Source organism: Corythoichthys intestinalis, chromosome 8 (genome assembly GCF_030265065.1).
Source record: "Corythoichthys intestinalis isolate RoL2023-P3 chromosome 8, ASM3026506v1, whole genome shotgun sequence".
NCBI classification, from domain to species: Eukaryota; Metazoa; Chordata; class Actinopteri; order Syngnathiformes; family Syngnathidae; genus Corythoichthys; species Corythoichthys intestinalis.
Window position 1 is genome coordinate 8,395,278 of NC_080402.1, and position 72,089 is coordinate 8,467,366.

Below are 72,089 nucleotides of genomic sequence, written 5' to 3' on the forward strand. Positions count from 1 at the left end.
CAACATCTTTTCAACGTCGGTCTGCTATCTGGGTAGCTGCCATTGACAGCAATGGACTTCAAATCTATTTGAATTAACGCTACCAGGTCCTCTTGGTCTAAATGGAATTGACGTCTATCTCTGTCAATGGCAGCCAACGTTAGTTTATGAAATAACATTAAAGCCATTATAATAGTAGAAAGGTTCTTGATCTGTTCCCTTTGCAACAGTGGTAGTATGCTAATGTTACTGTGTAGTCAAACATCAGAGTTGACTTATTTTTTTTTTTGTGTTTATTAGGTTTAGCCTTTCACACATTTATAATTGTTTTTTGTGTTTGAAGGTTTAGCTTTTTACACAATTTATATTTTATCGTGTAAATGAATGGGAAAATGTAATACTTGTTCAAATGTTATAGCGGAAATACGGATGCGCATGCGCACAACAAGCCCCGCCTACTGGACTTCCACAGGTGTCTGTCTGCTTGTTACTTGGATCACTTCTGTGTTGACTTTCGGGGGAAGTAGACCACGCTTCCTTGGACACCGTCGAAACCGAGCTCCAGCGTGACCGTGAAAACGTCTGCTTCCGTCTTGAAAGTAGACAAGCTCCGCGGTGGTAGGCCGGGGAAGGAAACCGCCACCACCCCGGCGAGGGAGTCCGCAGAGGACCCAGCGAGCTCGGTGGGATGGCGGCGGTGAAGGCTCTCCAGCAGTGGTGCCGGGTCCAGTGTGACGGCTACCGGGATGTGGCCGTCACTAACATGACCACGTCGTTTCGGGATGGCTTGGCTTTCTGTGCTATCATTCATAAGCACAGACCGGACCTCATGTAAGTAGAACACTAAACACGAGACGTGTTTTGCCGACTTTTTTGGAACGTTAAAGGGAAGAAAGAAGCTCCATTTGTGCTGCCTTTTCATTGTTTTGATGTGAAAGAAGTACTCTTTGTACTTGAGTAGAAGTACTTTGCTTGGATGAAAGAGTTAATCAGAAGTGCTAAAGTACAAACTTTTACCTTTTATGATGATGTGGCACAATGACAAAACTAAAATGGTTGCACTATCTTATTAGTTCATATATTACTCTTATTGAGAAGAGCACAAAATGCATGTTCTTTTAACAAACTAACCAGTATACTCAGGCTTTTGTGCCACCAATAATTTGTGAATGTTTTGATCTAACATAAAAGTGACAACTTATTGGCTAGCATTGACATAAATATGAGTCCAATCTATTTGAGCTGGTAGGGTCTGGCATTGAATGATCACGTTTGTGTGCCATTGACAGTGGTGTCACAGATTACTGATTACACCTCAAAAAGTAATCCAGTTACTTTACTGATTTTTTTAAATCAAAGTAACTAAGTTACTTTAAAAGTAATTTATCCATTACTTGTTACCAGTTTTTTTTTCCCTTTTGCTGCCACAACATAAGAATGACAACAGAAAAATGTCATCATATGTAATTGACTTTCCGATAATAATTTATAGGGGAAGGTCAGAATGTTTCACATAAAGCTTAATCAGTGAGTTAGCTGGGGTTTAATTAGTTGATGGATTTGATTTGAACCAGCATTGACTCGCGCTAGCTTAGCCTCTCCGGAGTCCTGAAACTGATATATACAGTGGGGCAAATAAATATTTAGTCAACCACTAATTGTGCAAGTTCTCCCACTTGAAAATATTAGAGAAGCCTGTAATTGTCAACATGGGTAAACCTCAACCATGAGAGACAGAATGTGGGGGGAAAAAACCCAGAAAAACACATTGTTTGATTTTTAAATAATTTATTTGCAAATCATGGTGGAAAATAAGTATTTGGTCAATACCAAAAGTTCAGCTCAATACTGGAGAGTGGCTAGGCCACTCCAGGACCTTGAAATGCTTCTTACGAAGCCACTCCTTTGTTGCCCTGGCTATGTGTTTTGGATCATTGTCATGCTGAAAGACCCAGCCTCGTCTCATCTTCAATGCCTTTGCTGATGGAAGGAGATTTTCACTCAAAATCTCTCCATACATGGCCCCATTCATTCTTTCCTTTACACGGATCAGTCGTCTTGGTACCATTGCAGAAAAACAGCCCCAAAGCATGATGTTTCCACCCTCATGCTTCACAGTGGGTATGGTGTTCTTCGGATGCAATTCAGTATTCTTTCTCCTCCAAACACGAGAACCTGTGTTTCTACCAAAAAAGTTCTATTTTGGTTTCATCTGACCATAACACATTCTCCCAGTCGTCTTCTGGATCATCCAAATGCTCTCTAGCGAACTGCAAACGTGCCTGGACGTGTACTGGCTTCAACAGGGGGACACGTCTGGCAGTGCAGGATTTAAGTCCCTGGCGGCACATTGTGTTACTGATAGTAGCCTTTGTTACTGTAGTGCCAGCTCTCTGTAGGTCATTCACTAGGTCACCCCGTGTGGTTCTGGGATTTTTGCTCACCGTTGTTGTTATCATTTTGACGCCACTGGGTGAGATCTTGCAATGAGCCCCAGATCGAGGGAGATTATCAGTGGTCTTTTATGTCTTCCATTTTCTAATAATTGCTCCCACGGTTGATTTCTTCACACCAAGCGTTTTACCTATTGCAGATTCAGTCTTCCCAGCCTGGTGCAGGTCTACAATTTTGTCTCTGGTGTCCTTCGACAGCTCTTTGGTCTTGGCCATAGTGGAGTTTGGAGTGTGACTGCCGGAGGTTGTGGACAGGTGTCTTTTATACCGATAATGAGTTAAAACAGGTGCCATTAATACAGGTAACGTGTGGAGCCTTGTTAGAAGAAGTTAACCTCTTTGACAGCCAGAAATCTTGCTTGTTTGAAGGTGACCAAATACGTATTTTTCACTCTAATTTGGAAATAAATTCTTTAAAAATCAAACCATGTGATTTTCTGAGCGAAAAAAAATTCATTTTTATGATGTGTAAATACGATAGAAAAACGACAATAAGAGCCAGGAAGTAGGCAAAATAGCCGTTGTCAGTTATTAGTCGTTACCCACTGTAGTATGCACATCTATTGGAAAAACAAACTTTATTACAACCAGGAAGTGAAGTGGACTTGTATGAGTATAGGATGGAGAAAGCCAGAGACAGATTGAACAGGTACAAAAACTATGAAGCACTTGTACCTACCATAATTTTCGCACTATAAGGCGCACCTGACTATAAGCCGCCACCAACCAAATTTGGCACGAAAACGGCATTTTTTCATAGATAAGCCACACTGGACTATAAGCCGCAGCTGTCCTCAGTGTATTATGGGATATTTACACATAAAGATATTAACCAGTAACACTATTTGACAGCGGCATCATATGACTGTCGTAAGACCAAATGAACCACCATGAAGCTTTGAACCAAATTGGCTGCAATGCTTTATTGGTTGAAGACGCTTCATATGGCTATCACTGCTCCCTTGGGGTAGACAGTCAGTCTCTGCTGCCTAGTGTTGTATCGGTCGCGAACGATTCGGTCTTTTTGAACGAATTGTTTGGGTGAACGAGACCGAACTAATCACCATCTGCACTGATTCGTTCTATGAAGTTAGGGCTTGTTCGCTGCGTGGGAGGGCGTTGAGCAAGCGGCAGCGTCTTCTGACATCACACACGACCAATCAGACGCCAGCCTCATCGCGGGCAGGGGAGGGAGCGGAAACAGAATCAGGGCGTCTGTCACTCACTTCCACGTGTCGCCAATAAGCAGCCAGCGTGCACGCAAGGGGGCAAGACTGAGTTATGTCACTTCCCGTTCAGTGACTCGGTCCTCCGGTTCCTGACCTAGCTTGCTGCTAACTTGACTTTCCAGTAATGCGGTGAACGAGTCAAAAAATGGAAGGAAATGACTTTGTCACATATTTGTTAATGTGGAGCCTATCAAATGCTGCTCAAACAGACAAAACACCACACAAATCTAGCGAGCATGGTTTAGTGTACTACTTTTCTCAACAGACTCCGGACTACCTATGACTGACAACATACTATCAAATATACAGTAGTTAAAACACGGGTAGCTAAAAATAAATAAATAAAAAAAACACGGGTAGCTACGAGGCAAGCAAAAGTGAGCTGCGGTCGCGTGACGGCACTCACGGCAGTGAAGGGGGCAGAGAACTGTCACTATATGGAGGCTTCATGGCAGCGATATTTACCTCATATGCGCACAGAAAAAATATTTAGTATTATCACCATAATACTGATTTGCAATGAAACTGTATATACATGTCAATTTTTTCCGACTGTTTTATTTTTATTTTTTTCGTATCAGAGTGTGTCGGGTGTTGGTTGATTTGACAAATTATGTCCATCCGTCCATCATGTGCTACTCAAAAACAACGCACGCGGACACGGGAGATGTCGCAATATGTCTACATTTTTCTTAACAGACTAATGAGAATAGAAAGGCAACATCGTAAAGAGCAAACAATTATTTCTCGTCAGCATTTGACGATCTGAGATGAGGGGACGACAGGGGGGCTGACCGGATTATTTTATTTGTTAATACCAGTGCAAAAATTCAATACGATCATCTTAATACTGATTTGCAATTAAACTGTCGAATATCAAAATGTAGTATTGTTTTTATTTCAGAGCAGCACATTTGACAACTAGCTATTTACACTTCAGTTTTAACAATAGTGACCTAAATAATAGTGATGAGCATAAAAACAAAAATACAACAGAGCGAGAGGTAAATATGATGTGTTGGTCGTTCCATATTTAGAAATTAAACTTTCGATTTATTTTTATTTTCGTGACAGCAAGCATGCTGCGTTGGCTGGTAGCGGCAGCATTGTATATGTGATCAAGAACATGCTAAAGAAAGTCCGTGCGCCCCCGACCCCAAACCCCCACTACCCCCACAAAAGGAAAATGTTTAACCGTGTCCTAAATCGAAATGCAAGCACGAGCCATGACTTTGAGCCCATAGAACTAGGACAGACGACGCGGAAGTTCTCCCTCGCTTTTGCAGCAGCAGGAGGGAGACGAGGCTGTCTGTGAAAGCAGAATGATACCGCCTGTCACTCATTTCTGAAACTACGACGAGCGGTGCCTGTGTGCAAGAGAGGGAGGGACCAAGCAATGTCACTTCCCGTTCAGTTATACTGCGAAGCGGTCTTTGGTGATTCGTTCGGCAACGTCACTTCCCGTTCAGTAACCGAACGATTCGTTTGGGCGGGGAGGGAGATGAGGGGGGCAAACGATTCGTTGAACGATTTGTTTGAACGAATCTTTTTACTGAACGAACCGGAATGGATTCGTTTACTCAAGTGAACGACAGATCCCGTCACTACTGCTGCCATCTGCTGTCAACACTGTTGTTGTCCAACATGCCTTCTAGCATGTATTGCAGCGCTATAGATCTAAATAACAATCAAAATTCATGTTCTGTGGCAATTATTTTTTCAGTTACTGTTCCGCTTGTTTCATTAACTGCTAGTTATAGTATTTGGTAACACTTTATTTAACTGTAGTGCCATAAGACTGCCATTAGACAATCATAATTATGACATGAAACTGTCTTGAGCATTAATGAATGCTTATAACAGACGTCATTTAGTGTTATCAGGCAAATTATTTCGCATTTGAATACATGTAAAAGATCCAAGCTGGACATAAATGGGGTTAGTGACCTAATATGCTGGATGACACTTAATGACACAAGCATTCAGTAATACCCACGATAGTGTTATGTCATAATTATGACAGTCTTATGACGCTGCTGTCAAATGAAGTGTTACCTATTAACCCAAATAAATCAACAAATAAGCCGCACTGGACTATAAACCGCATGATTTAAAATGAAGGAAAAAAGTAGCGGTTTATAGTCCGAAAATTACGGTAGTTTCTTAGCTATTTTTAACCTGCTTGGAGTCATTTTAAAACATTCATTTTAGGGTCATTAATGACTGTTGGTGGTTCTAAATTTACATTAGCAATTTATGCTAAAGCTATAAAAGAAATCGATTCCTTTATGTTCACTTTTTGTTCACATTTGCGCTTAGTTGAGTCGTGCCGTCAATAACAATGGGCTAAGTACCGAACCATGAGGAATTCCACATCAACTGAAGCTTTTGTCTTAACTGTCTTGAATCAGAAACTACACAAATATTTTTATTTTAACGTTAGTCATGTTATGTAATAATGTATTTTGGGGGAATTTTATTAAAGGTAGTGCATGTGGAAAACAGGAAGATGTGTTAACAAGTTTTTTGCTATTTTTTAAGCTATCCCAAGAGCTTGTCTCAACATATCCCCAAAGCTGTAAGGTGAACAAACCACAAAACATTGCTTCGCTTCAGTCATCCTACTATAAATATTATCACAACCTGGAACTGTAATGGTTCAATGTGGGAATTTCGATGCTGTCATTGTCACAGGGTGCTTGTGCATGACTCAGTGAGATGTATTTTGCGATCAGAATTGACAAATGAGGAAGTTTATAAATGTTTTTTTCCCCTTCTTGCAGCGATTTTGACTCCTTAAAGAAAGAAAACATCTACGAGAACAACAACCTGGTGAGAGTACTTTGATTTAACTCAAGATCTAATGTAGAACATAATTGGGGGAGAGAAATGTAGAAGGTCGGGAGCACTTTTTTCACCAATAAAAGATTAATTGTTCAGACTTGTCTTGAGGAAACCATGTTGACGCTCTGGCTGCTTGTGTGCATTCTTTCTTTTTCTTCCCGGATCTCGATGGACTGTGGGATTGACTCATTTCTCTCCTGTTCTTTACACAAGGGTGCCAACTGTTGTGGCGAACCTATCAGTTTTTACAACTAGCTCTTAATGTTCTTCATTAATGATTCATGCAGGCGCAGCTGCTTGTTTACCTTATGGCTGCTTAACTTTCATCTTCACAAAAGCATTTTTTTTTTTATTTTGTGAAAAGAAGCCATGTGATTATGATACCAGATAGCCTTTTTATTCATAAAAGACAAGTGTGTGAATTGTTGTGATCAAGGAATCCACCGGTCTTTCCAGGCCTTCAAGGTAGCTGAGGAGCAGCTGGGAATTCCTGCGCTTTTGGATGCGGAAGACATGGTAGCGCTGAAAGTTCCGGACCGCCTCAGTATCCTCACATACGTCTCGCAGTACTACAACTACTTCCACGGACGCTCCCCGAGTAAGTTTCGCCATGTTTACATTTTTTTTATCTTCTTTAATGCTGTATTTTTTTCCAGTTGGTGGTGTAGCGGCAGTCAAACGTCCCGCCGACCCACCTGCCGGCGGGCCGTCCGGCAAGAAGAACGCGCCGGTGGTCTCCAAAGTGTTCAAGCCGGCTAAGGAGAACAATCCTCCCGTTACGCCGAATGTTACAACACCCGTCCCTAACCCGAGACAGCCCAGATCCACTACACAAGTACAACTACAAACAATGACTAATTCCATCTGTGTCGAAAAAGAAGCACGTATGAGTTCAAGTTCTCCTTTTTCAGGATGTTTCTGCTTTGAAAACTCATCAGACGGGAACGCTGAGTAACAAGTGTGCGTCCTGCAATAACCACGTCCATCTGGTGCAAAGATATTTAGTGGATGGGAAGCTCTATCATAGGAACTGCGCAAAGTAAGTCAAGCCCCTCTTCTTAAAGGAACACATGCTTAAATTAAGTCAACATCAAACAGAAAAAGAGTAATGCACTTTACGTACACTATTAATGGGCTGCCATTGACAGCGATAGCGGCTAATCCATTTGGACTGGGAGAGGCTGGTAGCAAATAATGGCTGCCAGCCCTCCCAGACCATGTGAATGGCATACCGCAAGCAGCACGTCACTTTTGCTCATTAATATTAATGACGTTAGCAATTGTGGCTTGGCGGTTTAACCTCCCGTTTGTCCCTTATAGTGGCTCACACGTAACTCCACAAACTGTAAGTCTTAGCTCTTCATTGCAAACAAGTGTGGATTTCTTACACATTCATATACAGTCAGTATTTGAAGCAACATGTAAGTACTCTAAATATATATTTTTTTACTTTCTGTGTACTTACTACAGTGTTGTTTTTGGGAGATCTTTAATTTTGGTCTTGGTCTTTTGGACAATAACTTATTGGCCTTAGTTATATTTTAGTCATCTCAAAATATGTTTGTCTTCGTCTAGTTTTAGTCGATTTTAGTAACTAAAAATGTTTCCCTCTGTCAAATAAAAAAATGTTCCTAAAAAAAATAAAGGTTTCCAACTATTTCAAATGTAAGAGGACGGTCGCCGTTAGCATTAGCCTAATGCTAACTCGAATGCTATGCTAAAGCTAAGAGTTACATTTAGTGTGTGACGATCACTCAGCACAGAGCTTAAAAGGCTCAAGCTACATTGCATATTCTCTATAGCCAAGAAAACTAATCTTACCGTGTGTGCATATGTGCAAGCCTTGGGAGTGGAGAGGGCACTGCACTGGTGAGTGGGGGTGGGGGTCAGCGCAGCACATCACGTGATTTACACAACCAGGCACTGCTATGATGCAGGCTAACAACACGTAAAATGTCACAAATTGTAACGTGACAGAAACTATTGCACATTTTTTTCCCGTTTTTGTCTCGTCAGACAAAAACTTGCATTGGGCTCGTTATATTTTAGTCTCCCGAAAACACGTTTTCAGCTCGTTATCGTCTCGTCATTATCATAAAAATCTTTGTTGATGAAATATTTTCGTCATCGTCATCATTGACAAAAACAACACTGACTATCTTCCATACACTTCCTAGGTTACTATCTCCTCCAAATGCAAGTTCACTCCTAAGAGACACTCCATCCAGGGTTCCTCCTTCAGTAGGCCTCACCAAAAGCGATACGGTGACACCCGTGGCGCCGTCAAGACTGGGCCCCTCATTGCCGGTCCAGAATCCGAGCCCGCCTTCCAGCACTTCGGGCAAATCTTTATCCCCACATCGACCCGCTTTAAACCTCACCACACCCGCTGCGGGGAATCCGACTGCTCCCGTTGCTAAACGACCGGTGTCTCATGACACTACCATCACTCCACCGGCCACTAAGCCCGTTGCTGCACCTCGGACATCCACCACTGCGGCCAAAACCGTCCAGTCCAAGCTGAAGTTCTTCCAGGCTGAAAGCGATGATACCAAACCTGCAACCAAGACTGCAGACCCCGTCTCAAAAGGTTTTAAGTCTGCTGAGGCTATCAAGCAAACCCAAGGAGATCACGAGAGGTCTAAAGTGCAGATTGGTGAAGACAAAGCAAGTCCAAAGAAACATGGAGATAGTCAAGGCAGTAACATTGGTAATGGAATTGTTAAAGTGCAGTTAAAGGAGAATTTTGACAAAAGCAAAGCAGATACAAAGAAGTACGGAGTCATTGAGGGTGGCAAGCAGAAAGCAATGGATACCCCCAAGAAACCCAATAAGGAGGGAAATGGAATTGTTAAGGTGGAGTTAAAGGAGAATTTCGACAAAAGCAAAGCAGATACAAAGAAGCTCGGCGTCATTGAGGGTGGCAAGCAGAAAGCAACGGATACCCCCAAGAAACCCAATAAGGAGGAAAGTAAAAACAGCATGCCAACACCCAAGTCAGACCCGTCCAAGAATAGTGATGCGTAAGGACCCGAACAACATTTGCATGCACATTGTTCTCGTTCACTAACACTCATTCATCTCCTCTAATTTAGTGCATCTTGGTTCCGAAGCTGGAGGAAGGAGCCTGAAAGCGGGAGGAAGGAGCCTGAAAGCGGGAGGAAGGAGCCTGAAAGCGGGAGGAAGGAGCCTGAAAGCGCGAGGAAGGAGACTGAAAGCGGGAGGAAGGAGACTGAAAGCGGAAGGGGAAGATTGAGGCTGAAAGTCAACCCTTCCATCTTCTCTGACTTGAAGCCTCCACGTTCTGACCCCAGCCCAATCAGAAGCAGAACTCCAGAAAGAGGCTTAAACCCTGTGCCACACAACACTTCAGGTAAAATCTTGACATTCATGTTAACACAAAAAGTGTGAATGTGCACATAGAACTGGAATGAAATACAACACTGTTGCATCACTTATGTGTTTGTTTGGGGTGTCAACAGAGACGGAGACCCCCGCAGATTGGAGGTCAATGCTCAAACCTGTTTCCAAAGATTCAAAGTAAGCCTCCCTTGTTAGTAACTTATTGAACATTGAACATTTTCCCCAATTTCACTAACTATTTGACAAAAACTTTCTGATAGGTCTGGGTGATAAATTTGTTTTATGAATATTTAGTTTTCATTTAATTAACATACAACATCATAGACGCATTGCATTTGCATGTGATTGTTTCATTTTTTATGGCAGCAGCTAGCAATTAAGCAGTAGACACAAGAACACGCAAGAGGAGCGTCAGGATCGAAGTCCTCTATCGTTTACCCACTATAGCCTTGGTACCCAACCGTTTTTCACCATGGCCCGGTATGATGTGGACCTTTTTTTTCGCGAGCAATACGGTAAATCTAAAATAACACAACGGTACTAAAAACGAACGTTAAGGAGTATGAAAACACCTGGGGAAATGCTAATATTCCATCATTTATTCATAAACGCATGCCTTTTGGATTCATATCATGCTACTTTGTGTAATTACACACATCGCAACACCAAGAAAATGATAGAAATTTGGATCGATTGTCAAGCTAAGACGACCGGTGCCCGAGATCCCGGAAATCTAGCATATTGTGTGCGTGACGTCACAACTAGAAAACACCCGGCTCAGTGCTTAGTACTGAATGGCGGCGATGGTGGCGGACAATTTTGTCTCTAGTACTCACTCTGGCCATTTCGAGCTTGGCTGCTCCCCTCCTTTGCTTAGTCTGGGGTGGTCTCATCAGTGCCAGTCATCGACCTCTTTCTTTATATCTAGGGACATTTAGGTGGCTGCGTGTGTATGGTGGGCACCTCATCTGCTTTCAGCAGCAATGGCGTACCGCACGCAGGCTATTTTTTAGACCGTGACGTCGCATCGTAAAGCGGAAGTAAAGCCGAAGTGGGACATTATAGACCCGCCCTCGCATAGACCCAACGTAATTAGTGCTACTTTTCTCCGGTAATCTTTCAAAAACGAACATGCCGATCACGCATTGCTTTTTTGGAACTTGTAGAAACGGCTCTAGACATTACGACACATGAAGGATGTTTTCTTCATACGTTTCCGGAAACCAAAAACTCGGGAGGAAAAAATGTGAAGACCGAATCAACTTGCGCGGACTTTAACACCAGCTCGGCGAATCCATTCACGTTTCATATGCAGTAAACATTATGTTGGGTTGGCATGGTCTTTCAGATGAACTCGCCTAAGTGTCCTTGAGCAAGATGCTGAACCCCACATTGCTCCTGGTGCTGCGTCACCAGTAGGTGAATGGCGAGATAGTGTAAAACGCTTTGAGCGCCTTGAAAGGTGGAAAAGCGCTATATAAGTATAACACCATTTACCATTCAGATGACAAAGAGGTAAGCCATTTTTATATTTTTAGCTTATTTTTTTAGCGTAACGTTGTGCCGTACTGCCTCTGTCTGACAATGAATGACCTGAAAAGAATTACAATGGTATCTGACTGCCACTGTTACTGTTTCTGTCATATATATATATATATATATATATAACAACTTTAGTAAGGGGGAAGTGTAAATAAATTATAGGATTAAGATGTGTTATCAATGGAAAAAATTAATAGTGTTCGTTGGCTGTCACTGAGTAGCATTTGCGATCGCTACACAAAGCTAACTAAATTACCCCCAAGTACGGTAAGAGACGTAGGACAACCAGAGGATATATAAGAAAGACAGGGCTGATGGTAAAGGATAGCTTGTTGAAACAGGAGAATGTCATTGTCAGTCGCGTCGATAAAAAAGCTAAAGCTATGCTTAGGTCGGCTCGTTTTTTTCGTCTTTTTCAGCCTTCGACACTAAAGCCATCTCTTTAACTGAACATTTTTATGTTCTTCCACATCTTTGCCAGTCAATTTGGCACCAGGCACATCATTTTCGGAGAGAATTGGTAGGTTTCGCTCTGTAAACATCTCCTTCATACACGATTTCCATTCATTTCCTATTAGGGACAAAAGGTGGCTTGTCCCTACATAGCAACAGTAGCTAATGTCATGACTATTAATGAGCGGAAGTGACGTGTTGCTTGCAGTACGCCATTTCTTAGCAAAATGTGATTTCATTTTTCGTTTGTCCATAGTTCGAATAGCTTTCAGGTGTAAAATGCGCACCACACAAAACCGTGCCGGAGGTTGGGTCTGCAAAATTAGCCCTCTTTGCAGTGACGAACTTTACTCATTGTCTGCGTAGTCCGGCTCTTTTTCTCGTGTTCGGGAACTCATGGGTACTACATTGCGACAAATAGAGCAGGGCGATAAACCGAAAATTTACCGTCACCGAAATTCTTAACGATGACCGACGTAATTTTGACCATGTCGGTAAATTCGGTAAATTAATAAAACAAGAAAATAGTCTTTTCATCCCGCTTTGATTCTGTGTTGTTCGTCTATGTTCATTCCCCTTTAAGAAAGCAGTGAATGTGCTTACGTAGGGAGTCACGTGATCATCAGGAAGCCAATCAAACAAAAGCCCGGTAAGCTAACGCTACAAGCAAAACGTGATGGAGTGTGGCTTAAGGGAGGTTCACCAAACTTTCAACCGACATTTAGTAGACTCTTGGTGGCATCCAGACGGGCTTTCACCCGCTGTCCTCCTTTGTTCTCACGATTTCCGGAGATGGTGCTTTCAGTGCTTTCTACTGGTAGCCAGGCTAACGCTAGCTAGCGGCTAACGCTACAAATGAACGTTATGGAGTCGGATAGAGGCTCTAACCTTGTCGAAACGGCTGAACTTAATGAGTGGTTTGGGCACGGACTGCATCTAGCAATTACTATGTGGCGTTATTTTGTATCTGTCTGTGTGTGTGATTCCTCTGATAGCTTTTGTGATGGTAAAGAATTCTGCATTAAGTACAATCCAACGGCGAAACTTATAATGACCGAGAAATGGCCCCAGCTATTTTTATTGTGCGTGCATTTATGAAAAAATGCACTGGGGGGGAAAAAAAACCCTTAAACCATAAAGTAAACACTTGTATTTAATAATTATATCACAGCAGCCATTAACAATAAGTTGTCTTTTTGAAGTGTACTGTTCAAGCTGCAAGTCATTTGTGTTACAATTACATGTTTGCACAGGCATATTGATTTTGACAATGTACATTGTTCAAGTCATACACGCTGTTATAAATGTTCATACTTGAATTCTTATTGCTTACAATACATTTTTATTAGGGCTGTCAAACGATTAAAATTTTTAATCGAGTTAATTACAGCTTAAAAATTAATTAATCGTAATTAATCGCAATTCAAACCATCTATATAATATGCCATATTTTTCTCTAAATTATTGTTGGAATGGAAAGATAAGACGCAAGATGGATATATATTTTCAACATGCGGTACATAAGGACTGTATTTGTTTATTTTAACAATAAATCAGTTCTAAATCAGTTATAGAAATTTTATATTAAAACCCCTCTTAATGTTTTCGTTTTAATAAAATTTGTTAAATTTTCAATCAAAAAATAAACTAGTAGCCCGCCATTGTTGATGGCAATAATTACTTACACTATAAAATCAGTCGCACCCAAACGCCAGCAGAGGGCAGCAAAACTCCACAAAACACAATTAACAGGTGGGCCTTTCACTCTAGTGACATTTAAATATGTCTGAGCTGGGCAAGTGCGTTAAATGCGTCAAATATTTTAACGTGATTAATTAAAAAAATTAGTTAACGCGATAATTTTGACAGCCCTAATTTTTATAAATTTAATGTTTAGACTGCATGTACAATTGTTAAATACAGTATATCAAATTGAATGCTGGTAAATAAATCAACAAGAAATAGTTAATCTGTATTTCATGCATTGATTCAGATTTTCAAATTATATAACAGTCCGCTTGGGCGAATTTATCGTCATTTATCGTTATCGAGATAAATCTGCTCAATTTATCGTGATACATGTTTAAGGCCATATCGCCCAGCCCTAGCGACAAATGCCTATTTGTACACCACATAGCATGACAGGTTTGAACCATTTTAGCGATTTTTTTTAGATAAAACACGAACGCGATTCTCTCGTCGATAAACAACGATGGCACCTGCCTCGACCTTTTGTTTCCTGGCTGTGACGTCAAAGCCCCATTCGGCTGTTTCCAGAATACTTTTGGAAATGTTCGTAATTTTCGATAATTGCTCATGAATTTGATTTATTTTTTTGTAAACTTTATTAATATTTGTTATCTTGCCACATAACGGTTCTATTGATATCTCGCAGCCCCTTAGTATTATCATTCTCTTTAAGTTCAGGGAAAATGTAACTCAACAGACGCTGAATCAACCTTTTGCGGTCTCTTCTGAAACTTGACAGAAAATATCCTTGGTTGCAGGCATGATAAGTTCTTCTCCAGTCCTGAAAGATTTCTTTCCTTGAGCATTACGGTTCGCCATGAGATATGATGCTCTCAGTGCATTCGCTTTTGTTGATGTGGTGGCCCTCACTAATTGCTTCTGTCCTTCATGTTCGGGCTTTTTTGTTTCAAAAATTCCAAAGGCTTATTCATTATTCCAGGGTGCTTAGTCTCTGTGTGCTGAAGCAGCTTTGAAGGCTTCATTGCCTCGTTTACTAACTTTTGGCCGCGTATGCAGAGTGGTCTTGGCGTAGGCTCCTTTTCACTGTAAAAAGCTGTCCAAAAACGTGTTATTTTTCAGTCATCTTCGCTAGTGTATGGACTTATTATTTCTATTTATTATTGCAAATCTGATGCGCCTACGTCATTATCAAGGACAAGCGCACATAGATATTAAAAAAAAAGATAGTACCTCCAATTGATTTCTATGACAATATCAAGTTTTATTATTGTATCTATTGACTAATCCAAGCTAAATGAATAGAAGTACCCCGTCCGCCATTGCTGAGGTGTGCAGCACACAGCCAGCAGCAGGCAGCTATCATCACAGTTTACATTGACTGACGCTTGGCTGCTACTGAGGTGTGTAAACACCCCAGTAATAGCGGCCACCACTAGGGGGCGACGTCCACATATCTACTCGGACGACTTAATAGAGTAGGCAGGCAGATTGGTGTTTCAAGAGGCACATATCAGAATGCAGTCGTTAATAAATTATTATTTCTGTGTGGCCCGTTAGCATATGCGCCACAGACCTTTACCAGTCCCTGGCCCGGTGGTTAGGGACCACTGTTCTATAGGGCACTAATTTAACTCAATGATTGCCATTGACGGTACTAGATGTCGAATCCATTTTGCCTGGAAGGGATGGCAGCAATCATTTGTCCTAGATTGGACATCTAGTGCTGTCAGTGGCACTGAAATGAGCATTCACAGCTAATTCTCCCAGTTTAGATGAGATTGAGATTGAGATGACGTCATAATTGCTATCATCGGACCGATAATTATCGGACCAATAATTATCGTGCACCAGTAATTAAAAGGTATATATTTTAAAAATGATTAATAATTGAACAATAATATAAGTGTAATTGAAACCTGGCTTTCACATACCTGGACATCACATTTTGAGTCATGTAGGCCATACTTGTATACCAAATGTCATTATCTCCATTTTACTTATATTTTTAGTCCATATTGCCAAGTCTTATATAATAAATACTAACAATCTTATAAACTATTGATGTTGTTTCAGATCTGCTGACTCATCACAAACCTCCCCTAAAGTACCAACGAACAACACCTCGCAGTTATCAGAGGTGTTGCGAAAGCCTGTGAACCCTCCTTCATCCCAAGGTACAAATTAAAGGATATTCTTAATGACCTTATAATGCAGCTTTTAATGCACCCCCCCCAACCCCCCCCAAATTCTTGTACTATATTTCCTTTGTTCTCTGACTTAGGTGTCCGGAGTGGTCAAAATTGGCCCAGGAGCACTACAACATCAGGCAATAAAGTCGTAAAGGTATCTTGACTACAAAATGCAATAATTGCATTCATGTAAAAGGCAAATTAACCAAATTAGCTGTTCATGTGCAGACAAGGCCAGACTACATCCCCAAAGAGGCTATCCTGAAGGAGCTGAAGGAGATCGAAGATAATCTCAACCTGTTGGAGAAGAGAGGGGTCGTGTTGGAAGCCAAGCTTCGCAACAGCGAGGACGGTTGGTATATATTAAAAGTCTTCGCACCATCATTCTTATCGTCGACGATGTCGAAGACATTTTTGTCGTCGGCGAAATTTTTTGTGACGATGACGTGACAACGACTAGTCTTGGGAGACTAAAACATAACGAGGGGAATGCCAGTTTTCGTCCGAAGAGATGACAACGAGACAAAAAGACGACCTCGTTTCTGTCATATTTTTACAATGCGTGACATTTTCATATTGTACGTGGATTATGTCAGCCTGCCTCGTAGCAGTGCTCACCGGTGTTAGACTGTGTTTCAAGCTGTACTCCAGGCTTGCTTTGTTTGAAACACATGGTAAGATTTGTTTTCTTATCTTGGCAAGACAGAGTATTTAATGTTGCTTTAGCCTTTATAGGTCTGAGTGATCATCACAACTACGGTAATTGTAAGTCATGGCATCTTCATAGAATTCGTGTCAGCATTAGCATTTAGCGTGAGGAGCATCCTCTAAAATTCTCGTTTTTTTAAACATGCGGTTCGAGGCGTCCAGTTGGGTTTAATTACCGTAATTTCTGGACTATTGGCCGCCCCTGATAACAAGCCCCACGCAGTACATTTTTAAAGGAAAAACCATTTTGGACATACATAAGCCTCTCCTGCCTATAAGCCCCCTGCGCCCACTTAGTAACAAGAGACATTGACAAAGAAATACAGTTTTCAAACTTTTAATCACACAACTTAAATTTCCGTTCCAAGCAGCGCCGGCAAACACGGCAGTTATATAGCAGCGGAACGGAAGTTACATACCATCAGCATGGCGGTGCAGCACTAATTGTGCTGGTTAATAAAAACATAAAAGTCTTTGTTAGCAATCTTCATCTTCCTCCTGTGCATTCAAACCATGGAAGTCTTCACCCTCACTGTCGGAGATGAAGACGCTCAGATGCACTTCGCCACGCACCTACTCAGTCTCTCCTTCGCCGTCGCTTTCAATGTCTCGCATAATGAGGCATATTCACTCCCAGCCTGTGCCGTCCTCCTCGCCTCGTCACGCAGCAGACTGGCCCCTCGAAACCCGTTGGTGATGGCGGACTCTTTCACAGCGCTTCACGCTGCCAGTCTCCCCTGGCAAACCTGTGCAAAAGCTGCTCTTCGCATGCGGCGAGTCTTGGCAAACGATATCTCGCCGCTCGTCATCAAAGCGTCCCATACAACTCTGATGGCCAATTTGATTTCTTTATAGCATTTTCCATGATGCAGGTCTGCCAATTCTACTCATGCACAAAGACGAGGGTACGCCACCTCTATTCATGCACAACGCACAAAGTTAAACTACCGGTAGTAGTGCAAACTAGCGTCTTCCTCGACACATATATTCCACGTGTCTCACTCCCACATTCCATGCACGAGCGCCCCTGGCGGCCGTCAGAAAAATACACAAATTGGCCGCATTATTGCACACGCCGCAGGACCCAAAATGAGGGGAAAAAAGTAGCGGCTTGTAGTCCGGAAATTACGGTAATAGAAAATAATGTACTGTTTTCCTGCTAAGTGTGTATGATCATCACAAAGTTGGCATTGTCCTTGTAGACGCTACAATGTATGCTTGTCTGTCAATGTTTGTTCGAAATTGTTAGAAACCTTCATTTTTTGACTAAAACTTTAGAATTTTACAGACGAAAACATTTTGAGTACTGATAATCCCCATGTTACAATGTACTCGACTTAGGCGATTTCAATGCGATTTCAACATTTTGTCTCCAGTCTTTTTTTTTTTTTTTTTTAGTCGCACAAACATTACCCAGTGTACCTCACAGTATCTTATTTTTTACTTTAATTAACATGACTTTCTGTTCTCACTAAACGTGAAGTTGTTCAGCAATTGTGCTTTTTGAGATTTTTTTACTTCCTTTTGACAATTTGTAAAGCTGTAACAAACATATGTACACGTCTGTTCAAAACGACACGTATTTTAACAATAAAACAGTAAACACAAAACGACTGGTGTTCAAACGTCCATCTAGTCTGATGTAAATTTATTAGATTAAATTAGCCTAATTTTCATCACAAAATCTTCTAGTTTAAATGCTATGAATGCTAAAGTATTTACAATTCTCATAGCAAATAGCTCATACGTAACTCCACAAACTATAGCTATAAACTTAATTACAAAAGCATACCCAAATATATATTAGCTGAAGCAACTTACAGCCTTATGTGGGCCAAACCAGAGCGCAGCTATCATTTATCCATGTGAGATGTCTGAGTGCTCCTGTATGGAAGCATTATTGAATGACAGTCCAGCCAGACCCAATGCTGCCACTAGAAGGCAGTGGATCCTCCACCATTAAACAAAATGAATGAAATATTTATTGTCATCATCATCGGTATCATTGACAATCATTGACAATTACAAAATGTGATATGATTTGCCCGAAGGAAGAAAGAACCGAAGAAAAAAGACAAGGGCAGACGGGAGAAGTATAAGCTTATCATTTTCCCGCCCCCATACAGCTAAAGACGCACAATCAGACATGGTACAGTTGCATACATCACATTACATAAATTCTGTCCAGTGGCCACAAACTGTACAATAGCACAATCAACAATCTGGGTTTGAACAATAACTCGGCGTCCAGTCAAGCAGCTCCATTGCGGTTGTTGATCACACAGCAATCTCGTGCACAAGCAGATTAGTGGTTTGAGTTTCAGGGCGTACAAAGTTATGGCTTTGTCATTGTCCCTGACATTCTAGCATCTATTTGTTGTGGGAACATTTTGTTGTGGCTATGTGTGTGGCAAAAGTGTTATGTGTTATCACAGCTGGTGTGCAAGTAGCGACAAGAAAATACAATACTTTTGTACTTTTTGGATATTTAAGGGTTAATTCTGACTTGGGTGGAAATTTGGGTTAGGTCACCAGCGTAGGAACGAACCTCGTTCGTAACCACGGAACTACCTGTATTTGTCGACTAAAACTAAATGGAGATTTTGAAATGGCTAAAATATGACTAAGACGAATAAGTATTTGAGTTCATAAGACAAGGACGAAAATTAAAAGAGCGGCCAAAAACAACACTGCTACACACCACTGTTCAAATGACTTATTTTCTCCACCCCTGATAAGACAAATTTGTAAATTCCGTTGTATATAATATGCAACTGACTGATATCATTGCTTTTTTCCTCAGAGGGTGAAGATGACTCGCTCATGGACGAGCTTATGGTAGAGTGGTTCACCTTGATCAGGAATAAGCAAGTGGCAATGCGGCGGGAGTCAGAGCTGGTCTATATGTGAGTGTTGGACGCCGGCCAGAATCTTTTTTGCATGTGTTAATTACCAGTGTTGGGAATAACGCCGTTATAAATAACGCCGTTACATAACGGTGTTATTTTTTCAGTAACTGGGTAATCTAACTAATTACTTTTTCCGCTTTTACTGACGGTCAAAAGCGGTGCGTTACTTACTTTGAATAAATTGAAGAAACTACCAGCCGTAGCGAGTCTGCTCTGTTTATTTGTCATCCAAGACTTGGGGTGCGTTCAGGTTCATGGCAATGAAAATAGTAAACACACATGGCCTACCTTTGCAAGAACGATGAGTTGCCGTTTGATACGGTCATAATGTGCAGGTCCTGCACCCATCCGCAGCAAAACTGTTTGTAGCTTTGTAGCGATTTGTAATTTCGGAATCGCTGATGAGGTTAGTAACATACACCAAAAAATAAATACAGCAGAATGTCTATTTCGCGTAATTGTGGAAGCCCGTCGACATCTTGACTCCATTTGTCTTCGGTTTGCTCGTAAGGGTCAACTTTGTTCGCACCCTTAAGTTTGATCACATATCTGTTCTTCGCCTTAGTAACGAGTTTGTCTCTTTATCGAATTGGCAGTTAGAGTTCAATGTCCCGCGAGCCATACCTGCTTCTAATATGGCTGCGTTGTTGTCAAATCTCACGTGATCACCCATTCTATGACGTAAACGCTCAAGCAGCGCACGTACTTCAGAGCCGGTTGTTTATATGTGAATTGTCTCGCCCTATGTTCGTATATGTGTATTTGTTCTTAATAAAGTTTGTTAAAAAAAAAAAAAAAACATTCAGAGCCGGGGTTTTCACACACAAACCGGAACAACGCGTGCGGCAAACACACACACGTGAAACAGATGCAGAGGGATATGATGGCAGAGCATTCAGAGGAAAATTTGTCCTTTACGAGGTGGAGGTATAAACACTATTTCAAGTTGGTCGAAATCAAAGGAAAGAACGTGCATGTAAAGTGTAATTTATGTCCCGGGGCAAAGCTTTTGTCAAAATCTGTGGTAAGCAATTCAAATCTGTTTATTTTTGTTGCACTTCGAGTGTAGGATAAATCTGTTGCTGGTGAGGTGCAATAAATATTACAAGGTTCTATAACACAACTACCTGTCTGTTCTTCTCTATTCAACTGACTCGAATACTGCTCAGAAAATTTCAATTTCTTTGACATACAACAACTTTTTAAAGTAACGGAAATAGTTACTTTCCCTGGTAACTAGTTACTTTTACTATAGAGTAATTCAGTTACTTTTTGGAAGAAGTAGTGATTAACTATAGCTAATTACTTTTTTAAAGTAACGTGCCCAACACTGTTAATTACCATATCATTTATATGCATTTTGTATAGTGGTAAAACCCAGGACCTGGAGGAGGAGCAGCCCAGTGTTGAACAAGAACTCCGGAAACTGATCGAAAAACCAGGTACTGACCAAACACCTTTTATTTATACCCCGAAAACATGACTCAAATGTGTCACGCGGTTGACAGACCATCTGAAAACGCCGTTTGAACGGAAGCGAGAAGAAGAGCTGATGAGCAAACTGATGGAGATCATCAACGACCGCAATGCCATTGTGGAAGGTTTGGACGAAGACAGGCTCAGGTGCGCTTGCAAATGATTGACAGTCATCATCGTGCTCCGTTTTAATCAAGTCGGAGAAAAGTTTGAAATTTAACACTGTTCTAAAAGGATGTAGAACAATGAAGAAAAACTTATAACGGAGTATAAGTTGTTTACTTGTTATTGTTTTCCATCAGAGAGGAAGAGGAGGACGAGGAGCTGAACAAGTTGTTGGAGAATTATAGTGAGTATCTCCCACATTTGGAATGATAAATCACTACATGACACGATATAGTAATGTGAGTTGACACACTGATAAACAGGAATAATTTCAGCCTAATTCTCCCTTTCTGATCAGAGTCGGCAAACGTTTTGATCAAATTTTTGAAAGTAAGGGAAAAGTTTAAATATATTTGCAGCATATGAGAGTAGCGCTATTCAGTGCTGAGTGTGAGCATGCACAAGAAACAGAAATACAGTATAACTTACAATAATTATTCAGCTCGAATATATAACCCACTGCATGACCATATTAGGCCAAAAAACATACACAAAAATCATCAAATTCAGACTAGAAAAATCTACAGAAATGAAACATCATCCGTCCAAGAAGCATGAGTTGCCCTCCAGTGGCGAAAACATATTTCCAACCATGAAATTAAAACGATCATATCTCCGGTTTTCCGTGGTCTATTGGTGCTTTCAAGTAATGTTGACCCTATGGCTAGGTTCATACTGCAGGTCTTAATGCACATTTCCGATTTTTTGGCATGGTCGTTCAGACTGCCTTTGTCCATTGAGCACGTTCAAGTATCATGCATGCACACTAACTCGCAGTGCGAGATGCGCTGAGCAAACTGACCCACATCCGCAGGAGCATCTAAACAAATAACTATGTAAACTATGTAAGCATGTAAGCGATACTGAAATACTGCTCATTTGGCGCACAGTAAGAAACTGAGCATTATCAGGCTTATCCTTTTCTTCATTTGATATTTTTTATGACTGTGGTCAAGCCTACCTCCTGCGTAGTAAAATCCAAGTTCAAGCTAGGCGCTAACGCTAATGAACATCTACATCGCTGCCGTCTTGCGTGCCGCTCTCGCTCTTTGCCAACGTAATTGCTGCATGAATTCCAATTTGGGAGACTTGACAGATCGGACCGCAGCCACATTCTGGAAAAATGTGGCACAGATCGGATTTAAACCACATACGAATGTGACCTAGATCGGATTTGAAATGGTCCACTTATATGAGACTTGTCTCGTTCAGACTGGCAAGTTAATTCCTCGCTCGAGTCGGAAAAACACGAACAGATCGGATTCGTGCAATAAGACTTGCAGTATAAACCAAGGCTATGTGAAATAGTTTTATTTTAACGGTTCTTTAAAGACGCCACGTGACTGATCTGGCCGGTGTAATCATAGGACTTCCAACTGCAAGCTCGTGTGTAGTCATGTGACTGTATTGTTACGTCGGATTGGTGTAATGTAGGGCTGCAGCTATCGAATATTTTAGTAATCGAGTAATCGACTGAAAATTCTATCGATTAATCGAGTAACCGGATAAAACATATTTTTAGGTGAAGAGCAATTATAAATATACATGAAAAAACAAGACATTTCATCTAATATTGAACCATTTTCAGTCAATCAGTGTCTTTATTTTTTATGTACATTGTTGAAAACAGCCAACAATTGCATCTCAGATGTAACTAGAATAAAAAAAGACTAATTCACTGCTTTCACTCAAAATACTCAGATCTTATTAAAAAAAAAATATATATATTTCTTACCTAAAAATGCCAAAACGCGTGATAATACACATCACTTAAAAGTTAGGTGTTTTTCCCACGTTTCAATTGAGTTTCCATTTGTCTCAAGCTATTTTTAGGTTCTAGTTAAGTTTTAAGTTAGTCTAAACTGTAATTCCTGATAGGATTTTGAGTTTTTGCAGTGTTTAAACTAAATGTATACCTGCTGTATTGGAGCACATTAGGGACAAGTGTGACTTTGGTGTTTTATCCAGCAATGACTTCTGAGCTAAAATTGACAGTTAGCATTATTAAGTTTTTATTTTACACCCTCACCATTCTACAGCGCTATGTTTTCACAGATTAATTAAAGCCTGTATGTAAGACACGATAGCTACGCATAATTAATAGAAACCTAGCCCTTCGCTAACTTTACATGAGCGAGTGACAGTACCGTTAATCTTATTTATTAGCGTTTAGAAGTCTACTGCTTTAAGATGGCGGTTGTTAACTAACGACGCTGACTGTCATTTCGCATCTAGTTCAACAGACATGTGATCTCTATGAAACTCATCAGACACTACCTGCTACCACCGTAGCCTAATGCGGGCTAGTTTTTAGCAACATTGGCATCGTTTGTAGCGGCTGTTGGCTGCAGTAAGTTTTTTTCTTTTTTTGATTGCTTCTTCGTCTACGCACGTGACATCAGCGCGTTGTCCCGCATTAAAAGTATCCCGGGCAAAACGTGATGCTTAGAGCTGTCAAAATTAAACGATTACTTGAGGTGAATAAAATTACTCGGATCAGTTTTTAAACTCGAGTTTTCGTTTCAGCTCTAGTGTAATGTAATCGTATGATTACTGTCTCATTACAACGTCTCATTGGTGAAAGTGGGAGAGACACTGAGGTCAAATCTGGATAAAATAAACAAAAATCTAATACGTTGAATAAATAGGAAAAATGTAGTGTAGCCCAAAGTAGCGGAGTAACAGTAGCATTTATTCACAAATCTACTCAAGTAAAATTCAAAAGTATGTCGTGGTAAAACTACTTTCAGATTTTTCTCAAGAAGTTACTCAAGTAAATGTAATGCCCCTTTCCCACTGAAACTAGTGGGTCAACGCACGTTTTTTCCAAGCCGATGCAACCCACTAGCAATTGGCATTTGGCACCTTTCCCAGTGACAAAAACAGCAGTCTTTTTTTTTTTTTTCCCCCCACCCGTCTAACCCCCACCCCTCCTCCGCCGTGCGTAAGGTTACGTGACGTCACCACGCTAAGATGCGCGTCGACAACTGCGTCCGAATTCATTCAGTTCAAGGAAGAAAACGATGCAGAGCAACATGGAAGCCTCCTTTCCGTTTGTGTTCTCTGTTTTCATGCTTTTTCTGCCCTCAAAATGGTCGAAATGCAGCAAAGGATCAACACTCTGCTTGTGCTGAGGCAACGTAGGCGACGTGAATTTTGGTTTGAAATTCAAAGGAGTTATGACTCATCACGTAAGAGCCGCGTAGGTTAGGGTGTTGACGGTTGAACCGGGTTTTTGCTTTCACACTGCATGACGATCAGAGCCGAGGTGATTTTAACGCGGGTCGCTTGGCGGGTTGATTGACATGGGTCGAGGCGGGTCGCTGCACCTTTCCTACTGCCACCAAAAGCTGATTGTTAGTGGGTTGACATGGGTTTTTTGGCCAGTGGGAAAAGGTTATAACTGAGTAAATGTATCGTATTACTACCCACCTCTGGTAAAAATAGTAATACATTCCATTCCACTTAGAAGCAGCCATTGATTCCCATAGACGTACAATCCATTTGAACTAGGAGAGGTGGCAGTGAATGAATGTTCATTCTCTGCCAACCCTCCTAGTTTAAATGGATTGGATTTCTACAAGTGACAAACTAATTTAAATTATAAGTTGATTTGATGTTGCAGCAGTGTTTTTAAAGGTGTTTAAATGTAATCAAAAAAATTATCCTCCCCTAGGCGTAAAAAAAGACAAGTCCAAGAAAAAATCTTCCATCTCCAAATTGTTCACGTGGGGCAACAAAAAGGAGGTGTGACACCTGACCTGAATGTCACTCAAACCACAAATTGGCGTGCGCCTGTGTACAGTATGTTGGTAAGGCATCTGTCATCCTAAGCATTTCTTGAAACATTCCCAGCATGAGTTTTTTAATGACAATACGGGTTCAGTGGCTTAGTACAATTTAATCCGCTTGCAGTTTTGATCTGTCTAGTTCATACAAACGCACACCTGCTTCTTGTAAACGCAAACATGAACTAACAACTAAATGAGCGAGGAACAACACTCCCACGTCTTTTTATGCCCAATTTTGAGGGGTTTATTTTTATAATTTGAAGAAAAAATGTCTGATGAGGAAAGGGATGTCTTGTGATCCATATTGGATTTTAATTCATTGAAAATGTGTCAAGGCGCTGGTGCATTTTTTTGTGTTTACTGTTTTATTTATTGTTTGTTTACATGTTAAATAGCAATGGGAATATTGATATTAAACAGGAAACTAAAAGAGTCATTTGTATTAAAGAATATTGTTGGTGTATGTTTATTTTTGTTGATGATGCCTGAAGGGTGTATTATTTAAAAAAGCAACTTTTTTTTTTAAAGACATTTAAGTTAACTACAATCAAAAACATTAACATTAAATTTTTACTACTGCTCAATCATCGAGCAGGTTGCAGTCTTGCTAATTGCCTCTAGAGGGCAGCATGTCTTACCTTTTACGTTAAGTGCGTTCACATCAATGGCGTAGGTTCGGTCTCAACATTGGTAGGGACGATATGGCATAACCTGCATGTCCACTTTTTCCTGGGGACGGGACATTCTTAATGATCAATGCAAAATAAACCTGTATTGTCAAACCTGTGTTTTCAAAAATTACGAAAGAAACATTTTGAAAACTTGCGGGAAAAATGTCCAGATTTTATGAGTAAAATTAAATTGCATTATTTGAACAAAAATTATAATAACATACACAATGAATCCAGGAATGCAAAAAAAAAAAAAAACATTTTTCTTAAGACCACTCCACATTGTCTAAATAAATAAATTAAATATAACAGAAAAAACTTCTTTGTCAGGGAATAACAAAAAATACATAAAAATGGAACGGTCCTTCAGGTAAAAAACAAAACAAAGCCTGCTTTTGTCCACAAGCACAGCCAAACTCAACAACCACAAAAAAAAAAAAAAATGAACGCACCAGTGTGCTGCTTTAATACCACATAAATAAAATAAAAAGTAAAATTAGGAAGAAGGCGTTAAATCTCTTTTCTCTACATTTCTCACAGTTTACTTAACGTTAACAGTAGAAAACACATACAGAGGACCCCTCTCTAAGCATCTAACTGCTCGAGTTTTGCAGGTGAGCAAGTTCACACAGTCTAATGTTATGCCAGCTCTGATGTATGTCGGACTTTCAGTCGCAAAATTAGTGGTTTGTTCCCCGCTTCCACAACATTGACATCTTTTTGCATTTCTTTCAGTGGCTGCTCCTGGCTAAAAAAAAAAAAAAGTCTAATATCCCTAATATCTAATGTCTGTGTGTGTGTGTGTGTGTGTGTGTGTGTGTTTGGTCAAGTCATCAGCCAATCAAACGTGCTTTTAGGAGGGAAAAATGGGGACCGGCACATTTAGCAAGTGAAAAGAGGTACATGTATGTCTGAACATACTGAAAATAATTCACCTAATAATGGTAGGGTTTATTACAACAATTAAAACATATGTAAAGACAATCTAAATGACCTATGTAACTGAAGCCATTATATACGCAAATAAAGTTGCTTAAAAGTTGGTAGGGACAATCTGAGCGCCCTGAAAAGTTGGTAGTGTTTTGTCCATACCGTCCCTATGCAAACCTACGCCCTTGGTTCACATAACATAAAATGAAATGTAAAGAATTGAAGTTTTTGCTCCGTGATTTTATTTTATTTTTAATAGAATAAAATGGCTTTGTTGTCATTATACAAAACTGGAGAGCTCCTGTTTCCGTATAGACATGATAAAGAAAAAAAGTGCAAATTGTTCAAGTGCACGGTAAAAAAGATACAGTGGTGAAACAAATGTGAACAGGGCCCGGGTGCAGTAAGCATAAACGGACCCCCCGAGTTGACCGTCCAACGGTGGTGGGGTTTTAGTAGAAATTTTTTTTGCGGGCCCCTCCAGACTCCCAGCCAAGCGGCTAGCAGAGATATTTTAACACTTAAACACTGTATTATAGCTCCACGCAATTCCTTACCTTTCTGTTTGACCTTCCCCTCGCCCAACCATGCTCACCTTACGCCCGCAAATAGGGCCTCGGCCCGGGCTTAGGTGCACCTCCTTAAGTTCCGCCCCTGACTACATACACTAAAAGAAATGTAAAAATGTATTTCACAAGACATTGAATTTGGAGGAATGATGAGAGTAACATTGTAAACCCCTTAATGGCCACTGGATGGCAGTGTAATACATACTAAAAAGTAGTTGCACTTAACTACAGTACTTTCAACATCTCGGTAATCCGTTTAATTGTAGGTGACTGTTTTTATAGAAGATAAAGAGTATGACAATGTTACATAGAGGCTATTTGTTAGCCTGTCTAATGGGTTTTGTATCATGTGTCAGCATTAAGCTAGTTGACTTAAAATCAATATAATGTGCTTGATTTAACTACAGTGGCTATTTTTTTGCATAGATTGAGAGCTACTTGAAAGTTTGGTTTGAAAGGTTTGTACATGATGCCAACCTGATGCTTACTGCTAGCATCCTTTACTCATCTTTTTTTTTCTTTTTTTGTTAAAGGAAAAATATAAACCGATTGCATCTTCAAAAATGTTGGGTCACTCTAATCTCAAAACCGTTTAGAACATGGGGTCATGAATTAAAAATCCTCTGGGTCGGAAATTAAAAAATTACAACAATCTCGGGTCCGGAAATATTTTTAATGCTTCTTTTTTTCCGAAAAATACAAACGTATCTTTACGTGGCCATGCTGATAATTACAACATTCAAAAATGTAAATAATATATAAAAGGAGCATAAAACTAAGAGTGCTTTAATTGAATCATTAAATAGCAACATAAGAGCATGTTCAAGACTTTTTTTGTATTTTTTTAACTGTGGATGCTGACAGGGGGGACTTGCTTTATTTTTTGACAGACCTCTTCTTTTTGCTTTCCATGATGCAAAGTTTCAGCAACTGCACTCATACGATCTTTGGCAATCAGTGCGTCACTGAAAGACTTTTTGTTTTGACCCAATATCCACGCTATTCTGAGGGAGCATTCATTTGCGCGTTGCTGTACAGTGAATGAATGAACCATGAGCCTTGAGGTGCGATCATATTGAGCCCTTAATTCCACTATTTTTTGAGAACGGATGTCAGAGTTCATAGGGAAACTTTGCGAAAAAGCTGCGTGCTTCGTCTCATAGTGCCTTTTCAAATTGCTGCTCTTTACAAGCGCTACCGTCTCTGAACAGATGAGCCATAGCGGTCTTGTGCTGCCGCCAGGTAAAATGAACAAAAATGTGTTGGTCCACTCCTCCTTAAACACTGTTTTCTGCAGCAATCTTGCGTAGTTTTGAGCATGCCATTTGCCGTACTTTTTTCGCCTCTTCCTCCAACTTCATTCGGCTCAGTATTTGGCTGTCACTCCGCGGAGTCTGGAAAGCGAGTGTGAGACATGCTGTTCTAAAATTAACTTTCAAATGCTTCACTCCCATTGGCTGGCTCACGCGCGTCACCGCTAAGGATTTTGTTTGTTGCCCACCTCTGCTCTGCAAACCCGCAGACAAAAATGATTTTTGTTGTTGCATTGTGTATTAGTCGCGACAGCTTGAGATCCGGTCCAGACGGCTTGGGGGTCCGGAACCGGACCGAGGTCCGCGGTTCCATGACCTCTGGTTTAGAACATAGGTATCAAATCCGCGGCCTGGGGGCGAGATCAGACCCTCTGCATTATTTTGTGTGGCCCGCGAAAGTACATGTGCACAGACATAGAGTTCATAGAATATATACATGTATATACACACATATATATATATATATTTTTTTTTTTTATTTTTTTATTTTTTCGTTTTATTTTTTTTTAGGAAAAAAAAATAGATGTTTGCAGTTTTTCCTTAATTTTTTTTTTTTTTTAAATAAAGGGGAAATATAGATATTTTGAATTTCTGCTTTAATACAATAATTACCGTAATTTTTGGTAATTAAGCCGCTACTTTTCCCCTCATTTTGAATGAGTGCAGCTTATTGGTTGATTTATTTGGGATAAAACAACACTGTATTTGACAGCGTCGTCATAGGACTGCCATAAGACCATCATAATTATGACATGACACTACCATGGGCATTAATGAATGCTTATGGCAGATGTCATTAAGTGTCATCCGGCAAATTATGTCATTAAATCCATTTATGTCCAGCTCGGATCTTTTACATCCGTTCAAAAGTAGATGCCGGATGACACAAAATGACATCTGTCGTAAGCATTCATTAATGCTCATGGCAGTGTCATGTTATAATAATGAATATCTTATGACAGTGACATGGCACCACTGTCAAATGTGTTACCAAAATACCATAACTAGCAATTCATGAAAAAATGAACAGTAACTGTAGAATAGCACAGAACATGAATTTTGATTGTTATATACATCCGTAACACTGCAATGCATGCTGGGAGGTATGTTGGATGATGACAGCAGAGGTTGACTGTCTTCTCCAAGGGAGCGGTGATAGCCAAATGAAGCTTATTAAAGCAATGAATGGTAGTTAATTTGGCCTTATGACAGTCTCATGATGCCGCTGTCAAATAAAGTGTTACCGGTTAATATCTTTTGGCGTAAATGTCGTGTCAAATTTGGTGGGTGGTGTCTTAGTCAGGTGTGCCTTATAGTGCAAAAATTACAATAATAACTACGAATTTGCTAATTAATAATTAATAAAACATTTAAAAAGGATACTGTTTTTTAAAACAAAAAAATAATAAATTTACAAAACGTTTTTACTGCTTTCTCCCATATTTTTGCAAAACTGTTGTTAAAATATAAATGGCGGAAAACACAGACAAGACTGAAAAAGCAGTTTCTACTCTTGCACTCCTCTTTATAAGAACCTTCTGTATTTTAAGCTAAAACAACAGTTGCGTTTAATAGAACAATATGATATATGCTCCCATAGCAGAGTCATGGTGCATCAAGCCCCTGAACAATTTTTAATTTTCTGTTTTACACTGGAAACCTCTGTTTACAGAATTCGCGGAACCGCTTTTGTTTCTACCCAGCCATAAAACGAAGGTAATTAATTATATTTCTTATTGAAATGTCTGTCATTTTTAGTTTAGAATCATCAATTGATGTCTAATATTTCGTTTAAAAAAAAAAACAAAACTTTAAGAAATTATTCACTCACATATTTTAAACTTTTAAACTACGTCACACTGAAAAAAATGGTGTCTGTAAAAAAAGTCAAGATATCTATCTCATAACTATCGCTTAATTGTATTTTTGTTGTTGTTATTGTCGCATTTTCTCCGATATGTTAGAATAGGGGTGCTCAAAGTTTTTTGCTCCAAGATCTACTTTTAAATGAGACAACCTACCGTGATCTACCTTAAGAGAGGAGGGTGAACTAAAAAAAAAAAAAAAATTTAAATGTACAGTTACAGTAATTATGCTTTGTGAGCAACATATGAGCTTATGTTGCTCACAAAACACAAATAACTGTGTACATTTAAAAAAATATAAATAAAAAATGGACGGTAAATTATGTTTGCTCACATAACATAATTAACTATGTACAATTAAAAAAAAAAAAAAAAATATTTTTTTTTGATGCTGCGAGCTACCCACACTAGCGTTGCGATCGACGTAATGCCCACCCCTGTGTTAGAAGATAAATTATCCATCCAAACAAAGAAAATTAAAAAAAAAAAAAAACTTTTAAAAGGGTAAATATATGAAAAAGAAAGTCTCGACCACTCCTTGATGTCTGCGATTTCTGCATCGTGACCCTTGTTATATTACCATTTTTCACCTGTAAAATCCCCCCAAAAATCCAGCTGTGCCATTCACAGCTGTGTCTTGAAACTCAGTGATACATGCTTTATGGAGTTTTTGGATCGAAAAAGGTAAGTCCGCGATAATATCTCATTAAAGTCATGGTGTCTTTAATTCTGCTCTTTCATGCTCTCACCTCCAGATAGGATTTTGCTGTTTAAATCTTTTTTTTTTTTTTTTTAAATGCCCTCCTGTTAAGAAATTTTCTTCCCACAGAAAATTGAGATTTTAAGCTTTCCAATGATGTATCACACATGCATATCGGACAATTTTGAAAGTTACCTGAGTGTTTTTTGCCACATATATATGGTGGAAAACACTTAGGTGATTCTAAGTTCTGGTCTGAGACCCCCAATTTTGCCAAATTTAAAAAAACTGTCTTCTCTGTGTTTTCCGCCATATACATGGAACAGAGGTTGCGCTAGACTTGTTCGTTGTCTGTCATTTTGACTGACAGGGTCATAAAAATCCGGTCATAATCTATTTTTACCCGTCACTTAAATTTTTAAAATGATGATAATGACATTGTGGTGACCCTTTGTTTGGCATAATTCACCTTCCGTACTTGTGTGTCCATTTGGCCGAGCGCGTTACTGGCTACGACAGTCACGTGACAGAGACACTTAAGAGCCGCGCGCGGTCCCCTCACTATCCACTCGCTCTCGCTATATGGTTGTCCGAAGAGTCGAAATGCTCTCCCGTGAAATGCCTGTTTAAAAATGTTCCCGTTGTTACTTCTTGCGTTCGCTTATAAGTGCCAATTTAAAAAAGGAGAAGCGATGGATGATACTACACACAGAGCGTATTATTAACAAATGTTAAAGTTGTATAATCATATAGCGAGAATAAGGAACGTCACTGACAAGCGCAGGCCCCCGCGAGTGGATAGTGAGGGGAATAGGATAGTGCGCCTACAGCTAACAAGACTCTTAACATTGCATACCGCTTCAACATATTCAACAGTATTTAGTTTTCATTCATTTTAAATTAATATTCTGTCCGAACAAGCTTAACAGAGAATCCACACCGTGCCATCACACATCAAGCAGATGAATATGTAACTTTTTCTCCGCAGTGACAAAAACAGCTGACTGTGGCCCCAGTAGCTAGGTAGCCTACCATATGTAGCATATGGAACAATGAAATTAACAGTTCACCTGCTGTGGCCTGAACGTAGTCACACACTTTCCTCCTGGTGCACCATCGTCGTTTTGGGGCTTTTTGAAGAAACTTCGGACACTCAGTTGCCTTGGCATTTTTCAGAGTAAGGCCAACGACGTCATGCATCAAGAGAGACAATAGCTAATTAATATGCTCACTCGCCACCCTGTGTTCTGGGGTGTGAATTGCAACCGGTCAAAATGACGGATGGACTTCAGTTTTTTCCGTCACCGTTTTAAAAAATCGGTCAACGACGGAAAATATTCGGTTAACGCGACCCCTGACATGGAGTAGTAGTCGCAGTAAGTAGAGGTACTTACCTCTACTTACAAATGTCTCTACATATGGAATTTTCAGGTTACAAAACTTCTTCCAGAACCAATAAATTTCTTAGCGGTAACACTGTACAAGAATATTTGTTGTTAAGAAGCTAATTTTTTCCCAGAAGATTTTTAATCCATTAGTTGTCGATGAAATGTGATTTGGTTAACATAATGGCTCTCCTCCATGATAAAGATGAGTTTAAAACCTTTGGTTTAGAAGGTAGTTAATCTTAACTTATTTTGTCTTCATTCTCCCTTCAACATTTAAGTTTGTGTATTAGACACCAGCCCTGGAAAAACCATCACAGCCCAGGAAACTCCACACGGACCCGCGGATGTCGCCCGTGGCAACCCTTCGCATGTGGTCTTAACACACACACACATATACACGCACATGCACACAGGCAGGAGGAAAATCATTTGAGGATTTCGCTTGACATCTCACTCTTTGTGTTTCTCTAAGTGCGTGTGACACGAGGAAGTCTACTGATGATTGGTGCGTGTCAAAAAGTGAGAGTGTTGTGTACACACAGGCACAGACAGTTGACGCTTCTTAAAGAAGCCATTTTTTGTAGCTTTGTGGATGATGTGAATGGCAGAGAGGATGCACGCTCGATGAATCACCCACCTCATCTAGCAGGCATCAATCTTCAGCGTAACAGTTTCAGGCTGTGCAGCAGTTCAAACTAGTGGTATGTCCATAGTATTAAACTTTACAAAGGGCAGATCATTATTATAATCGAGGCCAAATGCTACCATTCGTAACTTAGAAACGAGAAACCCCAAAGGACGATATCTACAGTGCCTTGCAAAAGTATTCGGCCCCCTTGAATCTTGCAACCTTTCGCCACATTTCAGGCTTCAAACAGAAAGATATGAAATGTAATTTTTTTGTCAAGAATCAACAACAAGTGGGACACAATCGTGAAGTGGAACAACATTTATTGGATAATTTAAACTTTTTTAACTAATAAAAAACTGAAAAGTGGGGTGTGCAATATTATTCGGCCCCCTTGCGTTAATACTTTGTAGCGCCACCTTTTGCTCCAATTACAGCTGCAAGTCACTTGGGGTATGTTTTTATCAGTTTTGCACATCGAGAGACTGACATTCTTGCCCATTCTTCCTTGCAAAACAGCTCGAGCTCAGTGAGGTTGGATGGAGAGTGTTTGTGAACAGCTGTCTTCAGCTCTTTCCACAGATTCTCGATTGGATTCAGGTCTGGACTTTGACTTGGCCATTCTAACACCTGGATACCTTTATTTTTTAACCATTCCATTGTAGATTTGGCTTTATGTTTTGGATCATTGTCCTGTTGGAAGATAAATCTCCGTCCCAGTCTCAGGTCTTGTGCAGATACCAACAGGTTTTCTTCCAGAATGTTCCTGTATTTGGCTGCATCCATCTTCCCGTCAATTTTAACCATCTTCCCTGTCCCTGCTGAAGAAAAGCAGGCCCAAACCATGATGCTGCCACCACCATGTTTGACAGTGGGGATGGTGTGTTCAGGGTGATGAGCTGTGTTGCTTTTACGCCAAACATATCGTTTTGCATTGTGGCCAAAAAGTTCAATTTTGGTTTCATCTGACCAGAGCACCTTCTTCCACATATTTGGTGTGTCTCCCAGGTGGCTTGTGGCAAACTTAAACGAGACTTTTTATGGATATCTTTGAGAAATGGCTTTCTTCTTGCCACTCTTCCATAAAGGCCAGATTTGTGCAGTGTACGACTGATTGTTGTCCTATGGACAGACTCTCCCACCTCAGCTGTAGATCTCTGCAGTTCATCCAGAGTGATCATGAGCCTCTTGGCTGCATCTCTGATCAGTTTTCTCCTTGTTTGAGAAGAAAGTTTGGAAGGACGGCCGGGTCTTGGTAGATTTGCAGTGGTCTGATGCTCCTTCCATTTCAATATGATGGCTTGCACAGTGCTCCTTGAGATGTTTAAAGCTTGGGAAATCTTTTTGTATCCAAATCCGGCTTTAAACTCCTCCACAACAGTATCTCGGACCTGCCTGGTGTGTTCCTTGGTTTTCATAATGCTCTCTGCACTTTAAACAAAACCCTGAGACTATCACAGAGCAGGTGCATTTATACGGAGACTTGATTACACACAGGTGGATTCTATTTATCATCATTGGTCATTTAGGACAACATTGGATCATTCAGAGATCCTCACTGAACTTCTGGAGTGAGTTTGCTGCACTGAAAGTAAAGGGGCCGAATAATATTGCACGCCCCACTTTTCAGTTTTTTATTTGTTAAAAAAGTTAAAATTATCCAATAAATGTTGTTCCACTTCACGATTGTGTCCCACTTGTTGTTGATTCTTGACAAAAAAATTACATTTCATATCTTTATGTTTGAAGCCTGAAATGTGGCGAAAGGTTGCAAGATTCAAGGGGGCCGAATACTTTTGCAAGGCACTGTATATACAGTGCCCTCCATAATTATTGGATTTATAATAATTATGTGTTTTTTAGCTTCTAATATATATTTTTTAGCTTTTAATATATATATATTTTTTAAATAATATGGGACCTTAATGGAAAAAAAGAGAAAAATCCAACCTTCAATACAAGTGCATTTATTCAGTGGGGAAAAAATCCCACATAAAAAAATAATTATTTGACATCAAATAATGTGTGTCACAATTATTAGCACCCCTGGTGTTAATACTTGGTACAACCCCCTTTTGCCAACAAAACAGCACCTAATCTTCTATTATGTTTCACAAGATGGGAAAGGACAGTCAGCCATTCCTCTTTGCAGAATCTCTCTAAATCATCCAGAGACCTGGGTCCTCTCCTCTGTACTCTCCTTTTCAGCTCACCCCACAGGTTTTCAATGGGGTTGAAGTCTGAGATGGCCATGGGAGGAGCTTGATTTTGTGTCTGGTGAACCATTTCTGTGTAGATTTGGCCATATGTTCAGGGTCATTGTCTTGCTGAAAGACCCAGTGACGACCCATCTTCAGCTTTCGGGCAGAGGGCAACAGATTTTGATTGAAAATGTCCTGGTATTTCAAAGCATTCATGATGCCATGCACCCTAACAAGGTTCCCAGGGCCTTTGGAAGCGAAACAGCCCCACAACATCACTGACCCACCCCCATACTTCACAGTGGGTATGAGGTGCTTTTCAGCATGCGCATCTTTCGTGGTACGCCAGACCCACATAGAGTGTTTGTTGCCAAAAAGCTCGATCTTGGTCTCATCTGACCAAAGCACACGGTCCCAGTTGAAGCCCCAATACCGCTTGGCGAACTCCAGATGTTTGCGTTTACGATTGTGAGTGAGGAAAGGTTTTCTCCGTGCATGCCTCCCTAACGGCTTGTTGGCGTGCAGACAGCACCTCATACCCACTGTGAAGTATGGGGGTGGGTCAGTGATGCTGTGGGGCTGTTTCGCTTCCAAAGGACCTGGGAACCTTGTTAGGGTGCATGGCATCATGAATGATTTAGAGAGATTCTGCAAAGAGGAATGGCTGAAGATCCCTCTTTCTGTCCTTTTCCATCTTGTGAAACATTATAGGAGAAGATTAGGTGCTGTTTTGTTGGCAAAAGGGGGTTGTACGAAGTATTAACACCAGGGGTGTTAATAATTGTGACACACATAATTTGATGTCAAATAATTATGTGGGATTTTTTCCCCACTGAATAAATGCACTTGTATTGAAGGTTGGAATTTTCTCTTTTTTTCCATTAAGGTCCCATATTATTTAGAAGAAAAAGAAAATTAGAAGCTAAAAAACACATAATTATTATAAATCCAACAATTATGGAGGGCACTGTAGCTATAACGTTAGCTACTTAGTAATGTTACGTCATATGTGCTGTGACTGACAGATTTTTTTTCCTGAAGCTTTTGTCGCGATGAATAAGCAGTTGGATTCTCAATATTATCCCGAGGTGCTGAATAAACAATTTACATCATAAACATGTTCAACATGAATACGACGTGAATAAATGCTCAACGTTGATAGAGCTTACGGACAAATCTTGTCCAAGGATCATATAAGCACAACATTACAATGTAGGCGTCAGCCCGAGACGTCGTGCAGCCATATTGAACTGGCAAGAAAACAATAAACCATGTCGCAGAGCGACCACAAGAGTTCGCTGTTAGACAGCACAAAAAGCCTTGCTGTAAAACTTACCAAAAGGCAGAATACTTTCTGAGCGGGACATGTGTGTTAATTGCGTCAAATATTTTAACGTGATTAATTTAAAAAATTAATTACCGCGCGTTAACGCGATAATTTTGACAGCCCTAATATAATTATATAATATTTTTTAAATTATTATTAAATTTATTAGGATCATGGAAGCTCCCACTTGGGGAAAATATATACATATATCCTGTATATACATAATGTAATATAAAATATATATGGAAACAGCACTGGCCTGCTTTCTGTAATCCATGACTGCACTAATGTTAGTTACTTTATATTATAAAGTATCATTGTGTATATACATATACCGTAATTTCCCGAATATAAGGCGCACCCGTGTATAATGCGCACCCCAAATTTACTTGTAAAATCTAGGGAAAATTATTGTACCCGTTTATAACGCGCACCCTAATTTTAGCACCAATAAATAGAAGAATACAAGAAAACAGAGCTTGTGTACAGATACAGAGATGTCATTTTACTGACTGGTGAAACACAGCTCAAGCATAGCACATTGGTAGTTCAAAACATTAACGTGAACTGACAATATTTACGGTAATAATATGATTTGACAACTTCTCCAACTGACAACTTACCAGAATCTAGGAGAAAACAAAACAGATGTGACTTTTCTTATAAAGGCTGCTGTATAACTTGCTCGTTTCCTCATGATGAATAAATGTTTCTTCCATGGATTGATACGGTAAAATGAAAGTGAGAACGTAAGTCGGAAATCCTTGAGAGCTCATAGCTGTCAGCACGACACTAGTAACAAAAAGAACTATTGTTATTTGGGTTTGAGTTTCCCGAGGGACCGATATAGTTGACGGACACAGGAAGTGTGTGTCCTTACATTTGTTATAGTCCGAATTGCGGAGCTGCAATAAACATCGACTCAAATGAGTTCAAGAAACTAAATTCTGTGCTTTATGAAGAGTGAAAAAAGCAGAATTTAACACAGACGAAATCATTTGGCCGATTAGAGTGAAGTATTACCGAAACAAAACGGTGACGTCACGTACCGTAATGGTGGGCAACGGGTGGCCGTGTCAATGAAAAAAATCGGTTTATATATATATATGTAATACATATATATTTCTGTCTCCATCCATGTACCTGTTTATAATGCGCACCATGAGTTTACCAGTTGATTTTGGGGAAAAAAAAGTGCGCGTTATATTCGGGAAATTACGGTAGTAGTATGCTATAAAATTAATACTATATTTAATTTTAGTTACTGTGAGTATGTGTGCCTCTCATTCAAAATAATTGTGGTAATATTTCAGTGTGCCCTCTACTTTATCTATTTTCAGGTTATAACAAAAGTTGACAGTTTTTCCCCTCCCCCAAAAATGCAGAATGCACACCAGAAAAAGCATCTGAACTCACACAAAGTATTCTGAAAATGGTTGTCTGGGACATTGCAATTCATTTTAACATTTAGAACAATATAGACAATAACATACCACAAAAAGCGTAAGAATTGTTTTGACTCCTGTGAAAAAGGTTTTTTTTGCACTAGTTAATGCCAGCTGCATTTGACCTCATTGTTTGTGATTTATTGTTGATATTTATGTTATTTATTTATACGTAAAGAATTTAGGTGTTCCAAAATGTTTTTTGTGAATGAATAAGCTTCAACAAAAATTTCATTCTTAAAGTTGTGGAAAAAAAAAAAAAAAATTATTAGATTAGTCGACTAATCGTAAAAATAGTCAGCAGACTAGTCTGGAGGAAATTAGCCATTTGGGACAGCCCTAAAGTGAATTGCGTTAGAATTACACATGAAATGCAAGTTGTGTGGTGTTTCATAGAAAAATTCATACAGGATTTCATACAGCCATTTTTTTCTCCTTTTTAGCCAATGAATCCAAGTCCAACTGTATTGCTGTTTTTGGCCTATTTTATACAAACTAAAATTTTAGTCTGGTTCTTATTCTTTGTGTGGAACAGTAAGCAGAGCACAAAGCATCACCCAAAGAACAAACAGCAATCAGTGGGTATTTATGAAGCCACGCCCCAACCTATGCTCCTGCTCAGTGTATGCTAATAGCTTAAATTAGCATACAAATGAGAGATGCTGTACGATAGAATCCACTCAGCTTCAATCTGTCCGTTGGGACTTGATGATTAGCTTTTCTTTCTCATCTCTTTTTCCTTTATTCCTTTCTTTTTCTCATTCTGATGTACTTTTTGTGGACATCCGCCACCATCGTCTGCATTTGTTTACTTGTACATATGTATGTAATTTGTCTCATGACTAATTTGCTGATGATTCGTGGCGAATAGTACACACATACGTGTTTTTCCAGCCTCCCTTTTTTTTCCCGTGGCGGTCCCCAGCCGGGCCACGGAGGGAGGTGTTAATGATGTGAGGCCTCGCTCTTCTCTGCTGGGAGCCGCGTGTTGCCCGCCCGATGCCGTCTGTCGCCGCGTGAGCTGAAAAACATCTTTATTGCTTTTCCACTTTTGACCTCGTCTGCGTATTTAAAAGCAGAAATCCCAAAAGTCGTGCGTGTGAATCCTTTACGGGGTGCTCAAAGACGATTCCTTGTGTGAAAATTTATGACATTGGACGTTAGAGTTTAATACGGGTGATGTCAAATTGTATCTTTTGGACAAAGAGAATTTTTTTTTTTTTTTTGTAATGTTAATCACCGAAAGAGACGTTTAATGGTAATACTACACACATTTTATGTGCAAGTATTATTTTCGCCCACTTGGGGCCACCAGCTTTCCCATTCTACACTGTAGTATCTATGATGCCAAATGAGTTTGTGTGCAAAAAAATCTAGTCTTTTTAAATTCATGTGAAATCAAAAGCTTTTTGTTGTTTCAACTTTTTTAAAGAATTTCATATGTGATGTCCTGCATTTCTCAGATGCATTGCATATGTAAGAGTAGTTGTGTGATTCGATATACAAGTAAGATATAAGGTTTCATTTCAGTAAACTTTTTTTACTCGGTTTTTGTACAATAATATAGGCAGTTTTACAATCATGATTGCAAATATGCGTTTTATTTAAATATAATTTTATTACAAAATGTGATTTATAATTTATTGGAGTGCATAATGCATAATTTTATAGTTTTAGTAGGATTTTCTAGTTCCGTTCCTACGCTGGTGATGTCACCCGAATTTCCACGCAAGTCAGAATGAAGGGTTAATTCTGACCAAGTACCCTTAAGTACCCAGAAACCCCCTCAACCTCAAAATAACTGTCCAATGTGTATTATACTTCATATTAATAAAATGAAATACCGCGGTATGAATAAGTATCTGAAGCTTTTGGAATTTGTCGCATTTCTGCATAAAATCACCATCAAATGTGATTTGATCTTTGTCAAAATCGTACAGATGTAAAAACAGTGTCTGCTTTAACTAAAACTACCCAAACATTCATAGCTTGTAATATTTTAATGAGGATCGCATGCAAACAATGACAGAAGGGGGAAAATAATCTGCCTAAGGAGACTTAAAGAGCAACTGAAACCAATTTTTACCAAACAATTTAAGTCAGGTGTGCGCCCAATCACTGATGAGGGGTTTAAAGCTGCCCTGCCCACAATAAAACACACACCTGGTAAGAATTGTCTTTATGAGAAGCATTGTCTGATGTGCATCATGGCTCGGTCAAAACAGCTGTCTGAAAACTTGCGATCAAGGATTGTTGATTTGTATAAAGCTGGGAAAGGATACAAAACCTAAAAGTCTGGATGTTCATCAATCGACAGTCAGAGAAGTTGTCTACTTAGAGAGTTTGGCCCTGTTGCTTCTCTCCCAAGGAGGCTCCGTCCACCAAGATGATGCCATGAGTTCAGCGCAGAATACTCAGAGAGTTAAAAAAGAACCCTAGAGTGTCTGCTAGAGACTTACAGAAATCACTGGCACAGTCCAATATCTCTGTGCACACATCAACTATATGTAAAACGATGGCCAAGAATGGTGTTCATGGGAGGTCTTCACGGAGGAAGCCACTGCTGTCAAAAAAAAAAAAAAATATTGCTTGTTTAATGTTGGCAAATAGGCACTTGGGCACTCCACAGACGTTTTGGCAAAATATTGTGTGGACTGATGAAACCAAAGTTGAATTGTTTGGGAGTAACATACAATGTAATGTGTGGAGGAAAAAAGGAACAGCTCACCAACATCAACACATCATCCCCACCGTGAAGCATCGTGGAGGGAGCATCATGATTTGGGGCTGTTTTGCTGCCTCAGGGCCTGGTCAGCTTTCAATCATTAATGGAAGAATGAATTCAAAGGTTTATCAGGATATCAGGATGTTTTACAGGAAAACATGAGGCCGTCTGTCAGACAGTTGAAGCTAAAAAGAGGATGGATGCTGAAACAAGAAAATGATCCAAAACACAGAAGTAAATCAACTTCAGAATGGTTTCAAAAGAACAAAATACACGTTCTGGAGTGGTCAAGTCAAAGTCCAGACTTGAACCCCATTGTGATGTTGTGGCATGACCTAAAGACAGCGATTCATGCCAGATATCCTAGTAATCTGACTGAACTACAGCAGTTTTGTAGAGAGGAATGGGCCAAGATTAGTCCTGATCGATGTGCCAGACTGTTCTGCAGCTACAGGAAGCGTCTGGTTGAAGTTGTTGCTGGCAAAGGAAGGGGCCATAAAATATTAAATGTGATGATTCACTTCCTTATTTTTCCCCACTTCTTTCATTGTTTGCATACTATCCTCATTAAAATATGAAAACCTATAAATGTTTGAGTGGTTCAGTTAAAGCAGACAGTTTTTTCATCTGTGTGATTTTGACAAAGATCAGACCACATTTGGTGATTTCATGCAGAAATGTGACAAAATTCCAAAAGTTTCAGATACTTTTTCATACCACTGTACATAACAAGTCTATTAGTTGTTTTGTTATTTTTAAACTATAAGGCACACTTGACCATAAACTGCACCCAAATTTGAAAGAAAACTGCATTTGTTTATACATAAGTCTTCACTGGACTATAGGACGCAGGTGTATTTACACCAAAAGACATGCAGCTCATTACACTGTAAAAATCCATAAACTGAAGGAGCACTCTGACAGAGCAGACCTCCACCTCGGCAGCCAAATTCACAAGGGGCTGTGACCTTTAACCTCATTACTTCAAAATTTAATCACCTCTCCCGTTTCATGTTACAAACATCCTGCAAGTTTGATAATCCCCTTAGTTGTTCTTGAGTTGTCTTGAACACAAACAGACAGACATACAAAAGCGAATACATCCGCCTTCTGTAGCTGCTGGGATCATAGCAGGGGAAAACGTACCTGCTTGTCGTCCAAAAATTATGTAATCAATCGGCAATTCATTAATCAGCCTTGAGAAAAAAACCAACAACAACAACATAACACATGTATTCAAAAACAATGTCAAAAATCATATTTCACGGACTATAAAATTTCAGTGCAAAATTTCTGTCAATAAATACAAGAGTGTCTTTCTTAACTTGTTGCCTGCAACTGGCGAAGAAGGATCGCTGCCAAAGTCTAGCGGTGAATGAGTTAACAGACCCTTTTAGTGAAAAGATTTGTTGGTAAAGTTGGTCTGAAATTTTTTAAAAACGATATATCGATTCTTTGTGGGAGAATATTGATAACCTATTAGGAAACAAAGTACAGTACTGTACCTTGTGATATGAAAGCTTCGGTAAACGAAAAATTTAATTTACAAAAAATGTCATAAAATCTTTTTTGCTTCATATTACGAAACAATTTATCGGCAAACAAAATATTTAACAAAAAATGTGAATATACATAACCACAATGTGCTATACAATGCTTATGTATATGACATAAAAGATAACTTGCAAGCATGTCTTGTTTCAAGGCGCAAACAGTGAGATGAACTTCAATAATGTAAAGGCAGCTGAAGTTGAATATTTGCTCTGAGCTCGAGTAGTCATGTGATAACATCTGTAGAACGAGCTGGAACCTAACTAGTTACACTCAACGCCACCAGGAGGCAACAAAGAATTACAAATAAAGACAGGCAATCAGAGGACATGACGGCGCTATAAGATCCTGCTGCCCTATTAATTAGAATCTTTCCTATGACGCTCAATACCAAGAACCTGCTAATTCACCATGAACCTACTGGCCTATTGATGGTATCACTTTCGCTTTCGGACATCGCCTCACTCAAAAGGTAAGGTTCCACATTTTCATCTTTTTCTTTGCATTACTGTATGTTCGATTATCACCATGTAACACGGTATTTTGTTCCCAGACTGTAAGCGGTATTTCCTAGTTTGTTTCATCACATTGACATATAAAAACTTGTTTCCGAAAAAGTTTGTTTGTGGTCACGACTTTTCTTTACTGTTGTACTTTCTAATCCTGTGTATGATATATATATATATATATATATATATGTATATATATATATGTGTATGTATATATAATATAGTGTATATGTTCCTCCTTAATTTATAGACTTAGTTTGACCTGAAACATGAAGAAGTGACATTTAAAGAGCAGGTGAAGACTTAAATTCATGAGCGTAGTGCTCGGTTAAATTGTATTGAATGCATTATTTCTGTCTCAAAAGTCACATTACCAATTTGTATTTAATTTACTGCATAGTTTTTGAATGACTGCCGTAGCAACACCTAGCAACGAGGGATGCGCCTCGCTGCCGGCCCCTACCTAATGACGTCATTTTCCGAAGACCTCGCCAGTACTCCAATACAAAGTATGGCACCACGCTATCCTCGGCATATATTGCAAACATTTTCTGGGTTTTACTTGCGAGATTTATCATGCCATCTCGATGTGTAGCGATGAATTGCTCACATGAAGGCTCGAGACTATGAGTGATCAAAAAAACCTGCAAAGATTTGGACATCTTTTGTCAGAGTCAAGCGGATGAACTTCTCCCCGGCTACTTGATCGCGGCTTTGTTTTCAACATTTCAGCGACGACAGCTTTGAAAGCCTAAGAAAACAACAAAAACAACCTTGTCCCTTCAAAGATGTAAGTAGACCCTTACCTTACTTAAATTTGATGCAATTTAGTTGATATACGTGGGCAAAACCAACTGCCTGTTCGTTGAAGTGCGACCTGTTTTTTGTTGTTGTTGCTTGCTTGTCATCAGACAACTAACAGGTTGTCTATTCATGTCAATTAGATACGTTTATTAATTGATCGTGACCTGCTTTTGTTGTTGTTGCTTGCCTGTCATAAGACAGCTGACAGGTTGCCTATTCATGCCAATTTCTGTTTTTGCAATTACTGATAATTATATCACAGAATGACTAGGGAAAGAAAGGGTTAGAGAGAAATCACAATGTAGTCATAGGCCTACCACTCTTCCTTTCGTGAAGTGTCGAGCTGCCTACCGGTGTCATCACCAACGTCTGCTGTGCCGAGTAAATCGTCGTCATCTGACGCCTCAGGTTCAAACATGTAGGAATTGTAGATAATCTTTCCTGGGAGCTTTTGCCATCGTTAGCGTTAGCGTCACAAAAGAGCGATCTTCAATGGTTACTTTCGGTGGAAATATCACTGATATCGTTGCCGATGCTATGCTTACTGTGGATAGTCTTCTGTTGCGTTCAGGATATCACGCCACACTTCCGGGTTTGGGTGTACAATAATGACGGAGTGCTAAAAAACTCAAATTATCCACGGTTGCACGTTAGAAATGGCATGGTTGTTTCAACGACTCGTCCAAAGTTTACCATAATTTTCAGACTATAAGGCGCACCTGACTATAAGCCGCCACTCACCAAATCTGACACTAAAGCGGCATTTGTTCATAGATAAGCCGCACTGGACTATAAGCAGAAACTGCCCTCACTGTATTATGGGATGTTTACACCAAAAGATATTAATTGGTAACAGTTTATTTGACAGCGGCATCATAAGACTTGAAGTCCAAATGAACCACCATCAATTCATTGCTTCAAGAAGCTTCATTTGGCCATCGCTGCCCCCTGTTGTTAAGGCTGTTGTCGTCTTACATGCCTCCTCGCATGCATTGCTACAAATGTACATAACAATCAAAATTCATGTTCTGTGCTAATAATATCTTCAGTTACTCTTCCAGTTGTTTCATTAATTGCTAGCTGTGGTATTCTGTAACACTTTATTTGACAGTGGTTCCATAAAACTGTCATAAGACCATTATAAATATGACATGAAACTCTCATGAGCATTAATAAATGCTTATGACAGATGTCATTATGTGTCATCCGGCAAATTATCTCTTTTGAATTGATGTAAAAGATCCGGGCTGGACATAAATGGAGTTAGTGACATAATTTTCCAGATAATACTTAATGACATCTGTCATACGCATTCATTTAAGGCCATGATAGTGTCATGTCACAATTATGACGGTCTTATGGCAGTCTTATGACGCCGCTGTCAAATAAAGTGTTACCAAATACCATAACAAGCAATTAATGAAACAACTGGAACAGTAACTGAATGAACAATTAGCGCAGAACTTGAATTTTAATTGTTAATTTCTGTAGCGCTCAATGCATGCTAGGAAGGATGTGCTGCCTGTTGACCCAAAAAAAATCATCAGATAAGCCGCACTGGACTATAATCCGCAGAATTCAAAATGAAGGAAAAAAGTGGCTTATAGTCCGAAAATTACAGTATATTTGTAAAATTACAGAAAAATACAAAAAGCTCTTTACTTGCCCTTTAACGTAAATATTTTCTGCTTAAATAGTACGTAAAATTGGAACATTTGAATTAGGGCTGCCAAACGATTAAAAATTTTAATCGAGTTAATTACAGCTTAAAAATTAATTAATCGCAATTAATCGCAGTTCAAACCATCTATAAAATATGCCATATTTTTCTGTAAATATATATATATTATATATATATATATGTAATATATTCTGTAAAATAAATTGTTGGAATGGAAAGATAAGACACAAGATGGATATATATATATATATACATTCAACATACGGTACACAAGGACTGTAGTGGGCATTTCACTCTACTGTCATTTAAATCTGTCTATGCTGTCCTCACTCCGAAGCGTCTACTTTTTCCAAAGCTAGACAGCTAGTGAACGACGCCTTAATAATTAGACTTCTTCCTTTTTCATCTGATTTATTAATAAAATGGCCTCAAACCATTGTCCTCTTTAGACCGTCGTAAAACTATAAAAAAAAAAAGTACACAAGCATTGGATTAGCAACAACGTTAGCTTAGCACGCTATACAGGTTCACTAAACATAAAAAGCGTCTCATACAAAAAATATAACATTTCGCTCACTAACATAATATGTACATTCTTTACAACAACCATACTTATGGACAAATCTTGTCCAGGGATCATATAAGCACAACATTATCAGCCCGAGACGTCGTGCAGCCATAATGAACTGGCAAGAAAACAATAAACTATGTCGCAAAGCGACCACAAGAGTTCGCTGTTGGACAGCACAAAAAGCCTTGCTGTAAAATTTACCAAAAGGCAGAATACTTTCTGAGCGGGACATGTGCGTTAATTGCGTCAAATATTTTAACGTGATTAATTAAAAAAATTAATTACCGCGCGTTGACGCGATAATTTTGACAGCCCTAATTTGAATATACAGTAGCCTTTAATTTTCTCCAAACCAAACTTTTACCTTTTTGGTGGCACTTTTTTTATTTCATTTGGACCCAAGCAACACAAAATGATTACAAGCCAGGAACAAATAGTTTTGTTTTGTTTTTTCTGGAACATGGTGTTATCGGTAAGGTTAGGTATATTGAATGATTCAATATTGTATAGTATTTGGCTCTTGTATTATCTTGATTTTGCAACTCAATGTGGCATTTTAGTAAAGCTTGGAACGAACTGCGCAATTAACATGTAAAACGTGATTCATTATACGAAAAAATGATACGAAAGCCACTCTGGAACGCATTAGTTTCGTATCTTGCGGCACCACTGTGTTGTGATACATCACCATATCGATATAATGTCACACCCCTAATTCAAATGACTCATAAACTGACAGTAGTTGTTCATTTGCTGCTACAGTGGGGCAAGCAAGTATTTAGTCAACCACCAATTGTGCAAGTTCTCCTACTTGAAAAGATTAGAGAGGCCTGTAACTGTCAACATGGGTAAACCTCAACCACGAGAGACAGAATGTGGAAAAAAAACAGAAAATCACATTGTTTGATTTTTAAAGAATTTATTTCCAAATTAGAGTGGAAAATAAATATTTGGTCACCTACAAACAAGCAAGATTCCTGACTGTCAAAGAGGTCTAACTTCTTCTAACAAGGCTCCACTCGTTACCTGTATTAATGGCACCTGTTTTAACTCATTATCGGTATAAAAGACACCTGTCCACAACCTCAGTCAGTCACACTCCAAACTCCACTATGGCCAAGACCAAAGAGCTGTCGAAGGACACCAGAGACAAAATTATAGACTTGCACCAGGCTGGGAAGACTAAATCTGCAATAGGTAAAACGCTTTGTGTAAAGAAATCAACTGTGGGAGCAATTATTAGATAATGGAAGACATACAAGACCACTGATCATTTCCCTCGATCTGGGGCTCCATGCAAGATCTCACCCCGTGGCGTCAAAATGATAACAAGAACGATGAGCAAAAACCCCAGAACCACACGGGCGGACCTAGTGAATTACCTACAGAGAGCTGGGACCACAGTAACAAAGGCTACTATCAGTAACACAATGCGCCGCCAGGGACTTAAATCCTGCACTGCCAGACGTGTCCCCCTGCTGAAGCCAGTACACGTCCAGGCCCGTCTGCGGTTCGCAGGAGAGCATTTGGATGATCCAGAAGAGGACTGGGAGAATGTGTTATGGTCAGATAAAACCAAAATAGAACTTTTTGGTAGAAACACAGGTTCTCGTGTTTGGAGGAGAAAGAATACTGAATTGCATCCGAAGAATACCATACCCACTGTGAGGCATGGGGGTGGAAACATCATGCTTTGTGGCTATTTTTCTGCAAAGGGACCAGGACAACTGATCTGTGTAAAGGAAAGAATGAATGGGGCCATGTATCGAGAGATTTTGAGTGAAAATCTCCTTCCATCAGCAAGGGCATTGAAGATGAGACGTGGCTGGGTCTTTCAGCATGACAATGATCCCAAACACACAGCCAGGGCAACAAAGGAGTGGCTTCATAAGAAGCATTTCAAGGTCCTGGAGTGGCCTAGCCAGTCTCCAGATTTCAACCCAATAGAAAATCTGTGGAGGGGGTTGAAAGTCCGTGTTGCCCAATGACAGCCCCAAAACATCACTAGAGGAGATCTGCATGGAGGAATGGGCCAAAATACCAGCAACAGTGTGTGAAAAGCTTGTGAAGAGTTACAGAAAACGTTTGGCCTCCGTTATTGCCAACAAAGGTTACATAAAGTATTGCGATGAACTTTTGGTATTGACCAAATACTTATTTTCTACCATGATTTGCAAATAAATTCTTTAAAAATCAAACAATGTGATTTTCAGTTTTTTTCCCCCCCACATTCTGTCTCTCATGGTTGAGGTTTACCCATGTTGACAATTCCAGGCCTCTCTAATATTTTCAAGTGGGAGAACTTGCACAATTAGTGGTTGACTAAATACTTTTTTGCCCCACTGTACCTTCAGTACGAATTGACTGGACGTCTATCACCGTCAATGCCAGTCAATGAGTTTTTAGCAAATAACGCTCTCAAAAATACAATACGGCCTGGCGTGGGGGTTGAAGTAGAGGCGGGGGTCGATCCGCAACGATGTAACCGTGTAATTTCCTCATTCGGATCTTGCAAGACTATCCTTCCTTATCAGTGTCTGATTTCCACATTTACAGAGAGAAACTAGACAGAGAGGCTGGAGGCCGACACACACACACAGCAAAGAAACGGGCGTGAAATTACATAAAGCAAAGGGATACAGATAGAAGGAGTGCAAGAACAAACAGGCCTATCAAACGACCACAGAGCCAGATAACAAGATAAGGCCTAATCAATCAATTCTCGCACACGGAGAGATATTACTAAGTGGCTCCTGAGTCGTGGCGGCAAATTAAATCTGCACACTCCTCCAAGTGAGAGCGCGGCCAGGAAGCGGGAGTGGGCCGGGAGAGGGGTCGGGGGGCTCTAATAGACGCTAATTTCATCAGCGTGGTCCGTGATGAAGCTTTTACACGCTGCTCGGAGAGGACAAACTAAAAGGCGGCAGCTCTGCTCGTGTTCGCTACGAGTGGATTTGAAAGATGATAGCTAAAAATTTGATTACAGGTCCTCGCAAGTCTGCGGCTGTGTGTGTGCCTTCTTGCTAGCGTGCTAGCCAATGCAACTGATGAGCTTTATATGAAGTTAAGACCTGAAATTTAAGATAACTGGAGTTCAATAACAAGTCATGTCCCTCTTTGCCTGCCATCGACGACGACAGATGTGAATGTTCATCTTTCAATAACGTTGACAGCGCTAGATGTCCGATTCATTGTGACTGGGAGCGGCGAATGACGTTCATTCTATACCCAGATAGTCACTTTAACTGCCCAGATAGTCACTCTGGACAATGTAAGTGTAGCATCCAGCACCACAGTTAAAAACCTAGGAGTTCTATTTGACCCAGACTTATCATTTAAAGCTCACATTAAACAAACCTGCAGAACAGCCTTCTTTCACCTGCGCAACATAGCCAAAATTAGAAATATTTTGTCTAAAAACGATGCATAAAAATTAATTCATGCGTTCGTTACATCTAGATTGGATTACTGTAACTCCCTACTTGCAGTTTGTCCTAAAAGTTCTCTAAAAGGTCTTCAGCTAGTCCAGAACGCAGCAGCAAGACTTTTAACAGGCACTAATAGAAGAGAGCACACCACCCCTGTGCTCCAGGCCCTTCACTGGCTTCCGGTCAAGTTTAGAATTAAATTTAAAATCCTCCTTCTTACATTTAAGACCATAAATGGTTTGGGGCCATCATATCTCACCGATGCTCTGGTTCCGTACCGCCCCAACAGAACACTCAGTTCTCAGAATGCAGGTCTACTGGTAGTTCCCAGGGTTTCTAAAAATACAGTAGGCGCTAGAGCCTTTAGCTACCAAGCTCCTGTCCTATGGAATCAGCTTCCAGCTTTCCTATTCGACAAAGCTTATGGTCAGGCTAGTTGAAATCAGACGAGACTCACAGTTCAGTCTAAGATGGACGTCCTCGTTGCCCCCGCCCCCCCCGTCTCATCTGGGTAGATGGAGCTCCTCTTGTTCCCTCACTCTATTGCATTTCTATAAACTGTAACTCCGTCTGCTAATTCCCATTAGCAGTCCTGGTGCATCTTGTCTATCCGTCCTGAGAGTGGATCTCTCCTGACTGTGGTTCTCCCCAAGGTTTCTCATTTTTTCCAAAGAGTTTTTGGAGTTTTTCCTATGCAGAGGCAACACCATGTCCAAGCCACCGGAAAGAATCTTGTTTAATAAATTGAAAGAACATCTGATGCGTCATAGTCGAGGAAACGAAAACACTACTACTGTACTGTACGATTTTAGGCAACCAAATGTATCCCAAATTACCCGCCCCCCTTTGTTGTGTCATAATTACCCATTATCACATTTACCTGTGCTGTGCTCATGTCTTTTCATTTGTGTGGCCATAACTGAGATCACAAAATGGCTGTGGCCATTCTCAATTCTCAGAAGAAACTTTGACTGTGCTTTCACCATCGTAACCCGGAAGTGGGTGAACATGGACACGCCCTCGCATACCATCCATGTTATTTCTGCTTGTTTTCTCTGGTAATCTTTCAAAAAAGAACATGCCGATCAAACACGGCTGCTATGGAACTTGTAGAAAGGATTCTAGACATTACGACATATGAATGATGTTTTCTTCATACGTTTCCCAAAGCCAAAAACTAGGAGGAAAAATGTGAAGAATGGATCAACATGCGCGAATGTCCAAAAGACCAGTTTAATGCCAGCAAGGTGAAGCCATTCACAATTCATATGCAGTAAACGTTTTGTTGGGGCGCCATGGTCCTACAGAGGACGACGAAGTAAGCCATTTTGATATTTTTACTTATTTTTTAGCGCATTTTTAGCATATAATAAAACTCAAAATGGCTATAAAATTTTTAGATTTTACACTAGATGCACAAAAATCTCTAAATGCAGAGATAATCACCTATATTTTCAGGACCAATAGCAAAATTGAACATATCATACTGGTTTTTGCCTGAAATAGCAACTTAATTTTTTTTTTTATTTAGTGCAATTTTGACATAAGTTTTCAATAGCTAATAAATCGCTCAATTTTCAAATCAAGATACTTAATATAATAAAAATAGAATGCAGAACACAATTTTACTCAACTAAAGCAAATTTTGCATTTTTCTATATACAATTACAATTTATTTAGGTTGAATAGCGCATGAATGCTATTTTTAGACATTACAGACATTACAGACGCACTCTCGCATACGATCCATGTTATCTCTGTTTGATTTCTCTGGTAATCTTTCAAAAAAGAACCTGACAATCAAACACTGCTGCTATGGAACTTTTAGAAACGTCTCTAGACATTACAGCATATGAAGATTGTTTTCGTCATACATTTCCCGAAACCAAAAACTCGGAGGAAGAAATGTGAAGAATGGATATAATTGTGGGGACGTCCAAAAGACCAGTTTAATGCCAGCGAGGTGAAGCCATTCACATTTCATATGCAGTAAACATTTTGTTGGGGGCCATGGTACTACAGAAGACGAACAGCTAAGCCATTTTGAGATTTTTACTTATTTTTTAGCGTGGCGTTTTGTCGTGCTGCTTCTGTCTGACAATGAATGACCTGAGAAAAATTAAAACGGTATCTGACTGCCACTGTTGTTACCTTTTCTGTTGTTAAAAAAAAAAATAAAAAAATAATAATAATAATTTTAGTAAGGGGGAAGTGTAAATAAATTATTGAATTAAGATTTGTTATTAATGAAAAAATTAAAGTGTTCGTTGGCTGTCACTGAGTAGCAATTGCGATCCCTACACAAAAATACCAATGTAAATTACCTCTAAAAACGGTCAGAGACGTAAGACAACCAGAGGATATAATATATAAGAAAGACAGGGCATATGGGGATAAAGGATAGATTGTTGAAACAAAATGTCATTGTCAGGGGCGTAAGGTAATGCACACAAGAAAAAGGTGTCAATAAAAAAGCTAACTCTGGATCAGGTCGGCTCTTTTTCAGCCCTCGACACATTTTCGGACAGAATTGGTAGGTTTAGCTCAGTAAAATCTCGTTCGAACACTACTTCCATGCATTTAGCATTGGGACAAACGCGAGCTTGACCCGCCTAGCTATGATCGCTAACGTCATGAATATCAATGAGCAAAGGTGACTTGTTGCGTGCGGTGCGCCATTTGCAATTTTGCAAACTTACTTTGATTGATTGATCACTTCATTTATACTTGGTGTCGTCTTGCGGTTTGAGGGCCCAAGTACACCGCATGCGTGATCGTTGCGTTTCCGGTCCGACTCCGGTAAAAAATAGCGCCGGAGCCAATCCGTTCCCATTATATCCTATTGTTCAACGCATACCGGCCGCGTCAGTGCTCCGGATTGACTGCGAACCGCATGCCCGCCGCATGCCCGCCGGATGGTATAGGCCAGCATGTCCAAAGTCCGGCCCGGGGGCCAAATGCGGCCCATGGTCAAATTTCATCCAGCCCCCAGCCTCTGTCCTAAAATCAATAACGTCTGGCCCGCACACAGACTTAATAAATTGGTCAACAGTACTGCTACCAGCATATGAAGTAGCTTACACACAAAATGCTGCTCCTCATTTACCCATTAAAAGGCAGCAGCACTCGAAGCAACATTACCCCATGTGACCCTTTACTCCCAATTTTCTAAAATGACGACAATCAACAAAAAAAAAAGAAAGTTGACTGTGACGGCCGACGCTTCAAGGATTGGTGGAAATTGGACTATTTCTTCACAAAAATACGCAACAACTGTGTCCGCCTCATTTGCAAAGAGACAGTCACTGTTTTTAAAGAGTTCAATGTGAGGCGATATTACCAAACAAGACACGCTGACATGTACGACAAGATTACAGGGAAGATACGTTGTGAGAAATTGAAGCAACTTGAAGCTAGTTTATTTCACAGTAGTATTTCGCAAGAGCCCGAGAGTCGAAAGAGAACACCACAAAGGCTAGTTGGGAGATTGTTGAAATTATTAATTTGAAAAAATAATAAAGCAAATGTGACGCACAGAATGGCTTGCTAAAATTTGCTTAAAATATATTGTTTAGGGCTGCCAAACAATTAAAGTTTTTAATCGAGTTAATCACAGCTTAAAAATGAATTAATCATAATTAATCGCAATTCAAACCATCTATAAAGTATGCCATATTTTTCTGTAAATTATTGTTGCAATGGAAAGATAAGATACAAGATGGATATATACATTCAACATACGGTACATAAGGACTGTATTTGTTTATTATAACAATAAATCAACAAGATGGCATTAACATTATTAACATTCTCTTAAAGCGATCCATGGATAGAAAGACGTGTAGTTCTTAAAAGATAAATGTTAGTACAAGTTATAGAAATTTTATTTTAAAACCCCTCTTAATGTTTTTGTTTTAATAAAGTTTGTAAAATTTTCAATCAAAAAATAAACTAGTAGCACGCCATTGTTGATGTCAATAATAATTATGGTGCTGAAGCCTGAAACCCATAAAATCAGTTGCACCCAAACGCCAGCAGAGGGCGAAAAAACACCAAAAAACACAAGTAACAAGTGGAAATGACACTTTGTTGCCATTTTAATCTGTTTGAGCGGGGCATGTGCGTTAAATGCGTCAAATATTTTAACGTGATTAATTTTTAAAAATTAATTAACGCCCGTTAACGCGATAATTTTGACAGCCCTAATTGTTCTACGTAAAAAACGTCAGCCAAGGTCGGCCCCCCACATTTTTACGACACCAAATCTGGCCCCCTTTGCAAAAAGTTTGGACACCCCTGGTATAGGCTATTTTCTATATCTGCCGGACACGCATCCGACAAAATGGGCGGAGCTGGGCCTGACGTCAAAAGCCCAGGTGCCTAATCACGGTTTAAACACGAGCGAAAATGGATGATGAGCGCTTCTTCATGGAGGTGGAAAGTCACAAAGTGATATACATGCAGCAGATCGTTACTATAAGGACACAATTAAAAGCGAAACTGCAAAGTGTCCTATTATGTGTGTTTTTCTGGCAATGATATGAAACACACGATGTGCTAAGCAAAAAAAAAACAAAAAAAAAAAGAAAGAAAAAAGCAGCGTATCTGGAAGTGGTTCCACTGCAGAAATTCTCGTGCCCCGCGCACAAACAATCTCGGTTTGTATACAGAGTCGGGGGGGGGGGGGAGTAGGAAAGAGAAAAAAGAGACGAAAGAGGAAAAAAGAGACACCCACAACTTTCGACCTGGTGGTCTATTCAAGACGTTTCTATTTCTTTCTTACATTTCACTTGACTCTTAATTGAAAAAACAACAGTTTGCGCTGGGCACATGAATCTGCAGTGTTGAGACACCAATTCCAAGTACGATGTTTTTTTAGTTCGTGTCGTATATAATTCGCTATCCATTTTATAAATATGACAGATTACTTATCAGTTGTTTATAACAGCTCTATGAGATGTTATGTGCCATAAATTTTAAATGTGCACAAAGATATAAACGCACTGACACAACCAAGGGCATAATAGCCCCCCTTCCTTCCACACACGGAGCCCTGATCTCAACATGATGCAGTCAAACTGGAATTAAGAGACAGACACAACTAAAATATTGTAGCGTCGCCGGTGTTGTGCCGACCGGGGCTGTCACTGGTGTGCTGGTGCACCAGCCCGACGCTCCGATTGGTGGACTAAATAGCGTCAGTGTAAATACAGTGGGGAGAACAAGTATTTGATACACTGCCAATGGGTTTTCCCATTGGCAGTGTATCAAATACTTGTTCTCCCCACTGTAGTTGTTGTTTTTGCATTGGTGAGGTGGCGGTAAGTTAATAAAGAAAAAGAGGAAAAAGGCGTTGAAGCTCGTGTGTTGTTTTCGTGGCCAGACTTCCGCTTAGCAAACGTTACAATATCAATATGCAAGGAAAAAAATGTGCTCTCTCTCTCTGCTTCTCTGATGAGTACATACTACAGACTCCGTGTGTTTGTCGTTGTTTTAAATGGCACATTATTGCGTGCGATCACGCGAGAGCTCACGAGGGGACGGAGTTGGCGGACCGCAGCCGTGCAGCAGCCGGTATGATTTGCCTGTTTTTGACGGACTGCGTGGCACGCAGTCAACACTGAACCGGACCGGAACCGCAACGATCACGCATGCAGTGTACTTGGGCCTTAAGTTAGCATGAGTAATAAGTGTTTTTTGTTTTGTTTTTCCCCCCATTGATTTCATACGTCATCGGGAGTCTGGTTTGATCTGATCATTTTCAGAGGATCGGAATCAGATGAATTTGAAAGATTTTTAAGATGTATTTCAATTTTTATGGGATACAAAGCAACAATATAATCAAGATGTACAAGTGTATCATCAAAAGAAACCAAAACAAAATGTATAATTTGTACGTAGCAACATTTCACTTGCAACATTACACGCGAAACACTTGACAGGTCTTCTTTATGTAGGATGCTGTCATCTTTTCCCAAGATGTAACAATGGACCTCTCCAAGGCTGCCACAGAAGTTTGTGGCTTCTTACAGGCACTGTCCTCCACAGTTGCCCATATGCTGTAATCCAGGGGATTGAGATCTGGACTCTGGGGTGGCCACATATCACCTTGTCAATCAACTTTTTGGTCCGCACAGATCGGCACTTCCAGACCCAGGTTTTCGTGAGGCTGTTCCAGTATCTTTTAGCTTCTTTTTAACTTTGTAGACCGCATATCTGGATATTCTCAGATTTGCTGCAACCTCAGTAGGTGTCAGAACGGCATGCAGCAATTCAGGTACAGCTAAAGTTTTCTTCATTTTCAGCAGAAGCACAGGAATTGTAGAGACGAGAGATTACCACCTGCATTGAGTGACCTTAATGAATCACTTAAGCATGACAACCTATTTAGATATGTTTCAATGGCTTTTAAACAAGCAGTCAACTGAGTGTAAACTTTTTTTTGGGTCACCCTGTATACAGTATAATCGGCATTTATTGGTTTTTAGACTAGGTCAAATTCAAATTCAATTCTGGAATGACCCTTAATGTGTTAACTTAGCATCGATACGATGACTTTGCAATCCTTCTACCGATCCACCACCCGCCCAAGCCGTTTGAATGCACCCTCTTCCATCAGCACCACCTGCACTGCCCCCTCCCAAGTCACCACTGGTGCCCTCTTTTCCCTTTTTTCCTCCTGCCGTCTGCACCGACCTCTCTTTCTCACACGCACACAGGCACACACAAATTTGGCATCAGTTTCCCTCTAATGACATCCTCCGAGTATAATTAGTCCGGCCAATTAACAGCAGTAACGATGCTTGCATTCATTATGTCAAATTACACAGTGCTGACAAAGTGTCAACTCAGCTGTGCTCACCTGCTGAGTGTGTGCGTCTCATCTTGATCCAACCTTCCTACGTTGTCTGCTGAGAGGTGAAGAACATCCAACGCACTTTGCATTCAATTAGCGCGCATCCAGCAGAGATGTTTTACCAGTTGTGGACCCGGAAAGCAGTCGGATGACTCAATCGCGCTCATCGATTATGCGCCACACCGGTTATTAAATGTTATATATTACACCGATGGGGTACAAGCTTATTTGCATAATGAGAACCGGAGCTGGGAGGATTCTTCTTTATTAGTACAAGAAAAAAACAAACATGGGTAATTTTTTTTAAGAGTGAGTTTGGAATAGCTTCGCTCATTTGCTACTATTGACTGTAACAGTTGTAGTTTTCTTCAGAGGGCTATTATTTCTGCCAACTAATCGATTATCGAATGCAACGACAACTATTTTGATAGTCGATGAATCGTTTAGAGCAGGGGTGTCCAAACTTTTAGCAAAGGGGCCCAGATTTGGTGTGGGGGGCCGACCTTGGCTGACGGCCTTAATGTAGTATATATTTAAGCAACTTTTAGCAAGCCATTCTGTGTGTCACATTTGCTTTATTTATTTATGTATTTATTTTAATTAATAATTTCAAAAATCTCGCAACTAGCCTTTGTGGCGTTCTCTTTCGACTCTCGGGATCTTGCGAAATACTGCTGCAGTGAAATTGAACTAACTTAAAGTTGCTTCAATTTCTCGATGCGTATCTTCCCTGTAATCTTGTCGTACATGTCAGTGTGTCTTGTTTGGTAAAATCGCCTCTCTTTGAACTCTTTCACACTAGAAAACCCAGCAGAGGCCGACTCGGCCTTTCTCAAGACAAATACTCCTAATATTCCCAAGCAATGGCCGATTTGGCCTCTCCTCCGGAAAACCGAGAGGTGGCCAAAATGACCCAAGTGCTTTTGAATTAGCAAGTCGTTGTCTGACAGACAGCAACCATTCATGTGTAAATGCAACCACTAGACATAAATTGTGGTAGTCGGTGGCTCAAACGGAAGGGAACACACCACAGTTGCATTTTTCATGTGATTGTTTGTGTCAGTTCAAGTGAAGTTACATTTATTTATAGTTTTACACTTTTTACACATTTTTTAACTCACTTCTCCTATACTCCACGCACAAAAAAAGAGAGACAGCGAGAACCAAAAGTGATATTTGCAAAATTTTGCCATGTGGCAAAATGTTTTTGCCATGTGGCAATTTTTTTTGCCATGTGGCAAAAGATTTTGCCATGTGGCATTTATTTGGGGTATGTGGCAAAATGCATTTTGGTTTGGGGGGGTATATGGCATTTGGTATAGGGCATGTGGCAAAAAAATGCCACATGGCAAAATCCATTTTGCCACATGGCAAAAAAAAAAAAATGCCACATGGCAAAAACATTTTGCCACATGGCAAAAAAAAAAAAAAAAGCCACATGGCAAAAAGATTTTTGCCACATAGCAGAAACAGTTTGCCACATGGCATAAAAAAATGCCACATGGCAAAAAAAGGCCACGTGGCAAAAACATTTTTGCCATGTGGCATTTTTTTTTTGCCATGTTGCATTTTTTTTGCCATGTGGCAAAATGTTTTTGCCACATGCCCTATACCAAATGGCAAATGCCAATGCACATGGCAAAAAAAGGCCACATGGCAAAAACATTTTGCCACATGGCAAAAACATTTTGCCACATGGCAAAAACATTTTTCCATGTGGCAATTTTTTTTTCCATGTGGCAATTTTTTTTGCCATGTGGCAAAATGGATTTTGCCATGTGGCAAAATGGATTTTGCCATGTAGCATTTATTTGGGGTATGTGGCAAAATGCATTTTGATTTCGGGGGGTATATGGCATTTGGCATTTGGTATATGGCATGTGGCAAAAAAATGCCACATGGCAAAAAAATTTGCCACATGGCAAAAAAATGCCACATGGCCAAAAAAAATGCCACATGGCAAAAACATTTTGCCACATGGCAAAAAAAATAAATGTCACATGGCAAAAAGATTTTTGCCACATAGCAGAAACATTTTGCCACATGGCATGAAAAAAATGCCACATGGCAAAAAAAAGGCCACATGGCAAAAACGTTTTTGCAATGTGGCAAAATGTTTTTGCCATGTGGCCTTTTTTTTTGCCATGTGGCAATTTTTTTGCCATGTGGCAAAATGGATTTTGCCATGTGGCAAAATAGATTTTGCCATGTGGCATTTATTTGGGGTATGTGGCAAAATGCATTTTGGTTTGGGGGGGTATATGGCATTTAGTATATGGCATGTGGCAAAAAAATGCCACATGGCGAAAAACTTTTTGCCAAATGGCAAAAAAAATGCCACATGGCCAAAAAAATGCCACATGGCAAAAACATTGACACATGGCAAAAAGAAATGCCACATGGCAAAAACATTTTGCCACATAGCAGAAACATTTTGCCACATGGCATAAAAAAAATGCCACATGGCAAAAAAAAGGCCACATGGCAAAAACATTTTGCCACATAGCAAAAACATTTTTGCCACATCGCAAAAACATTTTTGCCACATGGCAAAAACCACTTTTGGTTTTCGGCCCTGCTGCAAAAAAACCTGAAAAAAAATGGCCCAAATGTGTACATTGCATTGAAAAAAAAGTGTTTTAGAAATGCAATTTAAATGTAAAGCAGGAGTTGTGTCTATAGTTTAGAAGGACTGACTCAGGGGCATGGATCATGGATTTAAAATACACATTTGGGCCATTTTTGTTTTTGTGTGTGGACTATAGGAGAAGTGACTTAAATGGTTATTTTAAAAAAAAAGGGTAAAATTCCATAAGTAAATATTGCTTGACTTGAACTGACACAAACTATCACATGAATAGTTCAACCGTGGTGTGTTCCCCTCCGTTTGGGCCGCATACCAACACAGTCTAGTTATTAAGTCTGTGTGCAGGCCAGACGTTATTAATCTTATGACAGAGGCTAGGGGCCGGATAAAATTTGACCACGGGCAGCATTTGGCCCCCGGGCGCACTTTGGACCTGTCTGGTTTAGAGTTTTTGACCTAAAAATTGCCCGAATTCTCTTTAACTCTCTGCCAGCCTTTCTCAGTCAAAATGGATTGGATGTCCATTGCTGTCAATAGCATTGCAAGAGGAAACCAGATTAAAAGCTTAGATTCAAAACAAAAGTAGTCAGTCGGCCTCAATAAAAAACGACAGGAATCGGTAAATATTTCAGAGTCGAGATGCTAAAATCAGACAATTTGAAGTCAAACAATGGTCCTTAACCATTAGTCTAAGATCCAAGTACTTGTACGCAACGTGTTTACCTTTGGCACGTCATCTGATAGTGAAGTTTATGCTTTGACCATAAAGGTTTTCCCATAATCGAGAATATTTACATAGACATAGATCAGTTATGAGTTATGTCGACTTAAATAATTGAAGCCAGAAAAGAACCACAGTTATATATTTTGGACATCGACGTTTATTAAACTGGAGAAACTCCATACAGGACTTGAATTACAGTAATAACAGTTATAGGTCATCCTCCGAGTAAAACAGTAAAACATGGCCTTTTGTTACGTTCAGTTATGTTATACGACAGAAAAAAAAGTTTTTTTTAAATGATGGGATGGGCCATGTTTTAAAACCTCGTAAATAACTTGATCACAAAAACACGGAAATGAAGCAAGTCAGTGCAGCGCAGTGGCGTCACCCAGGGGATACAATTTTTGACGGGGGTAACTACATTGGCACGACACCAGCGGGCGTCCATATTCAATGGATGACGATCTTGGCAAAAAGTATAGCTGCCCTAAGCAGCCTGATTTAGAATTCCCCTCAAGAATGCTTTTCGGGGTACTCAACATGTTGTGCCCCCCCAGCCCCAAAAGTCAAACTCTGCCTGTGATTAAAAATATATAATTCAAGCATTCTTTTCTTTTATTGGGTTTTTTAATTGGTCAATATATACTCAAACTGCATGTTTTAATATTGTGTATGTGTACTACTTTCAAATTTAATTCTGGAATGACCCTAAAAGCGTTAATTTAGCATTGATACAGTGACTTTGCAATTCTTCTACCTCCTATGGAGCAGCCCGCGCCCCATCTCCCGTCATCTGATCGTGAAGTTTATGCTTTGACCATAAAGGTTTTCCCATAATCGAGAATATTTACAATCAAGAGGATTAAATCAGACAAGTATAAGTGATTTTTTTTTTAAAAAAAAGCTAATAACGACTGATCTATGCTCAAAAGAGCTGTAATCGACACTGCAGTTTTGCGACATGCTTTCATTTGACATAACAATTTTTCCGTAATAAATATGAGTATATTTACATTCCAGAGTATAAAATCAGACAATTTTACATGGATTACTCTAAACCAGGGGTGTCCAAACTTTTTGCAAAGGGGGCCAGATTTGGTGTGGTAAAAATGTGGAGGGCCGTCCTTGGCTGATGTGCTTTACGTAGAACAATATATTTAAGCAAATTTTAGCAAGCCATTCTGTGTGTCACATTTGCTTTATTTATTTTTAATTAATTTAGGGCTGTCAAAATTATCACGTTAACGGGCGGTAATTATTATTTTTTAATTAATCACGTTAAAATATTTGACGCAATTAACGCACATGCCCTGCTCAAACAGATTAAAACGACAGCATAGTGTCATGTCCACTTGTTACTTGTGTTTTTTGGCTTTTTGTCGCCCTCTGCTGGCGCTTGAGTGCGACTGATTTTATGGGTTTCAGCACCATGAGCATTGTGTAATTATTGACATCAACAATGGCGAGCTACTAGTTTATTTTTTGATTGAAAATTTTACAAATTTTATTAAAACGAAAACATTAGGAGGGGTTTTAAAATAAAATTTCTGTAACTTTTACTAACATTTATCTTTTAAGAACTACAAGTCTTTCTATCCATGGATCACTTTAAGAGAATGTTAATAATGTTAATGCCATCTTGTTGATTTATTGTTATAATAAACAAATACAGTCCTTATGTACCGTATGTTGAATGTATATATCCGTCTTGCGTCTTATCTTTCCATTCTAACAGTAATTTACAGAAAAATATAGCATATTTTATAGATGGTTTGAATTGCGATTAATTACAATTAAATGATTTTTAAGCTGTGATTAACTCGATTAAGAATTTTAATCGTTTGACAGCCCTAAATTATTTCAACAATCTCGCAAATGACGTAGACACAGTTGTTGCGTATCTTAGAGAAGAAATAGTCCAATTTCCACCTATCCTTGAAGCGTCGGCCGTCACAGTCAACTGTCTTTTTTTTTGTTGATTGTCGCCATTTTAGAAATGGGGAATAAAGGGTAACACGGGGTAATGTTGCTTAGAGTGCTGCTGCCTTTTAGTGGGTAAATGAGGAGCAGAATTTAGTGTGTAAGCTACTTCATATGCTGGTAGCAGGACTGCTGACCAATTTATTAAGTCTGTGTGCGGGCCAGACCTTATTGATTTTATGACAGTGGCTGGGGGCCGGATGAAATTTGACCACGGGCCGCATTTGGCCCCCGGGCCGGACTTTGGACGTGTCTGCTCTAAACGATTAATCTATGAGAAAAAATTTTGGCGATTAATGGACACTGCAGCTCTGACAAGTGTTTTGTATTGTTTCCACAATTATCTGAGGATATTTAGTTAACAGGTTGAAATCAAATTTATTAAATCAAGTGATTCTCAGTGTTGTCACAGATTACTTGAAAAAGTAATTTAATTACTGATTACGCCTCAGAAAGGTAATCTAGTTACTTTACTGATTACTTCATTATCAAAGTAACTAAGTTACTTTAAAAGTAATCTATCAGTTACTTTTTACCCATTTTTCTCCCTTTGCCGCCTCAACATAAGAATGACAACAGAAAAATGTCATCACATGTAATTGACTTTCCGATGATTGGCTTTAAAGGTGAATATAAGAATTTCGCGCTAGCTTAGCCACTTCGGAGCCCTGAAACTAAGAAATATCTGACAAACTGCTTGGAATTTGTTGAAATCCAATTAAACCCCGCTAACTCTTAAGATTAAGCCTAATGTCAAAACTTCTAAATTTCGGGTTATGGTTAACAGCATATCAGTGCCAATGTAAAACAATGCAAACTGACGGCACAATAATCAACAACACACAAGTGGATTGTACAGTGCAAAAAACACAAAGGTGGTGGCGGGCGCGGATGCGCGTGCAGCCGTGCACATTAACAACCGGAAGTACTCCTCTCAACACACACGTGGTCAGTTTGGCCACAAAACATGGCGGCAACTAAGCACTTTACACTCAGTCTGACTTACGACACATCCCACAGATGCTAAACGAACACATCACCTCACGGCATGAATGTGCAACACGCATATGATGTAAGCAAAGCTTGCCAACTTGGAGCGATGACTGCCCGTCGTCGCTACGACAAAGCTACGAAACGGCCGCGCATGTAGAGGTCTTTTGCTGATACCCTCCAGAATGAAGAAAAAATACTCACCTTCATTCATGGATATCCACAGATCAACATTCCCTCGCAACGTCTCAACACTCGGCGCGAATGTCCACACGCCTCAGTGACGCGAGACCAAAACAGGAAATAGCTAAGAGGTTGTCATGGAAACACATACCGGGAACCTTTTATTTTAGCATTTTCTATTCAAAATGCTCTCCGTACATGACTACAATATTCTTCATTCTACATATGTTATGAGGCAATGAAAAAATAGTAACGCAGAGACACTAAGGAAACTAATCAGATTACTGGTGTAGAAAAATGAACGCGTTAGATTACTTGTTACTGAAAAAAGTAATCAGATTACAGTAACGCGTTACTGACAACACTGGTGATTCCTATTAATCTAGGTGAAATGGAATGGACGTCTATCGCTGTCAACGCCAGTCAATTAATTAATGGACTTTCCATTCACTTCAACAACACACGCACACAAACAATAACAGCACTCTCTTGATAGGCAATTAACTTCCTCCAGGCACCTCATCATCAGCCACCCTTCCCCCACATTGCGCGTGTTTGCATATGCAGCGCTCATCGCGGCATTTCATATGCGGCGCGACTGGGAGAATCTGTTCCGTCCTTTGACAACGTTAAATTTCATACACGCGCACGCTCATAAAAAGGACCAGAGGGCAGATGAATCATCCGCAGCCCCGCTGAGTTAAGTAATCACACTCGGGCGTGTAATTACCAACGAGAACCCGATGATTATGATGATGATGATGCTCTTTAATTAACATGGCGCTAATTGAAGAAAACCGGCGAATCAAAGCGCTCATTTGGATTCCTTGGGAAAAAAAAAGGGAGATGACGGACTTTATTTTCAATTTTGTCTTTAGCTATTTTTCCCCTCAAAGTTTTATCCCCTGTAGCTATATTTCTAATTTATGATAAGTCATTTTTACAGATTTTGAATATTATCAATTGTAGGGCTGCAGCTATCGATTATTTTAGTAGTCGATTAATCGATGAGCTAGTTCGAATAATCGAGTAATCGGATAAGGAACATGAAAAGTTAAAATATCTGGGATGAGCCTCAAATGGTATTAAAACAAATAAATGAGGATATATGTACAACAAAAGAATAATTGGCTAACTTACATGGCAAAAGTCCCCTAGCTTAAATGCTATAAAATGCTAACTTTTTTTTTTTTTTTTACAATGCTTTTTTACAATGCTCTTAACAAATGGTTAGGATTCATATTCCCACTAAAAATGTCTAAAAACTAAATCACGAATGCATTAAAAAACATTAGCCCAAACAAAAACTTTGCTTATGTCGGTCTTAACAGGGAGCAGTTGGATTCAGCCATGTGCAATGAGGCAGACCAGAGGACAGTGTATCCACCCTAATCAATAAAACTAAATGAAAACACTTTCAAAATACACCATTACAACGCCACTTTAATTCAACGAATACTCAAAGCAACAAAATTTAATTAGAATATTTCTTTCTGATCGAATACTCGAGTTAATCGATTAATCGTTGCAGCACTAATCGATAGTAATTTTAGTCTTATAATTATTGAGACAAGTTACAGTTCATAAGTTAGTTCAGTACAACCTCGACTACAATCACGCACCATGTCAATTCCAATTATTTTTTTCCCCCGTATACAACACATAAAACGCATTTAATTCGATAACGAGACGATAACGAGCTAAAAACGTATCTTGGAAGACTAAAAGAACACAAATGCCAGTTTTCGTCCGACAAGACAACAACAAGACGAAAATGCGCCTTAGTTTTCGTCACATATTAACAATGTGTGACATTTTATGTGTAGTTAGCCTGCCTGGTTGTGTCACTCATGTTACGTGCTGCGAACCCCACAACTAACCCACTAGTCAAGTGTTCTCTCCAGTCTCCCCGTTGCTTGTTTTGAGACACGCACGGTAATATTTGTCGTCTTATCTCGGCAAGACAGAATATGCAATGTTGTTTTAGCCTTTAGAGGTCTGTGCTGAGTTCTAAATGTAACTCGTAGCGTTAGCGTAGCATTCACGTTCACGTTAGCATGGGGCTATTGCTAACGGCGAGCGTCCTCCTAAACTCTCGGACAACTTTTTTAACATACAGTTCGTGGAAAATATTGAGTTAAAGTCAATTAAAACTAGACGAAATTAGTCTATAGTTTTCGTCAACAAAAACTAGACGAACACACATTTTGAAATGACTTAAGTATGATGACTAATAAGTATTATCATTCAAAAGACGAAAACTAAGACGAAAATTAAAATGGTTGCCAAAAACAACACTGGTATCAATCTAAATCTATCGTTACACCCATTGTTTTAACTAGGGTTATAAATCTGACCGTTAGTGACGCAATTTCAACAGGAAGTAATCCGGAAATGCCCCAAAATCATCAGGAAGTGATCCAATATCAACAGGAAGTGACCCAGAAATGCCTTAATATCAATAGGAAGTCACCCAAAATAACAGGAAGCGAAGCGAGAATGTCCAAATTCAACAGGTCGTCACCCAAAATTAACATGAAGTGATCTGGAAATGCCTTGAAATCAACAGGAGATCAACCAAAATAAATAATAAGTAACCCGCAAATGGCCAAAATGAACGGCATGTGACCCAAAATCAACAGGGATTTACAGACCAAAGCAAAACCTTCCCTGGCAGGTTTAACATGGCTTTTTGACAATTCCAGGCCGTTCAGCCCCAAATCCTTTACCGGAAACAGCATACCGGACCGTTCCAGGCCACTTTCAACACCTTCATTTCAGATATCAAAAAGTGTGTGCAGCTCCTAGTGGTTTCTTTTACGTGGAAACCGGGACGAAATAGATCTATTGAGTGTTAAAGGTTGCTGACCCCTGGTCTATCCTTTGACTCACAGGTAATCAGTGTAATGATTTCATGACCGATGCAACAACTAAATCCTAACCCAGTTTCCTTGGATTTAGAAGGACAGCGGCATTCTGGGTTAGCTGCAGGATCCTGATGAGATTTTTTGTTAAGACCTGTAAATATAGTAGATAGGTTTTCCATGTCTTGTTTGGACAGAAGCCCCTAAATTCTAATTGGTAATTAGTAGGGCTGTCAAACGATTAAAATTTTTAATCGAGTTAATTACAGCTTAAAAATTAATTAATCGTAATTAATCACAATTAATCGCAATTCAAACCATCTATAAAATATGCCATATTTTTCTGTGAATTATATATACATTCTGTAAAATAAATTGTTGGAATGGAAAGATAAGACACAAGATGGATATATACAATCAACATATGGTACATAAGGACTGTAGTGGGCATTTCACTCTACTGTCATTTAAATCTGTCTATGCTGTCCTCACTCCGAAGCGTCTACTTTTTCCAAAGCTAGACAGCTAGTGAACGACGCCTTAATAATCAGACTTCTTCCTTTTTCATCTGATTTATTAATAAAATGGCCTCAAACCATTGTCCTCTTTAGACCGTCGTAAAACTACAAAAAGTACACAAGCGTTGCATTAGCAACAACGTTAGCTTAGCACGCTATACAGGTTGACTAAACATCAACAAAAAGCGTCTCATAAAAAAAATATAACATTTCGCTTATTAACATAATATGTACATTCTTTACAACGACCATACTTACGGACAAATCTTTTCCAAGGATCATATAAGCACAACAAAGACGTCGTGCAGCCATATTGAACTGGCAAGAAAAAAATAAACCATGTCGCAAAGCGACCACAAGAGTTCGCTGTTAGACAGCACAAAACGCCTTGCTGTAAAACTTACCAAAAGGCAGAATACTGTCTGAGAGGGACATGTGCGTTAATTGCGTCAAATATTTTAACGTGATTAATTTAAAAAATTAATTACCGCGCGTTAACGCGTTAATTTTGACAGCCCTAGTAATTAGTGTTTTTTAGGTGGAAATTGAGATCACTTGGTTCAAATAATTTGACAGTTAACAATTTTTGACATTAGGCTTAATCTGCAATAAGAGTTAGTCACCAAACGTTCCAGACACACCTACTTATCTGTACAGTATACAGTGGGGCATTAATTGTGCAAGTTCTCCCACTTGAAAATATCACAGAGGCCTGTAATTGTCAACATGGGTAAACCTCAACCATGAGAGACAGAATGTGGGGGAAAAAAACTGAAAATCACATTGCTTGATTTTTAAAGAATTTATTTGCAAATCATGGTGGAAAAAAAGTATTTGGTCAATACCAAAAGTTCAGCTCAATACTTTGTTATGTACCCTTTGTTGGCAATAACGGAGGCCAAACGTTTTCTGTAACTCTTCACAAGCTTTTCACACACGGTTGCTGGTATTTTGGCCCATTCCTCCATGCAGATCTCCTCTAGAGCAGTGATGTTTTGGGGCTGTCGTTAGGCTAGATGTACTTTAAACTCCCTCCACAGATTTTCTGTGGGGTTTATATCTGGAGGACCTTGAAATGCTTCTTACGAAGTCACTCCTTTGTTGCCCTGGCTGTGTGTTTGGGATCATTGTCATGCTGTAAGACCCAGGCCACGTCTCATTTTCAATGCCCTTGCTGATGGAAGGAGATTTTCACTCAAAATCTCTCGATACATGGCCCCTTTCCTTTACACAGATCAGTCGTCCTGGTCCCTTTGCAGAAAAACAGCCCCGAAGCATTATGTTTCCACCCCCATGCTTCACAGTGGGTATGGTGCAATTCAGTATTCTTTTTCCTCCAAACACGAGAACCTGTGTTTCAACCAAAAAGTTCTATTTTGGTTTCATCTGACCATAACACATTCTCCCAGTCCTGTTCTGGATCATCCAAATGCTCTCCTGCGAACCGCAGACAGGCCTGGACGTGTACTGGCTTCAGCAGGGGAAACGTCTGCCAGTGCAGGATTTGAGTCCCTGGTTTGTGTTACTCATAGTAGCCTTTGTAACTGTGATCCCAGCTCTATGTAGGTCATTCACTAAGTCCCCCCACGTGTGGTTCTGGGATTTTTGCTCACCGTTCTTGTTATCATTTTGACAACATGAGGTGAGATCTTGCATGGAGCCCCAGATCGAGGGAGATCATCAGTGGTCTTGTATGTCTTTCATTTTCTAATAATTGCTCCCACAGTTGATTTCTTTACACCAAGCGTTTTACCTGTTGCAGATTCAGTCTTCCCAGCCTGGTGCAGGTCTACAATTTTGTCTCTGGTGTCCTTCGACAGCTCTTTGGTCTTGGCCATCGTGGAGTTTGGAGTGTGAATGACTGACGTTGTGGACAGGTGTCTTTTATACCGATAATGAGTTAAAACAGGTGCCATTAATACAGGTAACGAGTGGAAACTCGTTAGACCTCGTTAGAAGAAGTTAAACCTCTTTGACAGCCAGAAATCTTGCTTGTTTGTAGGTGACCAAATACTTAGAGTGAAAAATTATTTGGAAATAAATTATTTATAAAAATCAAACAATGTGATTGTCTGTTTTTTTTTTCTCCACATTCTGTCTCTCATGGTTGAGGTTTACCCATGTTGACAATTACAGGCCTCGCTAATCTTTTCAAGAAGGAGAACTTGCACAATTGGTGGTTGACTAAATACTTATTTGCCCCACTGTATAAGATAGGCCGAGCTCTCTGTTTAGTGTGCATTTCTCTACATGGCTTGTCCTGTAGCTAAGTGCACCCAGAAATTTCAGAAATTAAAACTGTGCAGTATTGCTCTTTTGCTTCCAGTCTTCATTTAAAGAGTATGTCATGCCCTGGGAAAATGTTAATATTCCATCATTTATCCATAAACGCATGCCTTTTGTATTCAAATCATGCCACTTCGTGTAATTACACATAAGAAAATGAGAGAAATTTGGCTCGATTGTCAGGCTAAAACGACCGGCGCCCGAGATCTGGCAGATTGTGTGCGTGACGTCACTACAAGTGAAGAGAGTGCCACCGGCCACTAGGGGGACAGCGCCTGTCTGCATCAATATAATTCCTTCTAGTGAGGGGAGAATTAGGGGTGTTTTGAGCTGTTTATGCCGATGCATTGTGTTCGTCCTGCACATATTCCAGGTTCCCTCATGAAGAAACACCCCTCGTTGTCAATAAAAGAGAATTCAGAATTGACATTGAGGGGTGTTTCTTCAACAAGAAAAAGGCTCAGTGCTTTAATACTGAATGGCGGCGATGATGGCAGACAATTTCGTTTCTAGTTTCAGCGACGAATCCGACGTGGAAGGACGTAACGAATGTTCATCTAATGGTGACGAGGAGAGTTACGAAGCTTTAATCGGTGTTTTAGGTTACCAATTTGAGCCCAAACGAACGCCAATGCAGCGTAATGAAACGGTCATTGAGGGGAGCAATGACACTGATGAAACATCGGCAGCAGATCGTGTGGGAAACACCAATGATTTGTTTTGCATTTCTTTTTGTGAAGCTGATACACCGTGACTGCAAAATAAAGGAATGCATAGAATAATTATCATTTATTGCGCTATCATAGTTTTTCGCTCTGCCAACAGACACAAATATGAATGGGATCAGAGGATTTGTTCTATATATTTTACAAGCGATAATTTATACATGTGTCCAGTCCTGTATCCAATGCGTGATATTTTTTTATTATAAAAGAGTACTCACTCTGGCCATTTCGAGCTTGGCTGCTCCCTTCCTTTGCTTAGCCTTAGCCTCCTTTGCCAGTCATCGTCCTCTTTCTTGATATCTCGGGACATTTAGGTGGCTGGTGTATGGTGGGCACCGTATCTGCTTTGAGCAGCAATCTTGCAGCAAAACCCGATTTCACTTGTCCATAGTTCGAGAAGCTTTCAGGTGGAAAATAACAGAAAACCGTGCCGGAGGCTGGGTCTAGAAAATTAGCCCTCTTTGCACGGACGAACTTTACCCATTGTCTGCTTAGTCCAGTTTTTTTTTTTTCGCGGTCGGGAACTCATTCCAATAAATAGTTATGTGTACACCACATAGCACAGCAGTTTTGAACCATTTTAGTGATGTTTTGGTCAAACAAACCCGAACGCTACTCTCTCGTCGATAAAAAACAATGGCACCTGGCTCCGCCTCGACTGTCAATCACTTGTTGTGACGTCGCCGCCCCATTCGGCTGCTTCCCGAACACTTTCGGAAATGTTCGTCATTTTCGATCTATTTTCAATAATTGCTTATTAATGTGATTGATTCTTTTGTTAACTTTATCGATATTTGTTATCTTGGCACATAACGGTTCTATTGATGTCTCACACCCCCTTTGCCGTTACATACCTTATAACAATAAGTCTAGCCGTCTCACCTGAATTGAAAACGAACACGCGGAGGACATGAAAGACTGCCTCCAACACCATGCATCGGAATCAACGATGCCCCATACAATCAGTAGTGTCAGCTATGTTTGCAGGATAAAGTTATTAAAATTGCATGTCAATAACTTAAGTATGAATAGCAACTTTTGTAATCCAGCAGCTCTGCAGGGAACAGGCTCTCTAGGCAAGCAGTGCAGTGTGATATCACATCGTTTTTTTTCACCTCTGACTTTTTTGGTGAGGTTTGAACAGTTAGATCTGTTAATATCGTTTTTTTATTTGCATGTTAGCAAGCACCAATGACTCGCGCTAGCTTAGCCACTCTGGGGCATACAACTAACAAATAACTAACAAAATGCACAGAATTTGTTAAAAAAAACAACTCCATTGACTAATTAAAGCCCCGCTAACTTGAAAATTAAGCTTGGTGTAAAAAGTCCCACTTGTTACTTTATAAACATTTAAAAAGTTTGCAATATTTTTCTTACAGGGGAGACAAGCCGGCCCCTCTCAATCCTTTTGTTCAACACCAGATTTTCATGTTTTGCAAGCTTCGAGCGGCAGAATACGCGATTTACCACAAACGCAGTCACGCACGCCCGGCGTGTAATTCCACGTGAGCCGCTTGTAAAAAGAGCAGAAACTTTGCATTTCTCGCGCAACTTAGCGTTTCCCGCGTCCGACGCGAGCGGGACGGACCGATGTAGCGGGACGGCGTACGCGCAGGAGAGATTAGTGTTTTGGGCATCGAGGATTAAAGCGCCATCCAACTGATTTCGCGCCTCGCTCCCGTTTAGAAGGATTAGCTGACGTTGTTATTGTCACTCGGATTGTTCTAGGTGACGACGGCGGTTGCGATGAAAAGGTTTATTTTCGGGTTGTTCGCAATTACCTCAGGTAAACGGCAGTTTGCGGCGAGATTAGCGGGAAACAACCTCACCTAGTTTGGGAGGTGCAGCGTGGGACCGAGAGCGGGCGGGATTGAGAGCGCAAGGGATAAAACGTGCAAAGCTACCATGAATATGTATTATATCACTGTATTCACCGGCCACCATTGTTCTTCCTCAAATTATATCTCCGTCACATGAACACTGACGTAGAACAAAAGGTTTTAAAAGGAAAAAAAAACAACAATTAAGCGTGGGTTTTTCTTCTTTTGTGGCTTTTTTTTTTGCTTTTATTCATTTCATAATATCAGCTTTTAACGGGAAATAGCCCTAATTAACATTGATTTGAATAATCTGATTACGCAAATGAGTGGAAGAAAAAAGGAGTAACTTAAAATAGTATTTTTGACACAATGAGGATGATTAAGGCTTTACATTTGGAGTTTAGCTGGTGTTTCGTTGGAAAACTCTATCTCGGTTGACTTACTGTACGTAGAACACTGGTTCTTTTCATGCTTCTGTCGTGAAAGGAAATGAGTTTATCGCCAGTAGATGTCCAATCTATTTGAAGTGGAAAGGGGGCAGCGCTGTCAATGAGAACAAACATCGTCCCACCACCCATCCCAACAACCGACAGCACCGTCTCCCATATATACACTTTTAAGGCCACGTAATTTAACCAAATTTTTATTCCTGTATTGATAAAAGTAATTTAATAAATATTTTTTTACATTAAGAAATTATTTATAATTATAGGTAATTTTTAAGATTTAATTTAGCCTATGTTTTGCTTAATTTTATGACTGTCTTTAACGTGCAGAAATAAAATACAGATGATGATGTCTTAAATTTAACCTACCTCAACATGAACCCTGATGCTTGTATTAAAGAGATCCTCTGTTTTTAAGATAAGTAATTCTTAAAAGATACATGTTAGTATGAGTTATAATAATTTGATATTAAAACCCCTCTTAAAGTTTTTGTTTTAATAAAGTTTGTAAAATTATTTTAAGTGATAGGTCGCCATTCTTGTTACGTCGCAGTGCGTGACGTCACTGGTCCCGTTGCGGAAATCCCAGCGCGTCACTCGTTAGCTTTCCCAACATATCGTCAGTTCTACCCTTCCTATTTGAACCAGATCTGAAAAGTGAAGAGCAGGACAGCACTGTCGGTCGTTCACAAGACGAGCTTCAGGGAAAAATGCGTCCAGCAAATACCTGATAAGACAAAAGTTGGGCAAAACTGGTGACGCGAGAGAGTCCTGTTGGGAAGTCCGGTTGGGAGCGAGAGTGTATGCTGTTCAGTTTTATTAGCAGATATTCAAGGTAAGCATATTGCGTTTTCAAACTTATCCCAATATAATTATGTAAATTGTTAGCATCCGGAGCTGTCGTGTGCTTACAGTACAGGCCAAAGAGCACACTTTGTGTAATCCATGTCTTGTACATTGTAACGCGTGGTAGCTAGGATACGTGTATAA

General features: G+C 39.8%; 1 protein-coding gene across 1 annotated transcript; it reads left to right on the top strand.

Moving 5' to 3' along the window:
• Positions 1-459: 459 nt before the first annotated feature.
• Positions 460-28,762, top strand: micall2b (mical-like 2b). The gene is made up of 16 exons (XM_057844645.1): positions 460-810; positions 6,445-6,493; positions 6,962-7,103; positions 7,162-7,340; positions 7,417-7,544; positions 8,683-9,528; positions 9,601-9,878; positions 9,988-10,045; positions 15,647-15,747; positions 15,855-15,916; positions 15,991-16,114; positions 19,274-19,376; positions 20,748-20,821; positions 20,888-21,002; positions 21,158-21,204; positions 24,697-28,762. The coding sequence occupies exons 1-16, from the start codon at positions 668-670 to the stop codon at positions 24,771-24,773; spliced, it is 2,526 nt and encodes an 841-aa protein (XP_057700628.1). The 5' UTR covers positions 460-667; the 3' UTR covers positions 24,774-28,762.
• Positions 28,763-72,089: the final 43,327 nt, after the last annotated feature.

Bases quoted from the DNA above. Each gene is read 5' to 3' on its own strand.
- micall2b (XM_057844645.1), top strand. From the start codon at position 668: ATGGCGGCGGTGAAGGCTCTCCAGCAGTGGTGCCGGGTCCAGTGTGAC. The intron at 7,341-7,416 runs GTACAACTACAA...CTCCTTTTTCAG, and splicing joins AGCCCAGATCCACTACACAA to GATGTTTCTGCTTTGAAAAC. The intron at 9,529-9,600 runs GTAAGGACCCGA...CCTCTAATTTAG, and splicing joins CCGTCCAAGAATAGTGATGC to TGCATCTTGGTTCCGAAGCT.